The 72,089-nt window shown below is 42.5% G+C and overlaps 1 long non-coding RNA gene across 1 annotated transcript; it reads left to right on the forward strand.

Annotated features, from left to right (window-relative positions):
- The first annotated feature begins 19,174 nt into the window (after window positions 1-19,174).
- Window positions 19,175-39,847, forward strand: LOC117516507. Its single transcript, XR_004562435.1, has 3 exons — window positions 19,175-19,271; window positions 25,610-25,612; window positions 39,837-39,847. It is a non-coding gene; the product is annotated as an uncharacterized LOC117516507 (long non-coding RNA).
- Window positions 39,848-72,089: the final 32,242 nt, after the last annotated feature.

The following is a 72,089-nucleotide window of genomic DNA, read 5'->3' on the forward strand; positions in this document are numbered from 1 at the left end:
CACCTTCAGGCCGGTTCCAGGCCTGAAGGTGGTTCTTGGCCTAGTCGGTCTGGGTGTGAGCCGGTTCACCAGTTCTCGAACATGTCTGGGGGGCATCCTCATGAAATTGTGGAAGGTACGTGGATCCTCATTCCACAGCTCCCCCATCAGCCTGTTATAAATGCCCAGGTCCGGTCTCCTAACTATCCATGGCCTCACCCACACGCCCTCTGTGCCGTTCTGCACCTTCTCCTCCTCCTCTGGAGCACATGCAGGAACTGGGCAAGTTGGATTGTCTGCTGTTGGATGGCAGCGACTGTGATAGCACGTCTTCCATATCTGCATCTGTCAGTATCCACAGCCGGGCTGGTGCTGGCCGGCATTTATGTGTTTGTAATGCATCCAGTATGGTCGCATATCAGATGCACAGCGGACATGATGCACTCGTTTCATTCGTGGGCACTCTGTCTGCATGTGGGACATCCCATTTGCAACTGTGATGTAGATGTGATGGGCACACTTTATATCTGTTTTGCACACTGTCCCGGTCCGCCCATCAGTTGCGGATATCAGCGGATGATAGCGGATATGCAGCACATAGATTGTGTATGTACTGCGTATGTCTTGGGTACGTATTGCGGGTGTGATGCGGATGTCATCTGCATCCAGATTTTTGAGCAGCTCAAAAATCCTGGCTGCGGACATGTGTGCCTCTGCGGATGATCACGGATGTGTTCGGATGTCGGCCGACTCATACAGGCATGTTACACGGATACTGCGGATGTTTAGCAAATATGGGCCAATTTTGTGCGCAATCCATACGCAAATCCTACGAAATGCCAGTGGGACAGGGCCCTAAGGTGGTCAGGAAAGGCATTTCACAGATGGGGCAGCAGCCTCGAAAGCCCTGTCACCCATGGTCTTGAGCCGAGTCCTGGGTGGGTGCAGGCAGTGCAGTTGGCCTGACCAGGTTCTAGCTGATGTGGGTTGAGGAGTTCAGTGAGGTAGGCGGGGGCTACTACCGGTGCAGACAGTGAGGAGTGTGAAGGAGGATTTGCAATTGATACGGAGGTGAATGGGGAGCCAGTGCAGAGAGCAAATGTATGGGGGTGTGTGCTCATATTTACGCACTCTCATCAGGACCCGTGCTAGCACTATTTTGGATGTATTGGAGCCTTTGTAGGCGCTTGCCTACAAAGGCTCAAAAATATTTCTTGACAGATGTGAAACCAGTCCAATCCATCCACTTATTTAACACAATAACTCAAAAAAAAAACAATAAATCCTGTGCATATCAAATCTGAAAGGGCCTTCGGAGGGTGAACTGATTAAAATTAGAAGCAGGTATAGTTTTCAGTAGCAGAGACATGGTTTCTCACAAAATCTCCTAAATCAGACTCACTGAGACAGTGTTTCTACTAGGGATAAGCAAGTACACCACTGTCTGTGTCTGTTCAACCATCTAAATGATCTGTATCTGTACTCAGAGTGGGCGGGGCCTACACGGGAAGTTGGTTTCACCGGAAATGGGTGGGCTTACATCAGTACATTAAGTCTGAAATTGATATGATTGATCAAAAGTGTTATATTTATTTTTATTTGAAAATTATTTCCAGAACAGCCTCAAAATTGAGATTCAAATCAATGATTTTGATCACAAAAGTAAGAGAACTATTTACAGAACAAGTTTTTTTATGAACTCAGAACATGAATATTCTTAAGTGTATGAATATTTACAGAACAGCCTCAGAATTGAGATTCAATGTTTTTGATCATAATAGCAAAGGAACTATTTTACAGAACAAGAGACTGAGATCCCGCTGTGTGTCTGCCCAATCACAGAGTGTGAAGACAGTCAGTTAGCACGAGCACAGATCTTGATGAGTTTTACTCGGATCATGTTCATGCTAATCAAAAATGCTTTATCCGTACCCGATACTTGTCTGAAACAAGTATCCAGCTCAACCCTAGTGTCTACACAAAATCTGCTAAATCAGACTTACTGATATAGTCAAGTAACACAGTAACATAGTAACAAAAGGACATTAATACAGTATTAATGGGTCTGGCAACAATTTCAACTGAGAAAGTTTCATGCATATTTTTCCCAAGGATATTAATCCTATACCAAAAAGTTTAGATTAAAAACCAGCTGTTGGCTCCCTGTCTGTGTTCTGACGGTTGTGACCAGCTTACCCTTTCCTTCTCCTGTCCCTCCTTTTGTTCTCCCTTGGATTTTCTGGTTTTCTTTTTGGGTATTTAGTGCCGCCCTTGGGGTGGGGAGTACTTCCATGGTCCTCATCTGCCCTCTGCTTCCTTCTAGTGTCTGTTTATAATTTTAGTTTAGTTGAATGACTGTCATCCAGTTGCACTTACACCAATAATCACTAAATGTTTTGAGAGACTATAGTTCTTTCACACATTAAAACTGCCATACCTACTGCTTTTGATCAGCACTAGTTTGCATACCAGTCAAATACAACCCCAATTGCAATGAAGTTGGGACGTTGTGTGAAATGTAAATAAAACAGAATATAATGATTTGCAAATCCACTTCAACCTATATTCAATTGAATCACCACAAAGACAATGTTTAATGTTCAAACTGATAGTCTTTTTTGTGCAAATATTTGCTCATTTCGAAATGGTGCCTGCAACATGTTTCAAAAAAGCAGGGACAGTGGTATGTTTACCACCTTGTTCATCACCTTTCCTTTGAACAACACTCAATAAGCGTTTGGGAACTGGGGACACTAATTGTGAGTGTCATGATTGGGTATAAAAGGATCATCCCCAAATGGTTCAGCCGTTCACAAGCAAAGATTGGGCGAGGATCACCACTTTGTGAACAACTGTGTGAAAAAATAGTCCAACAGTTTAACAATGTTTCTCAGCATTCATTTGCAAGAAATTTAAGGATTCCATCATCTACAGTCCATAATATAATCAGAATTCAGAGAACCTGGAGAACTTTCTACACGTAAGCAGCAAGGCTGAAATAATTCCATAATCCCACATAAACTGGCCATAAAACTGAGTAACTTGGGACTCAGCAGCTCTCTGTGCACATGGGTACTGGACTTCCTTCAGAACAGGCCACAAAGGGTCAGGATGGTACCCCACACCTTGTCCACTCTCCCTCAGCACTGGAACACTGTAGGGGTGTGTTCTCAGCCCTTTCCTCTACTCACTCTTCATTCATGACTGCTCACCCATCTACCCCACAGTCCCGTAGCCTGATCTCAGTCTTAAGGGGGGCTTATGAAATCCACCAGGTGGGCACCACTATTAATAGCTTATTTTTGCTTATTTTTACTATTCACGCAGCCCTAATCCCTCACAATAATCATCACATTAACCATGACCAGACCAGCGTCTCTCTCTCTCTCTCTCTCACTCACTCACTCACACACACGTTCGCACGCACACACAAGTACAAATAACGTATTAGATCACACGCATCTCGAACTAAACAAACAAAAAAACACCACGGCGGGTGCATTTCAAAGCAACCAACAGAGGGGTAGCTACCAATTGCCAACACACACACACACACCGCCACCACCACCAACTGAGTGTGCACATGACGTATTAGATGACAACCAGCATCTCAAACTAAACAAACAAAAAAAAAAAAAAAACACCACGGCGGGTGCATTTCAAAGCAACCAACAGAGAGGTAGCAGTAGCATAATACCAATTGCCATCACACACACACACACACACGCACACCAGTGGCGGATGCTGGTCTTTCAAGGAGGGGAAGCTCAATTTCGGCCTACAGCATAAAATGTGTCGGTTTATTTATACGTAAATTCTACCCTCCGTTCCTTTTCAAGAAACAGTACATTTTATTTGTTACAGCACTTCAGTCAACCAGCTCCACTTTGTCATACCAGGACAGCTGAAAAGACCTGTAACTTTTCCCCACCTTTTGCACTAAATTAATCTGAGGAGTTGATCTGCCCTGCTGTTTAACTCTAAGTTTTTCTTCGTAAGGAAGACTATCAAATGGCTTCAACCAAATCCGGTCCCACAACATTCAAATTGTCTGCCATTATGTGCAGCTTGCTACCTAGCTAGCTCGCTAGCTGGGACTGGCGCGAGGCTAGTGTGAAGTTTGTCCGCCTGTGAGTGCTTTGTGACGGTGGAGGAGCTCAGCAGCACCCGCTGCTTGGTAGGGACAGAAACTGCGATAGAAGTCAGAAAGAGTGATAGAAAGTCAGTCTCCAAACACACGCAGCTACAAAAAAAAAAAAACCACCCAGAAATAGAAGCTAGTCGCTAGATTGTCGCTAGTCATTTTTAACAAGAAAATCCCGCTAAGAGGATTAGGAAAGTCTCCAGTTCAACTCAGAACAGAATGAAAATTAAAAAATGCTCCCACGGATGGTTACAACCAAAAGATCGCTGATTCGCTCATTTCGCTGTCAATCAAAAAGGGATTCAGCCTCAGACAGATCATCCAATCATCATGCCAGAAGCTGAGCGTCCGGGCCAGCCGAGGCCAGCCCATTGCCCCATAGACCCCCAGAGACGCTGAGCATCCGATGGGCGGGACAAAGCCCAGCATTACTCCAATGACTTGTCTCGTTTTGCTGCAGCTTTGTTCGCTATTGAACTCTGTGGACGCTCTAGCGTCCACACTGTTTAAAGCACTGCGAAGCTGCGGGTTTGAGTGAGAGGAAAGCCGCGTCATTACCAGTGATAAGAAGCTGATTCTGACAAAAGTTGAGCGCGTTGTAGCGCATATTGAGTCAATGACGTACACACAACAGTATACTATTTGATCACTTATTTTTGATATGTTTAGGGAAGCTGAGCATCACTTGCAGTCTAGAGCAATCGCCTCTGACACACAACAATAAAAATTTGGACCTACTTTGAGTAGAGGGCCAGCGCTGTCCTCTCTGTCCTCCACACCCTGTGTCAGTACAGGATCCACGGAGGTAGAAATGGGTCCAGGGTTTTCTTTGCCAACGACATCATGTGTTGGTTTATCCGAAGTTACCCGATGTTGGGGTTTTAAACCAGTTACGAATATCCATATTTAGGAAAGCACAAAAACTAGCTGCTGTCCTGCTGGCAAAAACTCACACTTCATTTCCCCCTATAGACGCGATAACTGATTGTTGCTGGGCAACACTGACGTGATTACATACGTAGAACAACTTTCCAACAAACTCACATGTTTTAATATATTAATGTCTTAGTGATTATCAAATCAAATCAATTTTATTTATATAGTGCCAAATCACAACAACAGTTGCCCCAAGACGCTTTATATGCAAGGCAAAAAGCCATAGAATAATGTACAGAAAAAACCCCAACGGTCAAAACGACCCCCTATGAGCAAGCACTTGGCGGACAGTGGAAAGGAAAAACTCCCTTTTACAGGAAGAAACCTCCAGCAGAACCAGGCTCAGGAGGGACTTCTGCTGGGACTGGTTGGGGCTGAGGGAGAGAATCAGGAAAAAGACATGCTGTAGAAGACAGCAGAGATCAATCACTAATGATTAAATGTATAGTGGGTGCATACAGAGCAAAAGAGAAAGAAACACTCAGTGCATCATGGGAACCCCCCAGCAGTCTAAGTCTATAGCAGCATAACTAAGGGATGGTTCAGGGTCACCTGATCCAGCCCTAACTATAAGCTTTAGCAAAAAGGAAAGTTTTAAGCCTCTTAAAAGTAGAGAGGGTGTCTGTCTCCCTAATCCGAATTGGGAGCTGGTTCCACAGGAGAGGAGCCTGAAAGCTGAAGGCTCTGCCTCCCATTCTACTCTTAAAAACCCTAGGAACTACAAGTAAGCCTGCAGTGTGAGAGCGAGCGCTCTGTGGGAGTGATATGGTACTAAGAGTTCCCTAAAATAAGATGGGACCTGATTATTCAAAACCTTATAAGTAAGAAGAAGAATTTTAAATTATATTCTAGAATTAACAGAAAGCCAATGAAGAGAGGCCAATATGGTGAGATATGCTCTCTCCTTGTAGTCCCCGTCAGTACTCTAGCTGCAGCATTTTGAATTAACTGAAGGCTTTTCAGGGAACTTTTAGGACAACCTGATAATAATGAATTACAATAGTCCAGCCTAGAGGAAATAAATGCATGAATTAGTTTTTCAGCATCACTCTGAGACAAGACCTTTCTAATTTAGAGATATTGCGCAAATGTAAAAAAAGCAGTCCTACATATTTGCTTAATATGCACATTGAAGGACATATCCTGATCAAAAATGACTCCAAGATTTCTCACAGTATTACTAGAGGTCAGGGTAATGTCATCCAGAGTAAGGATCTGGTTAGACACCATGTTTCTAAGATTTGTGGGGCCAAGTACAATAACTTCAGTTTTATCTGAATTTAAAAGCAGGAAATTAGAGGTCATCCATGTCTTTATGTCTGTAAGACATTCCTGCAGTTTAACTAATTGGTGTGTGTCCTCTGGCTTCATGGATAGATAAAGCTGGGTATCATCTGCGTAACAATGAAATTTAGCAATGCTTTCTAATAATACTGCCTAAGGGAAGCATGTATAAAGTGAATAAAATTGGTCCTAGCACAGAACCTTGTGGAACTCCATAATTAACCTTAGTCTGTGAAGAAGACTCCCCATTTACATGAACAAATTGTAATCTATTAGATAAATATGATTCAAACCACTGCAGCGCAGTGCCTTTAATAACCTATGGCATGCTCTAATCTCTGTAATAAATTTTATGGTCAACAGTATCAAAAGCCAGCACTGAGGTCTAACAGGACAAGCACAGAGATGAGTCCACTGTCTGAGGCCATAAGAAGATCATTTGTAACCATCACTAATGCTGTTTCTGTACTATGATGAGTTCTGAAACCTGACTGAAACTCTTCAAATAGACCATTCCTCTGCAGATGATCAGTTAGCTGTTTTACAACTACCCTTTGAAGAATTTTTGAGATAAAAGGAGGGTTGGAGATTGGCCTATAATTAGCTAAGATAGCTGGGTCAAGTGATGGCTTTTAAGTAATGGTTTAATTACTGCCACCTTAAAAGCCTGTGGTACATAGCCAACTAATAAAGATAGATTGATCATATTTAAGATCGAAGCATTAATTAATGGTAGGGCTTCCCTTGAGCAGCCTGGTAGGAATGGGGTCTAATAGACATGACATGCAACACTGGCCGTTTTAACCCAAAGCAAGTACAATAAAATGAAATTAGGATTTTATTTATCTATTTATTTATTTGAGATCTGTGACTGTGATCTGGCTTGGTGGGCGGGCCCAAGCATATCAGTGGGCGGGCACTGCCCCCTAGGCCCACCCATAGCGACGGGTGGGCTACCCCACAAACACCATTGCTAAAATTTGCTGATGACATGGCCATTGTAGGACTAATCCCCAACAATTGAGACAGCCTACAGAGGTGAGATCCAGCACTTGACACAGTGGTGTTACAATAATGAGTTGAACTTGAACACTTCGAAAAACCAAAGAAATTAGATTAACTTCTGGAAATCCAAATGGACTGAGCACTCTGAGCTGGACATCAATTGGATTAGTGTGGAGAGAGTGGAATGTTTCAGGTACCTGGGAGTACAATTCACAACTGATCTCACCTGGTAAGCGCACATCAGCCATCAGGTGGGAAAATCCCATCAGAGACTCTACTTCCTCAGGAAGTTGAAGCAGTCCCGGCTTCCTCAAAATCTGCTGGTCAGATTTTACAGGGCCACTGTGGAAAGCCTCTGTGGAAAGTTGCACGGCAAGAGGACAAAAAACTCTACAGCGGGTGGTGAAAACAGCAGAGAGGGTAATAGGGACCACATTGCCCCCTCTGTCTGAGATTTATCCTGGCAGGCTTCAGAGGAAAGCACCTCCATCTCCAAAGACCCCACACACCCTGAACACCAACTGTTCACCCCCTCCCTTCTAGAAGGAGATACAGGGCACTAGGTGCACGCACCAACAGACTGCTAAATAGCTTTTACCCGCAAGCGGTCAAGTGTATTATATATAACACCTTCTCCTAAATTGGCACTCAATGTACATCAGCACTTTTCTCTAAAAATGCACTTTATGTAAGTCTGCATCAGCACACATCTAGAATCTGATGTATATATGTGTTGTTTTAGTTCTGCTTGGTTGGGTGTGATATGTTCCTCTTTTTTATGATATGTTGTTTTATGATATGCTGTCTTTCTTGATGATTTGGTGCTGAAGAGATTGCTGCTAAAATGAAGTGTGTCCTGTGTCTCATCCCTCTGAGTACCCTCGCCTGCTTCGTATTTGTCATTGCCAGTTATTTACACTCCTGTGTTCCACTCTGTTCTCTATGGAGCTAAATCAAGGCCAAAAGTTTTTTAATCTGAAAATAAAAAAAGATTGCTCTCCTGTCACACACAATTCCACACCCCTCTCAATCGAAGCCATGCCCTCCCACACCAGAACGGGGCCAAAAGTTTAAAACTGAAAAAATAAGATCTGAAAGTGCAAAAAAGAAATATGAATGAAAATAAATGATTTGATCAAAAAATTACAGAGCTGAATTAAAATGTATTTAAACTGAAAAAATATATATCTTACACTTACACTTTTTATTTTGATAATACTTTTTAAATGATTATAAAATTCAAGAACAAATATTGAATTTTCAGTTTCAAAATGTATTTTTTCAATCTTTTTTTAATTTTCAGATTACAAAAACTTTAATTTTCAGTTTCAAAATTTATTTTTTTCAATCTTTTTTTAAATTTTCAGATTACAAAACTTTTGGCCTTGATTTAGCTCCATAGTTCTCATCTGAACGCTGTGCTTAGTAGCCCTCTTCTTGCCATAGTCCTTCCATGTTTGCTAGTGTTCTAGACTTTGTTACCAAACTATGCTGCCCCTTGTATTTTCAGAGTTAGCATGTCATTTTTGGACATTTTCACCTACAGCTGCTTTGGACAGCTGCTTTGCCTCCTGGACAATCCTTGTCTCCTCCCTCACAATCACTGCCACAAAGTTTGGACTGAACTCCTGTGCATCGACCTTTACCCTGTACCTGACTGGCCAATAAAGAGTGTGTTTTTATAAACACCTGTCTGTTTATCTGCTTTGGGGTCTCCAGTCCCATACATACTTTACATACACAAGTGTATGTAAAGCATATATTGGGACTGGAGACATATAACCCCAATCCTCTCCTCCTTGCACTGGCTCCCCATCCATTTCAGACCTCCAATTTAAAATTCTAGTACTGACTTTTGGAGCTCTGCAAATGCCATCTTATATCACCGAGCTATTACATCCATATGTGACAAGTAGGTCTCTGAGGTCTTCGACCTGGGCCTATTGGTTGTGCCTAGGACAAGACTGAAGACCAGGGGAGACTGTGCTTTCGAGGTGGTGGCACCTAAATGTGGAATGCATTGCCTTTGGACCTACGCTCCGTGGACTCTGTTGAAACATTTAAAGTCAATCTAAAGACCCTTTTGTATAGGCTGGCTTTTACCTAGTTTTTATGGTTTTATGTTTCTGCTGTTTTTAATTTATCTGTTCTTATGTGAAGCACTTTGTGATTTCTATCTTGAAAGGTGCTATATAAATAAACCTTACTTACTTACTAAGTGTGTGTGTGTGTGTGAGAGAGAGAGAGAGAGAGAGAGAGAGTTGGATTTGGACAAAGATCATGCAATGGATGCACAGTTTCATCATGGTCACAGACAGTCTCACACACACAGAGACCTTTTTTGGCATCAAGTTCATGTTGGTATGGTGTAGTTTTATTTTCTTTGAGGTGTGGAGCTCTTATGATGTAAAAACATTTGCTTGCACTGACTGTGAGGCATAAGATGACAGCAAAAAGAGATGGAGAGTTCTGTGGTGCACAAACTTGGCAGTATGAAAAGCAGGTGATCATCCACCTCCCACACATAAAACAGAGGTATTTGAATTACCTTTTACTCTGCATATAAAGCTAAAGTAAAAAATAAACTGTTGCCACACATGTCCAGGATCTGTTTAACTGAGGGACTCCAGTTATAATTTGAGAGGAATATTATTTTTTGAGAAATTAAGGAACCGAACTACTGCAAAAAGTCATTGTGTTTCTGTTAAAGGTGTCAACATCTGGAATAACTGTCCTGACAATATTAAAGTACTTGGTAGTTTGGTTAGCTTTAAAAGGCATTACATGAGTAATAAAATTGCTTGCTATAGTTTGAAAACATAGGTTTATTGATTTTTGTTATTGCTTTCGGGCTTGTGTGTTGTGCACCAGTGTTTGTCTGGTTGTGTTTTGTAAAAATTTGAGTTCATTGACTAAGCTTTACTTCTGCCCTGTCCCTTTCGGTCACACGGTTTGTTGCTGAGATGTTTTGTTGTGAGTTTGGTTATTGTATTGTGTGCCAAAAAAATTCATTCATTCATGCTGTTTTCACACAAGATTGATGTAACATGAGATAATTTCTGTAGATCATTTTACAGAAGGTAAAAGGTGCAACTGAGAAATCTGATGAGGTTGGCCCCTGGTCATCTCCCTAGTCCAATGTTTCCCAATTCTGGTCCTCAGGACCCAAAATACTGCACATTTTTTATTTGTCCCTAAATTAATCAGAGCACGAAGAAAAAAAAAAGTGCAGTACTTGGATTCCATGGACAAGGACTGGGTAATGCTGCCATAGAGAGATCTTTCAGGCACATCCATCTGGAAGAAGTTCCTGGAGAAGACCTAGGACATGCTGGAAGGATGTTCTGCTCTGGTGCAGAACAGCCTGCATGGTGCTATTGCAGTTAATTTTAGTGTAGTAATAAAAATTTAAATATGATAAAAGCCAGTACTTTAGGGCACACACAGTGCCCTTTGTATGCTTTTTTAAACTTCTGATATGCTGCCACCAAATTATGACACACTTCTACAGAACAAACATATCTGGTTGTGTCACACAGTGAGTCATCTTAAGCAAGGTCACCACTTTACGGTATGAACTGATTCTGCAAAGATCACAGCATCATCTAGAAAGTCAAAGTTAGTGTTATCAGTGTGTTTGAAGGAATTAATTTGGATTGACATGTAGCAGGGAGGGGGTGTAGGCAGATTGAAGGTAAGACAGCCATTTTGAAGGTAAGACAGCTCTTCACACCTGTGTGAAGAGCGGGAATTGGTTTGTTGTGAAAATGTGGCAGTCTCATCCTCTCACAGTGTTGCACGGGTGTGAGTTTTATGCACACCATAGCTGTTTTGCATGTGTTTTACACATTCTAAAAAACCCTGAATGGTCTACCCCAAGTGCGGGGTCGCTGCCAAGCCATCGTAGATCTTGAGTGTGACCAGACAAGGAAATATGTTTGTGGTGATGAGAGGAACTGCCGGTGAGTTGGCACATGGACCTCTGTAGTAACAGATACATAGGTGAGACTCATTCATTCAGGTAAAGAGCAGGTCGCTGTCATGGTAAATGTTGCATGTAGGGAGAGTTTTCAGTGTATAGGTTGGCTTGGCCGTGAGGCTGGCTTAGTGCCATAATGGTCAGTGAACTTTTCCTCACTAACAAATGTTATGTTTCGGACGCAGCCCGGAGAACCGACCAGCGTTTGAAGGACCCAGTATGAAATAAGCAGAGCACGGTACAAAGGATAACAGAGTTTAATAAACATAACAGTGATGTGAAAAATATAAAAGTGCGCGGTCTGGCGTGGTGGATTGCGGTGCGCTCCCAGCAGCGCTAACGGTCCGGAGCCAGAACCAGTTTGGACCCAAGGACCCCGCCGACACCCCCCAGGTGGCCGCGACAAACCGAGTCTGTGAAAGAAGAAATCATTATGTGAGTCCACACTCAACACACAGAGAGACCACTCAAAGGTGTACAAACAGCAAACACTTCCTGGCTTAATTGCAAATCAGCTTCCCACCCTACAGGTATAGAACACCCTGTTCACAAAACTCCACTGCAGTGGAAGCTGATTTAAACGACCAACATACAGCTCAATATAACAAGGTGTAAGGGACACCACATTTACTGACTGTATAAATGTTAGTCACAAATCTAACGTACCTCAGGAAGTGTGCTGACGAGCGTGAGACCTCACCCCCTCCTCTTTCACAGACCATGCATCAAACCTGGACGTTCTCTGCATCCACTGATGATGAGATGGCTCTTGAGACGACGATCTCACCCGTCTGGTCACAAGGTCGAGTCTCTGGCAAATACACACTGTGTGCTCCAGTCTTAAATGCCACCATGTTCCAATCCATGTAGATGCACCACAGCTGTGAGTCCTGACGAGCCGCAGGTGATCAGCCTCAGGTGATCAGGGTGAGGTCCTGATAAACTCAGCTACACAGCCACTCAGTCCCAAATGCGCACCACCTGGAAGGAAAACCAAAGACAGACAAAAGCCAGCCAGGCACGCCAGCCACAACAACAAAGGCACTTTAGCCATTGGTTTACACAACCGTACCCAACCCCAGTCAATGTAAACACCTAATAATATAGGAGCCAGAACATATCCCTGGTGAATGCCAGTTTTAACTGGGAAATATACAAAGTTTCTTTTTCCCTCTGTAGAGTACTCATGGTAGTGTGTATAGGGTGGCTGTGATGTCTACCAGTTTTTAGGGGATCCCACAAATGCTCAGGAAGTCCCAGAGGGCAGCCATCAGCAGATCAACTGACTCAAACACTTTGCAATTACCAACATTGGTAGCAAATAAGCACTGCGCTTCCACATGTACGCAAATGTAACTTTGTTCAGCATCTAAAATGTTCTCACTGTCAGAAACCGAGTGCACCTCATGCCCTGCAAAACGATTCATGAATATGATAGTTAAGCAGAAAATTGGCAAATTCCTACATTCACTAAGCTGGTGTTTTTATTATTATTATTATTATTATTATTATTATTATTCTTGATGACTTCAGAAATTATTATAGTTCCACTGAATTACACATGTCCAAATGGCCACTCAAAGTAGTTGCTCTTCTCTACCTGTATTCCTTGATCGGTCTGAATGAGTACTGGATCCAGAGTTATATTGTGTCACTCCCAACTACTTACCTCTACTGTATAGGGACTTTATCTTCACACACCAAACTGCCATGCATGTATCTTGTCTTTCCTAATTGGACTTGGCTGTTGTCACAAAGGTCATTTCACAAAGCCATGCATACCTTTTCTTATTTCTTAAAGCATCTCAACAGGCCCCTTTGTGGCCCTTCCAAAGCCTCCCTGTGTAGTTGTTAAAATGCTGAAGGCATTGCTCTGGAGTGGAGATACAGTAGTGTTCAGAATAATAGTAGTGCTATGTGACCAAAAAGATTAATCCAGGTTTTGAGTATATTTCTTATTGTTACATGGGAAACAAGGTACCAGTAGATTCAGTAGATTCTCACAAATCCAACAAGACCAAGCATTCATGATATGCACACTCTTAAGGCTATGAAATTGGGCTATTAGTAAAAAAGTAAAAAAAAAAGGGGGTGTTCACAATAATAGTAGTGTGGCATTCAGTCAGTGAGTTCATCAATTCTGTGACAAACAGGTGTGAATCAGGTGTCCCCTATTTAAGGATGAAGCCAGCACCTGTTGAACATGCTTTTCTCTTTGAAAGCCTGAGGAAAATGGGACGTTCAAGACATTGTTCAGAAGAACAGCGTAGTTTGATTAAAAAGTTGATTGGAGAGGGGAAAATTTATACGCAGGTGCAAAAAATTATAGGCTGTTCATCTACAATGATCTCCAATGCTTTAAAATGGACAAAAAAACCAGAGACGCGTGGAAGAAAACAGAAAACAACCATCAAAATGGATAGAAGAATAACCAGAATGGCAAAGGCTGTCATGCTTTGGTCCTGGACCTGCCCAGAACCTGTTTTTGTCCCCCAGTCCTCCGTCCATTTCCCTGTCTTGGTCCTTCTGTTTAGCTCTGAGTGTTTATTTTCTGTTTCTTACACTTTAGTCTTGGTTTTATGATTTGTTACACTTCACCCACGTTAAGTTTGGTTCTAGTTTAGTCTCTGTTTTTTATTTAGTCATTCTGTGTTATCAAGTTAGGTTTGAGAATATCACACGTCATCCACTTATTGAGTTCCGTTCTAGTTTAGTCTTTGTCTCATTTTCTGATTATTCAGTCACTCTGTTTTGAGCACTTTAGTCCCTCAGGTTTTCTGTACACTCCTGCCCACATGTTGAGTTCTCATCTACTTTAGATCCAGCCTTTTATTTTTCGTTCTGTTTCTGCCTTCATTGTTTATCCTGTTTCTCACATTTGGATTCTAGGTATCATCGTTTAACATTTGTTCTGTCACTGTCACATAACTCTTTTTGCTGCTTTTGTCTGACATGCCCAACCTGTCACTCCACTCGTGCTCACTCAGCCACGCCTTCTTCCCTGCACCTGCTTCTCATCACGCCCCGATTAACCTCTGTATTTAAGTCCATGCTTTCCTCTGTTTCACTGCTAGTTCGTTGTGCATTTTGCCTCATTCCTAGCCTCTCGTGTGTTTTCTGCCATAGTCTGTTTTCTTGCCGTGTTTGACCGTCGCCTGTTTTGACCTAGCCTTTTGCCTGAGCCAGTTAACCTGCTTCTCTGTACCTGAACTCTGCTTGTTTTTGACTCCATTTTTGCCTTCTCTGATACACCTGTTGCCCATGCTGGAACTCTGCTTGTTACTGACCACGCCACCGCCTCACGACTGTCTGTACCTCCGCCTGCCTGCTTGTCATCCAGTGTACCGACCTGAGCCAGTTTTTTGATTAAACCTTTTTCTAAATCCCACCTCTGAGCAATGAGTCTGCATTTGTGTCCACCCGCCTGTCGTGCCATCTCCTCACAGTTCCTGACAAAGGCTCACCCATTGATCAGCTCCAGGATGATCAAAGACAGTCTGGAGTTACCTGTAAGTGCTGTGACAGTTAGAAGACGCCTGTGTGAAACTAATTTATTTGCAAGAATCCCTTGCAAAGTCCCTCTGTTAAATAAAAGACGTGCAGAAGAGGTTACAATTTGCCAAAGAACACATCAACTGGCCTAAAGAGAAATGGAGAAATATTTTGTGGACTGATGAGAGCAAAATTGTTCTTTTGGGTCCAAGGGCTGCAGACAGTTGTGAGACGACCCCCAAACTCTGAATTCAAGCCACAGTTCACAGTGAAGACAGTGAAGCATGGTGGTGCAAGCATCATGATATGGGCATGTTTCTCCTACTATGGTGTTGGGCCTATATATCGCATACCAGGTATCATGGATCAGTTTGGATGTGTCAAAATACTTGAAGAGGTCATGTTGCCTTATGCTGAAGAGGACATGCCCTTGAAATGGGTGTTTCAACAAGACAATGACCCCAAGCACATTAGTAAAACAGCAAAATCTTGGTTCCAAACCAACAAAATTAATGCCTCACGGATGTGAAGAAATCATGAAAAACTGTAGTTATACACTAAATACTAGTTTAGTGATTCACAGGATTGCTAAAAAAGCAGTTAGAACATAATAGTTTTGAGTTTGTAGTGTCAACAGCAGATGCTACGATTATTGTGAACACCCCCTTTTCTACTTTTTTTACTAATAGTCCAATTTCATAGCCTTAAGAGTGTGCATATCATGAATGCTTCGTCTTGTTGGATTTGTGAGAATCTACTGAATCTACTGGTACCTTGTTTCCCATGTAACAATAAGAAATATACTCAAAACTTGGATTAATCTTTTTAGTCACATAGCACTACTATTATTCTGAACACTACTGTAGCTGTTCCCTCACTGTTCAGCAGTGAGCTCAGTAAATCCAGTCCAATCCAGTTTATTTGTAGAGCACATTTAAAAACAACAAGGTTGACCAAAGTGCTGTACAACAAAGACATAAATAAAATAGATATATGGTAGACAACAGTGGCAACAATATAAGTCAAGAGCCAAAGAAAACAAATTATGTTTTAAGGCAAGATTTAAAGACTAGAAGTGAATATGCCTGGCTGATACAGAGAAGCAGGTCATTCCACAATCTGGGACCAACAACAGAAAAATCTCTATCACCTCTAAGTTTGAGCTTGGTCTGAGGAACTACAAACAGAGCTTGATCTCATGAACTGAGAGAACGTGATGGAGAATAAGACACTTGCAAGTCAGACAGATAACGTGGGGCAAGATCACTGAGACATTTAAAAGCAAACAATAAAATTTTAAAATCAATATGATATCAAACTGGCAACCAGTCAAGGGAAGAAAGAATGGGTGAAATATGGTCATACTTCCAGGATCCAGTTAAAAGACGGGCTGCAGCGTTCTGAACCGGCTGCAGCTGTGCAAGTGAGACCTGGCTAATACCAGCATACAGTGCATTACAATAGTCCAGCCAAGCCATGACAAAAGCATGGATTAAGATCTCTATGCCTTGAAAGTGAGGGCTTTATCTTAGCCCCAAGTGAAAGAAACTTGCCTTCACAACAGCAGTGATTTGTTTATCAAGTTTAAAATCTCCATCCATTTTTACTCCAAGGTTACAAACAGTAGATTTAATAAACTGTGTCAATGGTCCAAGGTTTATTGAAAAACAACTACCTGATTTACTTGGCCCAACCAGAAGAACTTCAGTTTTCTTTTCATTAAAGAGTAGAAAGTTTGCAGACATCCAGTCTTTAATGTTCTCAATGCACTCTAAAAGCTGATTAGCACTGAATGCATTCTCACACTTTAGGGGCACATAGATTTGGCTGTCATTGGCATAGAGGTGAAATGACAACCCAAATCTATGAAAAACTGAACCCAGCAGAAGCAAATACAATGAAAAAAGAAGTGGCCCAAGAATGGACCCTTGTGGTACACCACATGACAGGGTAGCTGTGGAGAAAACAAAATCTCCAAGTCTTACACAAAAACTCCTATCCGTTAAGTAGGATCTGAACCATTCTAGAGTATAGCCCTGAATGCTGACCACATTCTTAAGGCGATCCAGGAGGATCTCACGATCCACTGTTGTTTTAAAACCATTTTGAACTACATGTAATTTAATGTATATCTCTATAATCTGTATTTATATCATTGTAAATTAAATATCTTGGGGCTGCTTGTCAAACAGAACAAGATATTGGTCCAGTTAAATTTAGCAGTATGTATTGATTGGCCTGCGGAGATAAAACACTCGAGTCTTGACTTGAACATCTCTACAGAATCTAACGCACATTTATTCTCCCTCTCTTATGGTAGCATACTGGTATAGTGTGGCACTATGCTTCCTATCCCTTTAACTCATCTTATTAGCAACAGAACAGGTCTGAGCTTCCCTTCATCCAAGTTCTGGGTCTGTTAGGGGGGCATAGGACTAGGTGTCAACAATTATACCTTAGTATTAGGTCTGCTTCCCTGTTGATTTACTACTGATGAACTCATACCTTAGGTGCAGGTTTTCCAGCCGACTGATTCTGCTCTTTTTCTCTCTGTCCGAGTCACTGACAACACCACTGACTGATCCTTCTCCAGCACTACCAAGGCACCGGACAGGCCTCAGGATGCCATGCCTGCTCCATGACTGACCGAAGGTCCCGGTCTGCAGCCTACCAATGCTGAACATTATACAACCCCTGGCAATAATTATGGAATCATTCAGTTGTTTAATTTTGTAGAAAAAAAGCAGATCACAGACATGACACAAAACTAAAGTCATTTCAAATGGCAACTTCTGGCTTTAAGAAACACTATAAGAAATCAGGAAAAAAAATTGTGTCAGTCAGTAACGGTTACTTTTTTAGACAAAGCAGAGGGAAAAAAATATGGACTCACTCAATTCTGAGGAATAAATTATGGAATCATCCTGTAAATTTTCATCCCCAAAATTAACACCTGCATCAAATCAGATCTGCTCGTTAGTCTGCATCTAAAAAGGAGTGATCACACCTTGGAGAGCTGTTGCACCAAGTGGACTGACATGAATCATTGCTCCAACACAAGAGATGTCAATTGAAACAAAGGAGAGGATTATCAAACTCTTAAAAGAGGGTAAATCATCACGCAATGTTGCAAAAGATGTTGGTTGTTCACAGTCAGCTGTGTCTAAACTCTGGACCAAATACAAACAACATGGGATGGTTGTTAAAGGCAAACATACTGGTAGACCAAGGAAGACATCAAAGCGTCAAGACAGAAAACTTAAAGCAATATGTCTCAAAAATCGAAAATGCACAACAAACAAAAGAGGAACGAATGGGAGGAAACTGGAGTCAACGTCTGTGACTGAACTGTAAGAAACCGCCTAAAGGAAATGGGATTTACATACAGAAAAGCTAAATGAAAGCCATCATTAACACCTAAACAGAAAAAAACAAGGTTACAATGGGCTAAGGAAAAGCAATAGTGGACTGTGGATGACTGGATGAAAGTCATATTCAGTGATGAATCTCAAATCTGCATTGGGCAAGGTGATGATGCTGGAACTTTTGTTTGGTGCCGTTCCCATGAGATTTATAAGATGACTGCCTGAAGAGAACATGTAAATTTCCACAGTCATTGATGATATGGAGCTGCATGTCAGGTAAAGGCACTGGGGAGATGGCTGTCATTACATCATCAATAAATGCACAAGTTTACATTGATATTTTGGACACTTTTCTTATCCCATCAATTGAAAGGATGTTTGGGGATGATGAAATCATTTTTCAAGATGATAATGTATCTTGCCATAGAGCGAAAACTGTGAAACCATTCCTTGCAAAAAGACACATAGGGTCAGTGTCATGGCCTGCAAATAGTCCCGATCTTAATCCAGTTGAAAATCTTTGGTGGATGTTGAAGAAAATGGTCCATGACAAGGCTCCAACCTACAAAGCTGATCTGGCAACAGCAATCAGAGAAAGTTGGAGCCAGATTAATGAAGGGTACTGTTTGTCAGTCATTAAGTCCATGCCTCAGAGACTGCAAGCTGTTATAAAATCCAGAGGTGGTGCAACAAAATACTAGTGATGTGTTGGAGCGTTCTTTTGTTTTTCATTATTCCATAATTTTTTCCTCAGAATTGAGTGATTCCATATTTTTTTCCCTCTGCTTGGTCTAAAAAAATAACCATTACTGACTGCCACAATTTTTTTTCCTGATTTCTTATAGTGTTTCTTAAAGCCAGAAAGTTGCCATTTGAAATGACTTTAGTTTTGTGTCATGTCTGTGATTTGCTTTTTTCTACAAAATTAAACAACTGAATGAACATCCTCCGAGGCCGGTGATTCCATAATTTTTGCCAGGGGTTGTATATTAGAGATCCAAGATGGACTCTACTGTATTTTCAATTAAGGACTCTGTTTTTGTTTCTCATCTGTTTGAAAGCAAACTTTTGTACAATGTGTAAAAACGTTATACAAGAATCCCTGTCAAATGCTTTTTCTGAACCCTGTGTTCAGAAACAAATTACTCAGCTAGATGCATTTATAACAGACTATGATTCAGCAATGTGGAGCAAAGGTGTTCACTTTTTAGACACAGAAATTTCAAATGTTCTGTTACTTGTCTTCATAATGTCATAGCATCACCTTCAAGATTGAATAATATCGTCCATTCAGAAAATATTCACAGCACTTCACTTTTTCCACATTTTTTTATGTTACAGCCTTATTCCTAAATGGATAAAATTCTTTAATCTCCCTAAAATTTCTACATACAATAATGATGATGTGAATAGTTTTTTGTTTTGTTTTGTTTTTTAGATTTTTACAAATTTAATAAATGCAAAAAAAAACTAAGGTTGAAGGCTAATGAACTATTCATTTTGAGATATTGGCAACCAGAACATAATAGTACAATGTGGCTGTGGAAAATCAGTGTGGTCAGTCATGAAAGTTGATGGTTGAGTGACAGAAAAGTCTGGGAATAAGGATGCTGGTGACCACACTGGCCTTGTGCACTGAATGGCCCTGATGTCACAATCCCACATTGGTCATCTGAAAGATAACAACTGAAACAGCCAAAACAAGCAGGCTGATCCTACAGCATTCTCACAGCTGACATTCAAAAGTACAGATTTTGTTTTTTTCTTGTCCTCAATTTCTCTACACAGTACAAGATGAAAATATTCACCACCATGTGCCAGCTGTAAAGACACCTGTGGGATCCTACCTTCACTATCTGTCTACAGAGCATAGTGCAACTGGATTTGGGTCATGTCTTATTTTAAAGTAGTAACATAATTATAATGTGGAATGTATGAATGCAGCATTTTCATAATAAAACTGCTTCAAATTAAAATACTCACTCAATTACTGAAAACACTGGGTGAAGTGAGAGCAGAATAATTACATGACTTCTTCTATAGGCCTGGACCACTTATGAATGTTGTTTGTATCTACAAAAAAACAGAAGGTTGTCTATAATCACTCATTCATGCCATTAGAAATGCATTTCTTCATACAAGTGGTTCTTGCACAGCCACTGAAGCATGTGTCCTCATCAATAAAGATGTTTATTTCAGCCCAAAATCCTGAAAGTACTCGTACACTTGATTTAAGTACAAAAAAACATGTTCAACATTACACTTATCTTTCCAAAATTACAAGCTTCCTTTGCATGACTCCTCCTAAACTATTGTGAACATGAGGTGCAGCACTCATCTCAACTACCAACCATGAAGACACAAACACTCAGCCAGAAAAACAACACCAGTGAAGAGTTTCGAGGAGAAACTTGCAAGCTGACGCACGTTTCGCTCATTTAGTTGATTCCATTCCACTGTGACAAATACACCACAATTATTTGAGGTGGCCTTCACTCAACAATAACGTCAGGTTATCTTTCATTGCTTCATGCACGCCCAAGTAGGCACGCCCAGGTAATTATGTGAACAAAGCTGCAGCCAACACACTACCTTTGAGTACATGCAAATATTTGCTCAAGATACAACATCCTGAGTACATTCTCAAAGCCAAGTTCATTCATTCATTTATTTATTTCCTGATGCTTATTCTCATCCAGATAACCATGGCAGCAGACAACACTGAATTGCAAAGTTAAAGGTTTTCAATGCACTGCAGTTTGACCATATCATTCATATACGACTTTAACTGTTATACGAGGTCTGTTAGAAAAGTATCGTAGCTTTTTATTTTTTTCAAAAACTATATGGATTTGATTCATATGTTTTTACGTCAGCCAAGCTTGAACCTTCGTGCGCATGCGTGAGTTTTTCCACGCCTGTCGGTTGCGTCATTCGCCTGTGGGCAAGCTTTGAGTGAGCACTGGTCCACCCCTCTCGTCGTTGTTTCATTGCGAGGAAATGGTGGAATGATTTGGGCTTTTTTTCCATCAGAATTTTTTCAGAAACTGTTAGAGACAGGCAGCTGGAAACCATTCGAAAAATTTATCTGGCTTTCGGTGAAAAGTTTAACGGCATTCACAGAGAATAAGGAGTGTTACTACCACTTTAAGTACGGCCCACAATGGCGCACGGCGCGCCGCGCTCCGAGCCGCCATCAAGAGGCAGAAACCACCACATCATTTCTAAACAGATGGCTGTGTGGAGCCAGGACCGTCATGTGCAATTTCTCTGGTTATCACAAGAGCTGGACATCAGCCATTTTCCGGCAGATTTCACTTTTAATAAGAGATTTTGTCATGGAAAGCCGCACGGAGGCTTCGCGTGTCATGACCGATTCACTGATGAAGCGAGACAAAGGAACACCTCCGTTTCGGAGTGCCAGAGGACAAGTTGGGACATGCCTATCTGGGCTTTCAGTGCTTACCAGTCGAGTGAGTATAAGAGAAATTGTGGAGAGCTGGGCTTGTCCTCTGGCACTCCGAAACAGAGGTATTCCTTTGTCTCGCTTCATCAGCGAATCGGTCGTGACGCGCGAAGCCTCCGTGCGGCTTTCCATGACAAAATCTCTTGTTAAAAGTGAAATCTGCCGGAAAATGGCTGATGTCCAGCTCTTGAGATAACCAGAGAAATTGCACACGATGGTCCCAGCTCCACACAGCGATCCGTTTAGAAATGATGTGGTTTCTGCCTCTTGATGGCGGCTCGGAGCGCGGTGCGCAGTGCGCCATTGTGGGCTGTCCTTAAAGCTGTAGTAACACTCCTTATTCTCTGTGAAGCCCGTAAAATTTTCATCAAAAGCCAGATAAATTTTTCGAATGGTTTCCAGCTGCCTGTCTCTAACAGTTTCTGAAAAAATTCTGATGGAAAAAAAGCCCAAATCATTCCACCATTTCCTCGCAATGAAACAACGTCGAGAGGGGTGGACCAGTGCTCACTCAAAGCCTGCCCACAGGCGAATGACGCAACCGACAGGCGTGGAAAAACTCACGCATGCGCACGAAGGTTCAAGCTTGGCTGACGTAAAAACATATGAATCAAATCCATATAGTTTTTGAAAAAAATAAAAAGGTACGATACTTTTCTAACAGACCTCATATACACTGCCATTCAGTGTGACTTGTACAATGATAATCAGGGGGCCCTTGCATATTTGCAGTGGTGGTGGTAGAGTTGGGTGTTTAAACTGGTAATTCAGGTGAAAGTATGAATTAATAACTTCTCAAGGTAAGGAAATGTATTAAACAAGCTAGTGGGGTGCCATACCAAAACAAAGTGTTCAATTTATGATAAAAGCATGGAATTTGGCACACATATTCTAAATTAAATTGTGTTTATTTTCATGTAGAAAACTATACCACATTACTTGTCTGATCATAATGATTCCAAAAAGGTGTATTATGGACTATCTATGACTGAATGTTCTGGAGTTATGGGGTAAAAATGGCAATAAATATCAGTTCAGTTTGTACAGGGGTCAAAAGTTAAAGTTGCTCCAATTTTGGTAAGAAGTGATGCAAAGTATTAATAAATGCAATAGTTTTGACTGTGTTGAATGCTTGGCTTCCAAAGTAATTGGTCAAACAAGGACGACATCCATTGGATTATATGACATGTGACATATATTACTCTGTAACATGATAACTAAGCATGACAGATGGGGTAAACTATTCCTTTTAAAATACTATTAACTCAACCAATAATTTTCATCATTTTTTTTTTTTTTACCAAATTGGAGCAACTTTAACTTTTGACCCTTGTACAAACTGAAACTGATGTGTGTCACGGTTTTTGCTGTTTTTACCTCATAACTCTATGAAATTCATTCATAGATAGTCCAAACTATACCTTTTTGGAATCATTACGATCAGACAAATAATGTGGTATGGGTTTCAAGATGATTGGAGCATTTTTAAATTTTGACTCCTGTGTAATTCTTTATTGACCCCTGTAGCTCATTAGAGGTCAGCTGCAGCATGGCTCCATATCTGAAAATAAACATTAGTTAATTTATAATATGTCTGCCAAATTTCATTCTTTTATCACAAAATGAACAATTTTATAGAAATTTTAGCTAAGCTGCACCACTAAGCTAGCTACTTACATTAACCTTTTACAGTATCTTTGGCTTGTGTTGCGCACTGGAGCGCAGTTAAATGAGCCAATCCAATGATAGGCGACATTCAACAAAGAAACATTTGACTAAGAAATAGTATGCCCACTTTAGGGGTGTCTGAAACTGTATTACATGAGTTTTCCAAGCAGGAATATGGGAAATATAAAATTTAAAATTATAGGCAAGAAGGGCTTGTAAGTACTTTGACCCCCTCAAAGACATTTGTTTATAACCTCACTGAATCTTAATTCGGAGGGTTAGAACACCACTGTACCCAAATAATTTCAATCATGCTGCCATTGTCATTTGTCCATTACAGGTTGTTCATTACATCTCTAAGTACTCAAGGTCAACCCAGTCTCATGGCAGTTCGTGGTGGCATTATTCTATGGGTTCATGACAGGGGCATGAAAACGTGGAGCCTTTCGTGATGGGGGCATGATTTCATTTTGTGATGGAGGCGTGAAATGTGGGGTGTCGGGGGGTTATGGTTAGGCTTAGGAGAGGGGACACACATACACTATGGTTAGAGCTAAGAGAAGGGGGAGGATTCTAAATAGCAAAATAAAAAAGCCTGTGTCACAAAAATGGGGCGCTTTTCATGACATCACAAAAAAAAAGCATGAGACTGGGCTCTCATAGTAGGTGCATTTAAGTGTCCTTGAGCAAAATACTGTAAACCGGATTACTTTTAAATCATTTTTTTTTTTTTTTAATCTTAAAAATGCCTAGACATGGGAAAATGGAATTTTTTCATGTTTTCTTCTGAAATTGCAAATAAAAACACCAAAATACATAAAAATGTTCATATTTATTGATATATTTATTAAGACAGTGGAAGCAAAACTCTTTTTAGTTTCTTGCCTGGAAGCTCGACGTAATGTGGCGCCACAGGGAAGTGGGATAATGGGACTCAAGTCAGCGGTATCACACATTGCAAAGTGAGAAATAAGACTCCAAAACCAGTGCACCAACACCTCCGCCCCAGATCCCAGCACCAGTGTCAGCCGATCTTGGAACAGTACTTTGCTGTGCACCTACTGACTGTGATGTTTGCCACAAATTTCATTCCAGCCTGCACTAAAAAAGTCTTATCTATCTTGCCTAAGCAGTGGGACCTTTCTCTCAGGATTTCATGTGTTCTGTTCTCATTTTTCTTCATGATTGAGGAGTTTTGTTTTTGTTAAAATAGAAAGCAGGTTTTGTTTGAAAATTTGATATCAAGCAACAATTTTCTGTTCTTATTAAACTTTTAACAAGCAGTGGTACAGGTCATAAAGACATACAGCACCTTGCTTCTTTCTTTCTCAGCACACTGACGATTGTAAGTCCTGTGTCACCTCACTCAGGTGATTTTCAAGCTTCTCTCTGCTCACTTCTTTTAATTTCTTCATTCCTTCTATTAACGGCATTGCCGCGGTGCGGGAAATGTAGAAATGAGCTCCACTGTCTTTGCTGCATGTGTGTGTATGTGTGTCATCAAAACAATTACTCAACATCATATTATCCTCAGCCTATAAGATAAATGAGAGTTTCAGGTTTGTATGTATTTGGACAATGACAGTTTTAGGATTTTTGCCTCTATGCACCACGACAACAGATTTGAATAAAAAAAAATCAACATACGCTTGTAGTATAGATTTTCAGCTTTAATTCAAGGGGTTTGATAACAAACTGCATTAACATTTTGGAATTATAACAGATAAAATCAAGGAGCGGCCAAATGTCAGTGAGCGCTTGAAAACCCGTCCTTCTACAGGTCCAATTTGGTGGGAGCTGAAGATCTATTGATTTATTCCCTGGTTATTATTCTTCATAATGACCCTTCTGTCTTTTTTTTCCCATGATACCATTTTCTGTCTCTCTGATGTGGCACACTTCTTAGAGCCCCTTTGGCTGTTGGTTAGTTGTGATATATTCACTAATCTCTGCATCCAGAAGCAGCATTGGTCTGGATCCATGTGGCAAAGGTTGAAGGTACTCCTTCACTGCAGTCCAGAACTCCCTTGAGGTTACAAACACATTTGAGACACATTTGAGACGCTCTGATCAGGCTCCACACGGATAATAGCATTAAACTCTATTGTGCCTAAAACTCTTGTGAATATATTCTCTGGGTTTATAGATGTTATTGTGTTTATGTAAAAATGCCTGAAGAGACTTCCGGTTACACCATGGCGAGGTAGGGTCCGAAGCATCGGAGCTCCTGAAAGCCTAACGCAGAACTTCTCCTAAAACTCAAAACGTTTGAAGATTTGGAAATAAACAAGTTGGTATGAGTGGGAAGAGGAAACAAAAGGGTCTTGAAGGCTGAAATAATCAGTCTAAAATTCGTAGGGTGAAGCCGACAGTGAGTTAGCTTCCGAGCTAGAGGAAAACATTGAACATGCTAACATGAGTATTACCACGTGTTTGAAGAGCATCACGGAGGAGATACGAAGCCTGAAAAAGGAGATGAAGGGGGATTTCAGTGCATTTGGTGAAGCGCTAAGAAGAGACATGAATGAAAAGTTGGCAAGCTTTAAAGAAGAGATGAACCACAGGCTCACTTCACTCACTGCTGAGCAGCAGCTACAGGGTGCAAAAGTGAGCGAGATGGAATCACGGGTAGAGAAGCTGAAAAACTGGGCTCAGGAAGCAAATGACTTGCTGATTCCTTTACTGAAACAGCATAAAACCCTACAAGACAAGCTCACGGATTTGGAGTCCAGGTCGTGGAGGAATAACATCCATATTTACAGAGTTGATGAAAGGGAAGAGGGTGAGTCTGTCATAAAGTTTGTGGAAAACCTGCTTCAACATGAGCTAAATTTACTGGAGGGCACAGCGCTGCAAATTCAACGCACACACCGGTCGCTGGCACAGAGACCCGCCGTCGGACATCAGCCAAGACCAATCATTGTGACCTTTCTGGAATATGTTACTGAGGAGAGGGTCCTGAGAAAGTTGTGGAAGAAGAAAGTACAACAGGGAAACATACCACTGTCATTTGACCACGACTATGCAATGGAGATTGTCCAATAGAGAAAAGAATACAAAGCTGCTAAAAGAGTTTTAAAGGAGAAAGGGATCAGATTCCAGGCACCGTTCACCAAAATGAGGATTCACTGGGATACGGGGGTCCTTCCTATAGCAACATGAGTGAGGTCAACACAGAGCTGAAGAGACGTGGTCTCATGGGGGAGACGCAGGATCCCGCTGCGCAACCCATGCTTGATGCAGCATCGGAGGCGCGACTTGATGCGGCGATGGGATGGCAGCGCGCGGAGGCGACGTGGGGGAACAATGCAGCAGCAGTGCAACGAGCTAAGGAAAAGTTACAAAACTTCCAAAGACCCTCGGATCAATGATGGTGAGGTAGAAAAGTAAATAAAATGATGGGAAAATTCAGGTATCTCAAGGGTAAATGGTTACTTAACATTAAGACCCAATATATGCACAAACTAGGATGCTCAGGGCTGTGTGCTTACTTAGTTTTAAGTTTATACGTTGGACACATTTGCTATCGCTCCCATGTTCTACATGGAAGTCAGTACCAAGTTAGGGCCCTCTTTTGACAAGAGGTTTTTCCTTTGGTCCTCCAACGGGATCAAATGACTGGAGGGACAGGAGATCCTTCCACCTTTTGGAGTCCAGTTGTATTTTTTTGTTCAGTACTGTTCAATTGTTTCTTTTTATCTTTACAGTGTTGGTGGGGCTACTGATTTTATTTTTTGTCCATTCTAATGACACAAGGTAATATGGTAAATATTGCATCCTTAAATGTTAATGGTTTAAACAGCCCAATTAAGATGGGGGAAATACTCGCTAAGATGAGAAAAGAAAAAATTCAGGTGATATACTTAAAAGAAACACATCTTTCTCAGCAAACTAAAGAAGCTTGGACATAAAAACGCATTTTCTAGTAGCTTTAAGAAAGGCCCTGTTGTGTGGGCCGCTGAAGAGGAGGTACTGCTGGCCCACCACCACCAGATGGTGCCCTGCTTGGAGTGCGGGCTCCAAGCACGAGAGGGCGTCGGAGCCGCTGGAGGTGACAGCTGTCATCTATCAACACCAGCTGTCACCCATCACCACCACTACAAAGACCGGACTGCAACTCCACCTCCTCGCCGAGAAATCTTCTACCATACAGGTAATTTCTCTGCTAAACCTTAAATTCGAGTATTAGTCTGATCTCTTTTTACAGCCGTTTTCCTGGGACGGATTCCCTGTCTGCGGAGTTGGCGTTTGGTGTGGACTGCGACGGCTTCGCCTCACACCCCACCCAGATAAGTGGTTATCTCAGGAGCTGCATGAGTGTGTGATTGGAGGTGGAGGTTCTCCCTCCTTACTGAACACAGACTGTGGAATTACTGAGTGTGCGAACTCACACTCATCCAGAACTGTTTCTGTTTTCTGCCAGCAGTACCGGGTCTGACTGCTGAAGACAGTGGCCACCTGGGGCGCAGGGCTTGGCGGCTCCGGTGTTCTTCAGGTCCGCTGGTGGTGAGGCTTGTGTGGGTTCTGGCTTTTCTCTCACCGGACGTCTCCTATCTTCGAGCCTACCACACATCACCTTTTGTCGGATTGATATAACACATATTTGTATCTGTCTGTATTACGTTGTGCACCTTCACAACATTAAATTGTTACTTTTTGGCTATTCCATTGTCCCTTCATTAATGCCCCCTGTTGTGGGTCCGTGTCACGACACTTCCCCAACAGGCCCTAAAAGAGGAGTGGCCATACTGATCTCAAATTCTGTTCATTTTGAATTAATTAAAGAAATTAAGGATAAAGAGGGGCGATACATAAGTAACAGTTACTTTTATAAGACCAAGCAGAGGGAAAAAATATGGACTCACTCAATTCTGAGGAATAAATTATGGAATCACCCTGTAAATTTTCATCCCCAAAACTAACACCTGCATCATATCAGATCTGCTTCTTAGTCTGCATCTAAAAAGGAGTGATCACACCTTGGAGAGCTGTTGCACCAAGTGGACTGACATGAATCATGGTTCCAATACGAGAGATGTCAATTGAAACAAAGGAGAGGATTATCAAACTCTTAAAAGAGGGTAAATTCATCACGCAATGTTGCAAAAGATGTTGGTTGTTCACAGTCAGCTGTGTCTAAACTCTGGACCAAATACAAACAACATGGGAAGGTTGTTAAAGGCAAACATACTGGTAGACCAAGGAATACATCAAAGCGTCAAGACAGAAAACTTAAAGCAATATGTCTCAAAAATCGAAAATGCACAACAAACAAATGAAACTGGAGTCAACATCTGTGACTGAACTGTAAGAAACGGCCTAAAGGAAATGGGATTTACATATAGAAAAGCTAAACGAAAGCCATCATTAACACCTAAACAGAAAAAAACAAGGTTACAATGGGCTAAGGAAAAGCAATCGTGGACTGTGGATGACTGGATGAAAGTCATATTCAGTGATGGATCTCGAATCTGCATTGGGCAAGGTGATGATGCTGGAACTTTTGTTTGGTGCCGTTCCAAGGCTCCAACCTGCAAAGCTGATCTGGCAACAGCAATCAGAGAAAGTTGGAGCCAGATTGATGAAGAGTACTGTTTGTCACTCATTAAGTCCATGCCTCAGAGACTGCAAGCTGTTATAAAAGCTAGAGGTGGTGCAACAAAATACTAGTGATGTGTTGGAGCGTTCTTTTGTTTTTCATGATTCCATAATTTTTTCCTCAGAATTGAGTGATTCCATATTTTTTCCCTCTGCTTGGTCTAAAAAAGTAACCGTTACTGACTGCCACAATTTTTTTTTTCCTGATTTCTTATAGTGTTTCTTAAAGTCAGAAAGTTGCCTTTGGAAATGACTTTAGTTTTGTGTCATGTCTGTGATCTGCGTTTTTTTCTACAAAATTAAACAACTGAATTAACATCCTCCGAGGCCGGTGATTCCATAATTTTTGCCAGGGGTTGTAGTCACATAGTTATTCACGTTGGCACCAATGATATCAGGATGAAGCACTCAGAGGTCACAAAAATGGACATAGAGAGGACTTGTGACCTTGCCAGAAAGATGTGTCAGCATTGATTAATAGTCTCTGGTCCCCTCCCCTCCCGGGGTACTGATGAGGCGTTTAGCCATCTGACATCATTAAATAGGTGGCTGGCGAAGTTTTGTAGACAGCAAGGCTTTAGCTTTATTGATAACTGGCCTTCATTCTGGGGCCACTGTGGCTTGCTGATGCCGGACGGCCTCCACCCTACTGGGGAAGGCGCTGCCATCTTGTCTGCGAACATAGATAGAGCTCTAATATCTAATAACAAATATCACTCATTTGAGCATCTGATTCTCCGCTCTGCTCACGATATTACACATTGCCAAGGTGAGAAGAATAAAAATTAGTTGTATTACTTTGTCACTGTATATAGGCCTCCTGGCCCATATTCTGAATTCTTAGATGAATTTGGTGCGTTCATCTCTAACTTGTCAACTAGAGTAGATAACATTCTGATCACTGGTGACTTTAACATTCATATAAATAAGCCTTCTGATCCCCTCTGCAAATCATTTATGGAAATTGTGGATGCATTAGGATTTCGGCAATGCATTTGGGATTCGACGCACATTAGTGGAAATACCCTGGATCTGGTTCTCGCACGTGGTATTGCTGTCACGAATATTGACATCATGCCTCTTACATCAGTGGTGTCTGATCACTCACTTATTAAGTTTACAGTTTCGCTGCCGTGTTTAGTGGAACAACAACCTTATATATCTTTACGGCGATGCATCAACTCCTCAACTAAGACTGAACTCGAAGCTAGACTGCCTGATGTCTTAGCTTCACATTTGACAAATACCCAGTCAGTACACAGACTTGTGGATAGTTTAAACTCAGTGCTCAAAAGTACACTTGACATGATTGCACCACCTGTGTTAAAACCACGCTCCCCCAAATCACAGTCACCTTGGTTCAATGATTATTTGCGTGACCTCAAGCATAAAGCAAGAGGTCTAGAACGGAAATGGCGTCATTCAAAATTAGAAGTATTTCACCTTGCGTGGCGTCATGCTATCTTAGACTATAAGCATGCATTATTGACTACAAAGCGGACTTACTAGTCTGATTTGATCAACAACAACAAGCATAACTCAATGTTCTTGTTCGACATGGTGGCAACACTTTTGCATGGACAACCACCTGTAGTTCGCTGTCCTTTTACAGCACAAGATTTCCTGGATTACTTTGGGAAGAAAATAGAAGACATCAGGTTAAACATATCCCGGCATGCCTTAATCCAGCCACTACACCCTGCTATTGATGTGGGCGCCACTACTGAGGTACTACCTAGATTTACAGAATTTGACAGTATCTCACTAGGCATGCTGACAAAACTCATGATGTCAACAAAAAGCACAACTTGTTTATTTGATCCTATACCAATTAAATTGTTTAAGGACCTTTTGCCCACTCTTGGGCCGACTGTGCTGGAAATTATTAATCTTTCTTTAACTTCTGGATCTGTTCCTAAATGTTTCAAATCTGCAATGATTAAACCATTACTTAAGAAACCTAATCTTGACCCTAGTGTATTGACAAACTATCGGCCGATAACAAATCTATCATTTTGCTCTAAAATTCTGGAAAAAGTGGTGTCACGGCAGCTCGTAGACTATCTTACTGAGAATAATCTCTTTGAGCCACTGCAGTCTGCTTTTAGAAAATATCATTCCACAGAGACGGCACTCACTAAAGTGGTGAATGATCTTCTGCTTACAATGGATTCGGACACCACTACGGTTCTGTTGCTGTTAGATCTCAGTGCTGCATTTGATACAGTGGATCATCATATTCTACTTGATAGGCTGGAAAATCATTTTGGGATTACTGGGAGTGCCCTTGCATGGCTGACGTCATACTTGACCAGTCGTTCTGTGTTTTGTACAGTAACACTACCTCTAACCTTAGTGACATGAAATGTGGGGTTCCACAGGGGTCTGTCTTAGGCCCCCTGCTTTTCTCCCTTTATATAGCACCCCTTGGGCACATATTGCGGCGTTTTGGGATTACCTTTCACAGCTATGCAGATGATACTCAGTTACGTGCCAATAACTGCTGGTAATCGCGTTCACATAAAATCCTTAGAAATTTGCCTTGCAGCAGTGAGAAGTTGGATGTCTAGAAACTTCCTACTTTTAAACTCTGATAAGACTGAAATGATGGTTCTTGGTCCAGTGAGACATCGGCATCAATTGGACCAGTTAACGCTCAGTCTCGGCTCGTAATTTTTGATCCTTCGTTGTCCTTTGGCCTCCACATTAGAAATATTACTAGGACTGCTTTCTTCCACCTGCAAAATACAGCGAAGATTCGTCCCATCCTGTCTATGGCTGATGCTGAGACCCTGATCCATGCATTTATCTCTTCTAGATTGGACTACTGCAATGTTCTATTTTCTGGTTTACCGCAGTCTAGCATTAGGGGTCTCCAATTGGTCCAAAATGCTGCAGCCAGACTTTTGAGACGAAGCAGAAAGTTCGATCACATTACACCCATTTTGGCATCCCTTCACTGGTTTCCTGTCCCAGTGAGATCAGATTTTAAGGTTCTGCTACTAACCTATAAAATTATTCATGGACTGGCACCCTCCTACCTAGCTGACCTAATTAAACCTTACGTACTGGCCCGGGCTTTACGTTCTCAGGGTGCAGGACTACTCTGTGTCCCAAAGGTGAATAAGAAGTCTGTGGGTCACAGAGCTTTCTCTTATCGTGCCCCTGTTCTGTGGAATGATCTCTCTGCATCAATAAAACAGTCAGATTCTGTGGAGACTTTCAAGTCCAGACTTAAGACGCACTTATTTTCCCTTTCATATGGCTAGCATGCTGGTACAGTTTCGTTTTACGCTTTTTACTCTTTTTATTCATTTTATTAGTAATTGGAGCTGGACGCGGCCTCAACTTTACCTAAATTGTGGGTCTTTTAGTGAAGTTTAGGGCTAGTGGCTGGCGGTCACCTTAGTATTTCTCTGTTTTTCTTGTTGTTTAATGCTGACAAATTATACAGTATTTCTTGTCTTTCTGATGCCTGATTCTGTTTTCTCTCTGTTTAAGGTGCAGATCCATCCAGAGATGGGAGCTGTGTTCGTGTTGGTGATCCTCCTGTCCTGTGCGTCAATTGCATTTCTTGTATATTTGTCCGTGAATTGTTCTGTGAATTGTTCTGTAATTTATGTTTTGTAGCATGGCCCAAGCAGAGGGTCACCCCTTTGAGTCTGGTCTGCTTGAGGTTTCTTCCTCAGAGGGAGTTTTTCCTTACCACTGTTGCTCTGGGGGTTGGTAAGGTTAGACCTTATCTGTGTGAAGCACTTTGAGGCAACTCTGTTGTGATTTGGCGCTATATAAATGAAAATAAATTGAAATTAAAAATTGAAAACAATATTTTGACCTCAAACATCACTAAAAAAGAACTAGATGAAGCAATCAGTCGGTTAAAGCCAAACAAGACGCCAGGCAGTGATGGTTACTCCAGTGAATGGTATAAACTATACAGAGAAGAGTTAAGTCCTCTGCTCCTAAAATCATTTAATTCAATAATTACAGAGGGAAAACTGCCCCCATCATGGAGCGAGGCCATAATTTCAATTATTCCAAAGGAGGGGAGAAACAGAGAGCATTGTAAATCATACAGACCTATCTCCATTCTAAATGTGGACTATAAAATATTCACCTCAATTATTTTGAAAAGGCTAGGAATGTTTATATCTCATCTGATTGATGAAGACCAGTCAGGGTTCATTGAAGGGAGGCAGACCCACAATAACATAAGGCGCACCTTGCATATAATAGATCAGATTCAAAAACAGGACTTGAGCACTGTCTTGGTTAGCCTTAATGCAGAAAAGGCCTTTGATTGCGTCAATTGGGAATTTTTATATCAGGTGTTGGAGAGATTAGGGTTTAATAAGCAAATAATACAGTGTATCAGAACATTGTATCAGGAACCCACAGCCAGGATCAAAATCAATGGTCATTTAACTGATAAATTCACCTTAAAATGCAGGACACGTCAAGGATGCTGTCTTAGTCCAACATTGTTTGCGATTTTTATTGAACCCCTGACACAGGCAATTAGACAGAACAAACATTTAAAAGGTATCAATACAGGACAAGAGGAACATATCATTGGGCTTTTTGCAGATGATGCAATTGTATATTTTCAGGACCCTGACAGTACTTTTCCTCAATTAATGACAATTTTGGAAGATTTTGGACAATATTCAGGGTATAAATTAAATGTAACAAAGACATAAATTCTGTCACTAAATTATACCCATAAACCAGAACTTACTGTAAAACATAGAATTAAATGGAAACCTAAAACAACAAAATACCTTTGGGTAGTAATAGCAAAAATACTTGACATTGTCTTCAAAATTAACTACAACCAGATTAATGATAAGATCCAGAAGGACTTTAGGCGATGGTTTGCTTTTAACATGGACTTGGGAACACAAATTGAGGTGATAAAGATGAATATCCTACCAAGATTGTTATACCTTTTTCAAGCTATTCCACACCAGATCCCAGAAACACAATATAAGTCCTGGGATAAATGGATTTCTAGATTTGTCTAGGCTGGCAAAAGACCAAGAATTAGTTACAAAACACTGCAGTTAAGTAAAGAAGAGGGAGGACTATCTTTGCCAAACCTGAGGGAATATTTTTATCTAGCTCAAGTGAGATATTTGGCTTGCATATGCTGCCCCTTATCAGGCAAAATGGAAAGCTATAGAAACCAACGTCTAACCTTTCCAAATACAAACAGCATTAGGAGATAGAATGAATATCTTATATCAAGAAAATGATAATGAAATTATACATGAAATTATGAATATCTGGGCCAAAATTGTAAAGGAATATAATATGGAAGGTGAGAGCAAAATACTTGTTTGGCCTGTCTTTGCCTCTGACTTTAAACATGGAAGAGCTGACCTTGGCTTCATCAAAGGATGCAAATTCAAGAGTTTGGGGGAGCTTCAGAGAGAATTCGAAATTGAAAACTGTGAATTTTTCAGATACCTACAAATCAGTGATTTCTTCAGAAAAAAGATAAAACCATACATATCTTCAAATGGTAATGAAGTAATATCTATTTTAACTGAAGTATATACAAAATCTAAAAAGAAACAAAGAGGTGATAACACTGGATATGTTAAACAAAGTGGGAACAAGAACTGGGTATGGAAATGTCTCAAGAAGATTGGCGTTCAATGTGGAGCCCTCACACAACTACTAGCTCAAAGAAGTGGAGAGAATTTGGATGGAAGAACTCAGTTTGTTTCTTTATTACACCTCACATCAAAAGTAAACAGGTTCAGTTACCACAGCTACAGATTGTGTGGACACATGGATGCCAATAACTCCCACATATTTTGGACTTGTCCAAAAATCCAACTATTTTGGGGCAAGATTTGTTCAGTGATTCAAAACATTTTAGGATATCCAATTCCTAATGATGTAAAAATCCTGTATTTTGGTGTCATAAGATGGAATTATTCCAGAAGACTGGTATCTGGGTAAAAATATTACTTGTTGCTTGTAAAAAAAAAAGGCGATTAGCAAGAAATGGTACAAACCGGACTCTCCAAGCCTCAAACAATGGGCAAACATAGCGAACGAAATATTTTTAATGGAGAAGATCACCTTCACCCTGAGGTGTAGAGGAGAAGACTTCACTAATAAGTGGGCAAGATGGATCTCCTACACAACACAGGGAAAGGATGCTGCCTCCATATGATTCAAGTTTGGACTACCAGAGACAAGTTATGCAATTTAAAGAGTTTATGGTATACCCACACACTCCAGGTAACACTGGAGTTGCGTCAGGAAGGGCATCCGGCGTAAAACTTGTGCCAAATACCAGTGCAGATCTGGCTGTATCCGCTGTGGCGACCCTGAACAGAAACGGGAGCAGCCAAATCGACAACAACATGGTGTACCCACACACTGTAATTGTTCTTGCTTGTGTATATGGTCTTTAAGGTCAATAAATAAAGAGTGGACAAAAAAAAAAAAAAATGCCAGAAGAAGCCCAGGTTACTTCTCCATTATTTTCAATTCGAATCACTGCAATTGATTCCTGTTTGCTATTTAGAGTCCTGTTTATGTCAAACACTGTCTGTCCTCTTTGTTCCAGAGTAATATATATAAGATGTCTGAAATTCAGTTTGCGTTTATTAAATTCCACACATCTTAAACACAGCAGACACGGATTATCTAGAATTTTGTTTTGGCACGTTTCCACTGTCTCTACTGCCATGTTCATGGCAGTATTTGCCGTAAGTACTGAGCATCTGGGCACCAGTAGATGGCAGTGTTCTATTTATTTTACCACCAGTTATAACACCTTACATTAACATGATGGATTTTACATAGAATGAATGAGTCAACTAATCAGTGTTAGCGGAGGCACATTTTACCCATAATCCCTTTGGCATCTGTCTGTGTTTGTTACAAAACTTCAGAATTAGTGCATTATTTAAAAATAAAATATATATGTTATATTTTTAACTTTGTACAAATGACAGAATGAATTAATTCTGCCATTAATGGATTATTATTATAATTATTATAATTATACTATTTACCAAGTTCTCCTCACACTTGTGCAACTTGTGCTAAAAAAATGAGGAGAAAAATAACTAACTGTCAGGGCTGAACCATTAGAAGACAGAAAAAAAATAGTCTATCATTTCATATTATTCTGCATTTACTATATGCTCCATATTTCATATTAATCTCCATGCTTCTGTGGTGCCTGGTTGTGGTGCTACCATTTTGAAAATGCTCTCATGTTGATGTAGTGTGATATTCCAACAACTCTGTCTCTCATTGGCTCCATACAGATCTAATTTAAGAGCTCTTCAAACTTCGAGAAGTTTGGAAGCAAAGTCCTATCCAGCCTTCAAGGTGCTGATCTGACCTCTGGCGTCAATGTAATCACAAAATGACATCAAACAGTTGAAAAAGTTGAAAATTAGCTGCCGATGGTGATATTTTAATTAAATTGGATGTTACTGATAACACAATATTGGTTGACCTTGTACAAAATCAATAAAGCAGTGTAAAATCAACCAGTAAAATCAGCTCATCTGAGAAACCATCCCAAATCTACCTCTACAGACACTGACTCGCATTCTGCATTTTTATTATTATGATTATTTTTAAAATAAGGCTGAACTAGGAGCAGTGGTGTAAAATAAACACTGCTTGGGTTAAAACAAATAATGAGTAAATCAAGGTACTGTGTCAACACAAATATGTGTGATACAGGGTTAAAACCTGACTTTAAGTTATTTAAGACGCCAACACTCAAATTATCGTTTTTTTTTTTTTTGTTGTTTGTTTGTTTTGTTTTTTTTGTTGTTGTTGTTTTTTGTATGTTTGTTTTTGGGGGGGTTTGCATGTCATGAATTCAAAATGACTTCCAACAAAAGAAGATTTACATGAATAATACATTGTGCCAAATCATCCTTTGCAATTCAAATGTGACTTAAAATTAGATTTTTGCTGCATTTCATCAATGAAATAACTCATATTTTGTGAAATGTCATATCTTGTGTTTTGAATCAGAATTGCCAAGTAAATACAAGGAATTTGATCTGGTGTCATTGCTGCCTAAACAATAAAAAGAAAAGGAAAAAAAATACTTCTGTAAGAAGTGAAGGAATTAAATAGACAAATGGCTAAAACTATTTTCACTGTCATATATAACGTAGTGGAATGGGGCTGTGCAAAGGCATGTGATTGGTGTGTAGATGTACAGTACCTTTCAGTGCAGGGATGACCATTCTGTACTTTAAGGAAGTGTGTGTGTGTGTGGGGGGGGGGGGGGGGCAAGGTAAATGTTTCCACCCCCTTGCTTCATGGTTGGGACGGTGTTCTTGGAGTTGTTCTTATCCTCAAAACACTGCGAGTGGAGTTGATTCCAAAAAGCTCTATTTTGGTCCCATCTGACCACATGACCTTCTCCCAAGTCTCCTCTGGATCATCCAGATGGTCACTGGTGAACTTCAAACGGGCCTGGACATGTGCTGGCGTGAGCAGGGGGACCTTACTGCCCTGCGGGATTTTAAACCATGACAGTGTGTTACTAATGTAATCTTTGTGACTGTGGTCCCAGCTCTCTTCAGGTCACTGACCAGGTCCTCCTGTGTAGTTCTGGTCTGATTCCTGACCTTTCTCAGAATCATCCTAACCCCACGAGGTGAGATCTTGCATGGAGCGCCAGACTGAGGAAGATTGACAGTCATCTTGAGTTTCTTCCATTTTCTAATAATTACACCAACAGTTGTTCTCTTCTACCAAGCTGCTTGCCTGTTGTCCTGTAGCCCATCCCAGCCATGTGCAGGTCTACAGTTTTGTCCCTGGTGTCCTTAGACAGATCGTGGTCATGGTGGATAAGTTGGAATGTGATTGACTGAGTGTGTGGACAGGTGTCTTTTATACAGGTAACGAGTTCAAACAGGTGTAATTAATACAGGTAAAAAGTGCAGAATAGGAGGGCTTCTTAAAGAAAAACTAACAGGCCTGTGAGAGCCAGAATTCTTGCTGAATGGCAGGTGATCAAATACTTATTTCATGCAATAATATGCAAATTAGTTATTTAAAAATCTCACAATGTGATTTTTGGGATTTTTTATTTTTTTATTCTGTTTCGCACAGTTGAAGTGCACCTACGATAAAAATTACAGACCTCTCCATTCTTTGTAGATGGAAAAACTAAACTAAAAAAAAAATCAACAGTCAATCAAATACTTATTTTCCCCACTGCAGACCTGTCATACTCTTGTCCAAAAGCTTAAACTTTAGACCACCCATTTGATATGGATTCAGCCTGTTAGTCCTGGTTTGAGACCAAGATGGTAGCATTTGTTGTGGTTCAAGATACAGACAGGTGTCAACATTTACATTTGAGAGAGGGTTTTTCAAAATCACCATGGTTTTCCCAACCCCTCAAATATGTGATATTTTGGCCAATTTTCATAAAAAGACTTTCATGTCATACCAACCAATGATATCAACTGACGTAACGTAATAAAGCACATGTTGAAAGGAGGATGCACACAGTATCCTGAGGCCTGATCCCGGATAAGCGGTTGAAGATGGGTGAGTGAGTGCAGTATTAAGCCTGGTAATGATGGAAAAAGTGTGTTTGAGAGCTGAATGACTCCTGCTTCCATTATTTAAATCGCTTCATGATGTTACTGTGGGCAAAAATAGGGAAATCATCATTAAAACGTTTGTTTTGTTCTGGAACTTCACGTCATAACATCAGGTGTTCTTTAAGTACCACAAACAAGAATCCAATAATACTGAATTTAGTTTTAAGACACTACAATATTAAACCCCAGAACACAGAACCATCCTCTGTTTTGTGTGTATTTATTTATTTGTCATGTCATGTCATTAATTTCGACAGTAGGGTTTTCCTGAAGGAGAGGTGCACGCCTCAGCATTGGTATATTTGTGACATTTAACCTTCAGACAGGTGCACATACATCCCAGTTGCACATATTGTCAAAAGTGATATCCCAAATTGAGAATCATGGTGCATATCACAGCTTATAAATTGTGTATAACAGTGTACTAGGGACAAAAATACACCCCAGGAGGAGCAGGAAAGTGTTGAGAATGACTGAATTTTATATTTGATTTATAATTGTCAACAGTCAGCAGGGGAACCTGGTGCATGTTATGTTGCTGCTCCTTGCACCAGAGAAGGACGACCCATGGTTGCTACAGAGACAAAATCATGGTGTCCTGGAAACCGTCATGTCTGAACTGGCAGGGGAACGTGAACATGTTATTTACAGATGGTGTCTCTGTTATTTTTTTTCCTCACTTTTCCTTTCAGCTTCTCCATTTAGGAGTACAAAGCACATCTTCTGTGTTCACCTCAGCCAAAATGGAATATAATTATGAATTGGAGCGATGGGTTATTTTTTTTATTGTTTGTGTTTTGCAGAGTGTGCAATTATAAAAAACTGTGATATTTGATATAAGGTGAATGTGTCATATATGCAGGCCTATATCAACAAGTGCAAATGTGCAGAGGCAGCTTCTTCTTACAGGCGACCAGACAATGAACAACCGCAGGGGATACAGGAGTAATTTTCATAGATCATATTCAACAACTGCATTACAGTAACTGTGACTGAGGCAATTTGACCTGTTGGACCATGAATGTCATGGTCCAATGTAAAGTCATGCTCTATGGAATACAAGGTCTATTAGAAAAGTATCCGACCTTATTATTTTTTTCAAAAACCATATGGATTTGAATCACGTGTGATTGCATCAGACAAGCTTGAACCCTTGTGCGCATGCGTGAGTTTTTCCACGCCTGTCGGTTGCGTCATTCGTCTGTGAGCAGGCTTTGAGTGAGGAGTGGTCCACCCCCTCGGCGGATTTTCATTGTCAGGAAATGGCGGAATGATATGGGCTTTTTTTCCATCAGAATTTTTTCAGAAACTGTTAGAGACTGGCAGCTGGAAACGATTCGAAAAATTTATCTGGCTTTCGGTGAAAATTTTACGGGCTTCACAGAGAATAAGGACTGTTACTACAGCTTTAAGGACAGCTTTAAGGACGCTCGGCGTGCCGCGCTCCGTGCCGTCATCGAGAGCCACAAACCACCGGATCATTTCTAAACTGATGGCTCTGTGGAGCCGGACTGTCGTGTGCACTTTCTCTGGTTATCACAAGAGCTGGACATCAACCATTTATCTGGCTTTCGGTGAAAATGTTACAGGCTTGGTTTAGAATAAGGAGTGTTACTGTCACTTTAAGGATGGCCCCCAGTGGCTGTGGGGCGCGCCACGCTCCGAAGCCGCCATCGACAGGCTGAACGACCATTTCATTTCTAAACGGATGGCTGTCTGGATCCGTGACCATCGTGTGCCATTTCTCTGGTTATCACAAGAGCTGGACATCAACCATTTTCCGGCAGATTTCACTTTTAACAAGAGATTTTGTCATGGAAAGCCGAGCAGAGGCTTCGCGCGTCACGATGGATTAGCTACTGGAGTGAGACAAAACCACCTCCATTTTGGTCTCACAGGACGGCTTTGAGATGGTATTCAGACAGCTGTCGGTGGTTTTTCCATTGAGTGATTATCTGAGAAATTGTGGATGTGCCTGGACATGCCAGAACATGTCCCGTGAGGCTTCATCACGGCATTGCTGTGCACCATACGGCACCGCTGCGACGCGCGGAATTCCTCCGCACGTCTGTCTCAATGTGCCGAAAAAGTGCTGATGTCCACGTCTTTTCACAATTCCTGTGCTAGTCAGATGACGTCCCAGATAAAACACAGCGTCCAGTTTATAAATGAACGGCAAATTCCACTGTTACAGGAGTTTTTGTCATGGAAACAGGAGCGGAGGCTTCGCGCGTTGCGGCGGTGCCGCATGGCGCACAGCAGCGCCGTGATGAAGCCTCACGGGACGTTCTGGCATGTCCAGGCACATCCACAATTTCTCGGATAATCACTCGATGGAAACCCACTGACAGCTGTCTGAACGCCATCTCATAGCTGTCCTGTGAGACCAAAACGGATGTGGTTTTGTCTCGCTCCAGTAGCGAATCCATCGTGATGCACGAAGCCTCCGCTCGGCTTTCCATGACAAAATCTCTTGTTAAAAGTGAAATCTGCCAGAAAATGTTTGATGTCCATCTCTTGTGATAACCAGAGAAATGGCACACGATGGTCACGGATCCAGACAGCCATCCGTTTAGAAATGAAATGGTCGTTCAGCCTGTCGATGGCGGCTTCGGAGCGCGGCGCGCCCCACAACCGCTGGTGGCTGTCCTTAAAGCGACAGTAACACTCCTTATTCTCTACCAAGCCCGTAAAATTTAGACCGAAAGCCAGATAAATTTTTCTAATGGTTTCCAGCTGCCAGTCTCTAACAGTTTCTGAAAAAATTCTGATGGAAAAAAAGCCCAAATCATTCCGCCATTTCCTGACAATGAAAATCCGACGAGGGGGCTGGACCACTCCTCACTCAAAGCCTGCTCACAGGCGAATGACGCAACCGACAGGCGTGGAAAAACTCACGCATGCGCACGAGGTTTCAAGCTTGTCTGACGCAATCACACGTGATTCAAATCCATATGGTTTTTGAAAAAAATAATAAGGTCGGATACTTTTCTAACAGACCTCGTACTGTCCCTTTAGAATGATTTCACTCATGTTGAAAACTGCTCCAGTTTCTCAGATAGATTTTTTTAAATCAGTTGGGGTTTTGATTTTTTGTTTGTTTGTTTTGTTTTACAAATCACAGCAACTTCAATGCAGTCTCTCTGGGTTTGAGGAGGACTAAGACGAAGTTGGATTCCTCGTACGCAGGGCCCCCATACCATTCTAAGGGCCCATTGATGACAGGACCCCTTAAATGTATCTTAAAACATTCGTTAAATCTGTCTATAAAGCAAGAAACGTCTGTGTGTGTTTATGCAGCTCACATATCTCTGACTGTTTGTCAGATCAACCTCAGCTTTCAGATATGGCTTGCACATGGGACGATAATGTGCATCCTTTATTATGACAATTTTGGGGATTATTTTCAAAACCTTTATTTTGATTAACATTGTAACATACATACTTCCAAGATGGCGTGGCTCGCTTGATGTTACTGGTAGCAAAGTTAAACAAAATCATATAGTTCATGTTGCTCTCACCCTTTCAGAAAAAAATGTTTAATGCCACCATCCTAGCAAATACTGTGAAAGGCATGCTGTCAGTGTTCCTTGCAACTGAGTTTAACTTGACAAAACTGAGGAGATGTTAGCTAAAATCTGTGTTTTCATTAACACTACATCAGGAACTTTAAAATCAGTTTGAGGTTGTAATATGCACCATCAAATAATATAAGAGGTTAGGACTGGTGAACCCTAAAACTAATGGACCCTCCCCAGTCACCAGAAAGGATTTCCAGTCACTAGGGAAAGTCACTCAATCTAGCAACAAAAATTGCCAAATTGGCAACAATATTGCTCAGTTAATTCAATTTCAATTTAATAATTTTAATAAAATTTAAATTTTACGCGCCAAATCACAACAAACGCCGTCTCAATGCGCCTCAAACAGAACAGTTCAACATAAAAATTAAAATAAATAAATAAAAAGTACATAATTAAAAACAGAAGTAAAAGAATAAAACAGATAACAAAAATTAAAAACTATTCATGAGAAAGAGAATAAAAATAGGTTTTAAGTCTTGACTTAAAAATGTCCACGGACTCCGACTGCCTCACGGTTGCAGGAAGACCATTCCACAGAGCGGGTGCACAATTAAAAAAAGCTGACCCGCTGACTTCTTCTTCACCCTGGGAACACAGAGAAGTTCCGCATCCTGTGACCGCAAAACCCCGGCCAGCTCATAGGGTTCCACCACATCGGCCAGATAAGATGGCGCCAGTCCATAAACAACCTTAAATTTACTTACTAAACCTCTCACACTCAGTCTGAGCAAAGTCCACCAGACAGCCCCTCAGCATGTGGTAAAGGTTGAAGAAAACCTTATGCACACTGACTGTGGATATGAGTGTGATATGATCTACAGTATATGATATCACACTGTATTTTGGTGTCACTATGTTGAAAATTAGTTTTGTTATATATTAATTTCTTTAGTGACTTGTCAGCCAAAATCAGTCACTGACATGTGCACAGACATCTGTCTGCATTACCCAGCATGCTCCATTGTGTCTAAAATCCCTGCTACTAAAACACCCACAGCCATTGTGTTTGAGCCCCGTTGTCAGAGCAGATGAGTGATTAAATGGGTGTTATTGGAGTGAAAGAAAGGGGACTCCAGTGACAATGAGCACAGTTAGTTTACAGTAATAATGAGGGATAATGGACGGCTGGGATCGTCCAGCCTGCTGCGTTCAGGACAAAGGACAAAGAATAAAAGCCACAATGGGAAACACAAAACTGTTAATAACCTTAATAACCGTTCCCGAGGTTCAGTTTAGGGAAACGGCAAACGGTCTGACAACTCACACAAAATGAGTTTACTCGACTTGGTACATATTCCAGCTAATCAGGGAGGAGTGACAGCTAGCTAACAAGCTCCAGTTCATAAAGTGAACCATCATTAAGCAACATTCTTTACTGACAAGAGTTTTACAGGCCTGTCGTGGGAAACTGAATGTGAATTATCACAGACTTCAGTGCAGGTTTGGTTTTACAGCGCACCATGATTCAGTCTCGACGCTCTCAGCGGCCCTGTTTCCAATAGCAGCAGGCAGCTGTTTTCAGCTGATAAGCTCCAACAGGCCGACTCCACACCGACTACCAGCACCGACCAGCAAGGTAACAGCGGTCTTATTGTGCGAAAATCACTTTTTCTCGACATTTTACAGTTAGATAAAGTAGGTGTTTCAGGTTAAACATCCTCAAAGCCCCACAGTTCTACAAATTCTCCAACTAAAAGCAAAGCTAAGCCTGAAACAGCCTGTTTTTGATGGATGTCCATTCATGGTCTGTGTTTTCAGTGATTTCTGTTGGTTTGCTGTTAACAGGATTACTCAAAAACTCAGGGCCAGCCCAAGCCTTTATGGGGCCCTAAGCAGAATTTCATCTGCTGCCTTACATATACAACCCCTGGCAATAATTATGGAATCACCGGCCTCGGAGGATGTTTATTCAGTTGTTTAATTTTGTAGGAAAAAAAGCAGATCACAGACATGACACAAAACTAAAGTCATTTCAAATGGCAACTTTCTGGCTTTAAGAAACACTATAAGAAATCAGGAAAAAAAATTGTGGTAGTCAGTAACGGTTACTTTTTTAGACCAAGCAGAGGGAAAAAAATATGGACTCACTCAATTCTGAGGAATAAATTATGGAATCACCCTGTAAATTTTCATCCCCAAAACTAACACCTGCATCAAATCAGATCTGCTTGTTAGTCTGCATCTAAAAAGGAGTAATCACACCTTGGAGAGCTGTTGCACCAAGTGGACTGACATGAATAATGTCTCCAACATGAGAGATGTCAACTGAAACAAAGGAGAGGATTATCAAACTCTTAAAAGAGGGTAAATCATCACGCAATGTTGCAAAAGATATTGGTTGTTCACAGTCAGCTGTGTCTAAACTCTGGACCAAATACAAACAACATGGGAAGGTTGTTAAAGGCAAACATACTGGTAGACCAAGGAAGACATCAAAGCGTCAAGACAGAAAACTTAAAGCAATATGTCTCAAAAATCAAAAATGCACAACAAAACAAATGAGGAACGAATGGGAGGAAACTGGAGTCAACGTCTGTGACCAAACTGTATGAAACGGCCTAAAGGAAATGGGATTTACATACAGAAAAGCTAAACAAAAGCCATCATTAACACCTAAACAGAAAAAAACAAGGTTACAATGGGCTAAGGAAAAGCAATCATGGACTGTGGATGACTAGATGAAAGTCATATTCAGTGATGAATCTCGAATCTGCATTGGGCAAGGTGATGATGCTGGAACTTTTGTTTGGTGCCGTTCCAATGAGATTTATAAAGATGACTGCCTGAAGAGAACATGTAGATTTCCACAGTCATTGATGATATGGGACTGCATGTCAGGTAAAGGCACTGGGGAGATGGCTGTCATTACATCATCAATAAATGCACACGTTTACGTTGATATTTTGGACACTTTTCTTATCCCATCAATTGAAAGGATGTTTGGGGATGATGAAATCATTTTTCAAGATGATAATGCATCTTGCCATAGAGCAAAAACTGTGAAAACATTCCTTGCAAAAAGACACATAGGGTCAATGTCATGGCCTTCAAATAGTCCGGACTTAATCCAATTGAAAATCTTTGGTGGAAGTTGAAGAAAATGGTCCATGACAAGGCTCCAACCTGCAAAGCTGATCTGGCAACAGCAATCAGAGAAAGTTGGAGCCAGAATGATGAAGAGTACTGTTTGTCACTCATTAAGTCCATGCCTCAGAGACTGCAAGCTGTTATAAAAGCCAGCGGTGGTGCAACAAAATACTAGTGATGTGTTGGAGCGTTCTTTTGTTTTTCATGATTCCGTAATTTTTTCCTCAGAATTGAGTGATTACATATTTTTTTTCCCTCTGCTTGGTCTAAAAAAAGTAACCGTTACTGACTGCCACAACTTTTTTTTTCCTGATTTCTTATAGTGTTTCTTGAAGCCAGAAAGTTGCCATTTGAAATGACTTTAGTTTTGTGTCATGTCTGTGATCTGCTTTTTTTCGACAAAATTAAACAACTGAATGAACATCCTCAGAGGCCGGTGATTCCATAATTTTTGCCAGGGGTTGTATATATTACTCTGGAACAAAGAGGACAGTCAGTGTTTGACAAAAACTAAACATTAAAGAACAAAAAGGACGCGATTGGAGCTCACAATGATTCCAATTGAAAATAATGGAGAAGCAACCTGAGCTTCTTCTGGCATTTTTACATAAAACAAACACAATAACCACGTCTATAAACCAAGAGAATATATTCACGAGAGTTTTTGGCACAATATAAAAAGCTTTTAATGCTGTTGTCCATGTGGAGCCTGATCAGAGCATCTCAAATGCATTTCTTCTGTCGTGAATGTACTGAGATTACCCATAATGCACCTCGACACAGCATGTACACACTTTATATATATTATATATATTATTACTTTATAAAACTTCAGACATGACGTTAATTTAAATAACTTGTCCGAAATTAGTTTGGTTAAAATTTTAACGATAAGTTAAATCTGTATGCCACTGGATGACTTGGGTGATATGGCCAGCATATCAGTATAGAGTTTAAAGAAATGAGGTTTTTTTTCTTCCTTCCTTCTATGACTAGTTCTCCTTTGCTTGCAGAGGATAGAGCAGTTTCTTCTAGAACCAGCTCTCCTCTGTGTGTAGAGGAAAAAACTACACACAAATCTTTGATGTCAGACTTTATAAATGTTAGCAGTCCAAAAATGATCAGACCAAAATTTATCAGAAGATAATTAGTCTGCTGATGGTTTTCAAAATTATCTGAAAAGCTAATCCGATAATGAAAACATTAGCTTTGATAATTAGCAGTTAGCGGAACTGTGCCCACCACTGCTTCATTGTAATTTAAGTCTATGTCCATGGCTCCTTCTTTGACTTGAATTAGTTCATTAAATGTATGAGCAAAGGGATTATACCTTTGTGAGAACCATTGTTTCTCACTAAAATTAAAATCAGACCAATAGACCAATATTATATTTGTAAGACAATTCTCTAGACTTTTGTCCACACACTTTTGTACCCTGTACACTGGGATAGCCTCCAGTGACCCTCGTGAGCACTGAACAGACTAAGCAGGTATAGAAAAGGAATGAATGAAATTGACTGTATGTGTGAATGTGTTCATTTGTCAACATGTGGCCCTGTGATAGACTAGGGTGATCATATTTTGACTACCTAAAACCAGGACACTCTGCCCGGCAATGAGCTTCTCTAAATTACTCAAAATGCCTTATAATTTTAATACACAGTAAATTTAGCAGTGTAAAATTTACTTTGCTGGGATAACATTTGGTCCTCGTCCAAATAGAGTTAAATATACTCTGTCACAGTGCTAACTCAACTCTATCACAGTGTAAAATCAACTCTTATTGTAGTAGAAATGCTTGATTTGACAAAACGGTAGAGGTGATTTCACTCTATAATAAAGTGTATTTTACCCTATTTAGACTGCGACCAAATGTTATCCCGGCAGAGTATATTTTATTCAGCAAAATTTATTGTGTAATTAGAAAATTGATATATTACAAAATACTATGTATAACCAAAGACACAAATTCAGATCGGTTTCTCAGAGAAACCAGGACATGTCCAGGGAAAACAGGACATTTGGTCACCCGATGATAGACAGACAATCTAACCATGGGTGTGAATGCATTTGTGTGCCTAAACATGATGACTCTGCAATAAAGTTCCAGTTCACCTAACCTGCATATCTTTGGGAGTGAAAGGAAGCCAGAGCACCCAGAAGGAACCTATGCAGATGACCATGCAAACTCCACACAGAAAGGACCAGATGGGAAGCAATTCCAGGACCTTGTGGTGAGGCAACAGTGCTAACCACGAAGCCATCATGCTGCCAATGTGGTGCATATACTGGTTTAAATCCAACTGTCTGGGCTTGCCAGACAGGCAAATGTAAAGTAGGATTTGATTTAAGGATTTGTAGGATTTAAGTAGGATTTGATTATGATTTAAGAAATCTTATTGCTTACTTCAGGGCCCTGGTAGCGTCTCACACCATGGCTACTTGTTTCCCATATACGACTTTTGATGTCGAACCCAAATGTCAATTTAGACCTTGTTGTTCCAGTACACTCTAAACCCGAATGTTCTCTCATCTCATCTCACTCACTCATCTTCAACCGCTTACTCCAATTAAGGGTCATGGGGGGCTGGAGCCTGTCTCAGCAGTCATACGGCGCAAGGTGGGGTACACCCTGGACAGGACGCCAGTCTGTTGCAGGGCCCCATATAGATAAACAAACACATTCACACCTACAGACAATTTAAAGTTTCCAATCCACCTAACCTGTATGTCTTTGGATGAGGCAGGAAGCCGGAGCACCCGGAGAGAACCCACGCAAACACTGGGAAAACACGCAAACTACACACAGAAAGGCCATAGGTGGGAATCGAACCCATGACCTTCTTGCTGTGAGGCAACAGTGCTAACCACTAATCCACCATGCTGCCACCCGAATGTTCAAATTAATTAAAAAGATTAAGTAGCGTAAACTCAAAGTTTCAAGAAAACATTTGCCTAAATCTTTCAAGTTTGTGTAACATGGTCTTGCTTTTTGAGTAAATTAAACTCGTAATTTTTGATTCACTTGAACTAAGTATAACTTAAGTACAACTTAAAAAAATTAAATAATTATATATGGAAATATTTGAGTCGAATTAGTGAATACTTTAGCAGTGGTGGTGGCCAAGTGGTTAGTGTGTTTGGTTTTGGTGTAGAAGGTTCCTGGTTCAAACCTCACCCCTGCCACATTTCTCTATATAATGTGGAGTTGTGTCAGGAAGGGCATCCAGTGTAAAACTTGTGTCAACTCAACATGCAGATCCACCTTGGATCTGCTGTGGTGACTGTGAGTGAAAATCAAGGGAGCAGCTGAAGGATGGACTTTTACTTAATAAACACTCACTCACTCACTCATCTTCAACCGCTTTTCCGGGTTCAGGTCGCAGGGACAACAGCTCCAGCAGGAGACCCCAGAATTCCCTTTCCCGGGCCACATTGACCACCTCTGACTGGCATTCCCAGGCCAGTGTGGAGATATAATCTCTCCACCTAGTCCTGGGTCTTGCCCGGGGTCTCCTCCCAGATGGATGTGCCTGGAACACCTTCCTAGGGAGGTGCCCAGGAGGCACCCTTACCAGATGACCGAACCACCTCAGCCAGCTCCTTTCAATGTGAAGGAGCAGCGACTCTACTCCGAGCTCCTCAAGGAACCGAACTTCTCACCCTATCTCTAAAGGAGACGCCAGCCACCCTCCTAAGGAAGCCCATTTCGGCCGCTTGCACTCACAATCTAGTTCTTTCGGTCACGACCCAACACTCATGACCATAGGTGAGAGTAGGAATGAAGACTGACCAGTAGATTGAGAGCTTCACCTTTTGGGTCAGCTCCCTTTTCGTCACAACAGTACGGTAGAGCAAATGCAATAGCGCCCCTGCTGCGCCAATTCTCCAGCCAATCTCACGCTCCATTGTCCCCTTACTTTAATTGTAATCATGAGGTACAAGTAGCATATAATCAAAACTTTTGAGTTCTGGGAACAATTGACTTTAAGTTTATGAACTCAAAAATAATATAGCAACTGGTGACTTCAGTATTTTTGAGTTCTGCTAACTTGTTTGGTTTTACAGTGTACTTTAGGAGGGGACTACACCATATGTGCCCTCATGCTCAAAGCCCCAAGACTATTCCCACCTTCCATCAACACAGAGAATGTGAGTGTGAATCACTTGGAGGAAACGAGCTCAGCAGGTGAGCGGAGCGCACAGTTCCACCTCAGAAAATAGGTCTACTTCGTGACTACAGAGTTGTACTTTGATGCTTGAAAATGGGCCTCATGGTGGCAAAGCTTTCACATTTTCAAATGTTGAATATGTCACTGTGAAATGAAATTTTTGAAAAAAAAAGAACTTTGCTGTGTGCTGTGCACTAGAACGTCAAACTGTGGAGACAGCTATCTGATTATTTCTTCCCAATTCATAGGGCAGAGGAGGAGGCGTTTGCAGTACACACTTGCACGCCACAATAAAAGTGAAGGGGGAGGGGGGGACATGTGCACATTTATAACTTAAGCTATCTTACTCCTGCATATCACACTGTGCCTCTTCGTCTTTAATGCACGCTGACATGCAAATGAGCTTTGCGCGTGTGAAGTTATACGGCCGTTAAACTCCGAACGGCACAGTCAGAAATTTGATTTAACTTTATCTCAAGAAGTCAGAGTTAGAAATAAGATTTCTACGACTTCATTGCCTTTGTTTCTTTGCTGTGACAGATGCGGTAGGAAGCTGCTGAAGATGTTTAGCCTGAGTATTTTCAATTCAGCTCTGTGTCTGAAAAATTAGGTTATTTTGTCTTTGTAGCTTTTGTAAAACACATTTTGCTTTGCTCCTAAGTTTCCTCTCTCGTTCGGCTTTGTTCAAGTTGGAATATGTTCTACTCATGTGAATGGGAAAGAATTAAAAATAAAAGCAACTTACTGGATGCAGTATAAAGACGGGATTGGGAGAGAATAGAACACAACAAATGATTCATTAATATTTGAAATAAGTCATGACAATGCGTAGTTAGGTCCTAACATAATTGGGCACTATGTTTTTTTTTCTTATTACAGCTCATTAGAGTTGTAGGCAAATAATGATTGTGAGCTCAGTGTGGAATTCGAGGGTAATTGCATTCAATTAAATGAATGATGTAAAGTCACAGCACTTATGTGTGGTCAACCCCCTTTTAGGGAACAAAGGTAATTGGACAATTATCTGGGGAGTTGTTTCACAGCCAGGTGTGTGTTTTCCTGCAATTTATCAGATTTAAAGATCCAGGCCACGACCGTCTGGTTTGGAGCTCATTTGGCCCGCAATGGCATTTTCCTATTTTGAAAGTGCTGTAATCAGGGTTCGAACCGGTCATTCTGATCAGAATCTGCATTTTAACGTATCCCATTTTGGATTTCACCTGGAAATGATCATTCACAACCTGTTTAGAGCCAAATTAAATACCAGTTAATAAAGTTCTGACATTATAAACATACCTGTTAAACTGTTGCCACAGTTAAGGGCCTTTCACATTGCACGCTTTATACGCTTCTTGCAACACTTCCCAACGTGACATCACATTGGATGCGTCAAGGGGCAGACATTTTCAATCTGATTTTTTTTCCCGAGAAAGCTGAGCCATCGCCATGTTGGATTTGCGTCGGCAACCACAATAAAACTTTAAGAAACAGTAGTAGAATAAGTCTCCCATCACTCTGTTGGGAGAAGCTTTTTTCTGCTACTTTTCGGAGTGATGCCGAGCCGACGGAGGACTGACGACTTGGTGGGATATCCAACAAACCGCGGCAGCGGGCCGACCCGCACGTAGCAGCCGGGGTTCAGGCCTCATTCCTGGGCAGAGCGACACAGGCAGACCCACTCAATCCGAAATTTCCCACTTTTTGGATATATACCCAAAAAGACCCAGTTTGACCAACAGAGCTTAGTTCTGCAGCTTTCTCAAGGTGAGAATAATTTTAAAATAAACGTGATGTTTACTGCACTGCTGAAGGTTTAATGATCAGCTAACGTTAGCTTAGCCTTTTAGCACAGTTGAGCTGAGTGAATGCGTTAATTTGTACATGGTTCAGTCTTTATTTTTACCAAATAAAGCGACAGCTTTTTTCGGAGACCACAAAAAGCTCAATTTTAAATAACTTTTTTAGGACGTTTTTTTCCATGGCTTTTACTCTTTGTTTTTTGTTTGTTTGTTTTTAACTGTTTATTGTTTCTTTATATTTTAAGAATTTTTTATTATTATTTGTCCCAATAGGAACATTTGCTGTGCACACAAACTAAATACAGATGCACTTCAAAAACGTCCAGTAATGAGCTCAACACCATGAAAACATCACTGCTCTTCAAAATGGGAGAAAAGTGTCTTAAACAACTCCACCAGAGGTCAAAGCTGCAGAAGAGACCTTCATTTGGTTAAATGTCCTGAGAGTCCAGCAAACAACACCTGCTCCTAAATAAAAGGCTCTTTAAACAGCAACTATTTTATTATTTTTAAAAAGCTGTTTAATTTTATATTTTAACAATAAATGAATGGATCATTAAAAATGTCCATGAAATCAAAGTTAAGTCAAAAGACATTTCCAGTGGTAGAAGCCCTGTCGCTGTTGTGCACAATTTTAAAACAATCACAATCACTAGTCAGATTCATATTTTAGAAATGACTCTGTCCTGATCACAACATTAAAGACAATCACATATTCTGATGCAATTACAAGTTGAAATTACTTTTGATTTTCATGATTTCATCATGAAGTTTATGTCATAGAGAAATCCTACCTTACAAACACTGCAGTCATTGTTAAATTATCTCCTATTGCATTTGTAATAAAAATGTGTATGTATCTACAGTGTATGTTTTTTTTTTTCTGGTTGAAATGAGATATGAATGATCTTTTATTTGTCTAAAAATAAATGTCCAGGGTTCCTTATGTTAAACAAGAAATAGTCTAATCTGGAATAACAGGTAAATTATGGCTTTAATTTACAGATGAAGAAAGGTTTCTAAAGAATCTTTTTTTTTTTTAACTATTTTAATTTCAAGTGTTCTAAACTTTTTTTACAGTAATCAGAAATTAATTTTAAGGTTAAAAAAAACATTTGCAATGATTTTCTTCAGAAAACTAATGTGCAGTCCTATGACACGTTTCTGCCACTGATTTGTATATAACAGTGTTTTACAGATCAGCGGTTTCTGCACTGAGCTGTATATTAGAGTGCCTTGTTTGTAGATCAGTGGTTTCTGCCACTAGTCTTCCGTGTTTTTGCCTGACACATCATTTCTCTTGGACAACGTGAAGCTACGTCACAGCTCAGAGCAGGGAAAGTTGGATCGGGTTGAACTTTGACTGCGTCAACCTATCGACAAACGGCAAAGCGCGTTCCTGTCAGAAGCGTCACTTTAGCTCAGCTTTTGACACGGCGCTTCTGACGTGTTTAAAAAGCAACGCATCTCATTGAAAATATTGCTTTTTAGACCGATTTGTGACGCCTCTGACGCTTCCAAAGCGTCCAGTATGAAAGGCCCTTTACTTTGAAAAAGTAATAGACTTACTGCTTAGTGATTACTCCTTGAAAAGGTAGCTTAGTTACTTTGCCGATTACTCAGTTTTAAAAGTAACGAAGTTAGATTACCAGTTACTTTATTAGTTACTTTCAGCAGCTGCCGACAACACCCCCTCTGCCTCCTCAACATGAAAATGATAACCCGTTTTGCCAATATTCACTTTATAGTCACCCTTTCTTGACTTCAATGAACATAAATATGTGTTTTATAAAAAATAAAATAAAGACATCTTTCTTGACCTCAAATTTAAATGTGGACAGCATTATAACTGTTAAACGTACAATTTCTAATCTATATTGTTTATAAATGTAACTATTAAACTGTTTCTAACATTTAAATTCTTCCTGAACATTTTAGTTTTTGAAATTATTATTATTATTATTATTATTATTATTGGTAGTATGAAAAATTGTCTTCAAAAGTGGGCCTTTAATCCAGCGGTGTTGTGGCAGGCTGCGTCTCCCCCCTCTCTCCACACGCCCCCTTCTGCTTGGATTCTCCCCTGGTTTGCTGTCTGAGCATGAAGAATGGATAAGGTGTATTTATGAAGAAAACACGACCAGATTGACAGGTAAGAACATTTTATCAGCATTTTTATGTCAAGCCATCCTCAGAACTTTAGGAGAATTTGGATGGAGAAAAAAAAAAAAAAAACGTTAGTATTAGGTGTTGATCAGCTGTTTTTAGCGAGGGCACTCAAAGCTGCTCAGAGTTTTAAAGAAAAAAAGCATAAAAATGTCTTTGTAAAGCTCAGTGCAGGTGTGCTGCTGTCGCCGCGCTTTGAGAGACGATAACTGTTTTTTCAACTCTCAACTGCTGCACAAAACAGTGGATGAAAAGCTTACAGTTCGCTGAAAGTGGGCAAAGTGGGCAGTTCAACTGAACCCCGACCCCCTGCCCACAGGCCAGTTTTAATGCTGCGATCGACCGGCAATACACAAATAATAGAAACGCACAGTGACTTGGAGAAGTAACTTTAATCTGATTACTGATTTGGAAAGATTAATACATTAGATTACTTGTTACTTAAAAAAGCGATCAGATTATAGTAACATGTTACCAGCATCACTGCTGTTGATATACAATATTTTCTCCACTGTAATGTAGTCTATGGGAATATGATACCCAAACCAGATGGACATCCCCCTGAAAGTGGTGGAACAGTTCACCTACGTTGGAAGTGTCACCACCAACAAGGCTAGCTGTGCAAAGGACATTGACGACAACATCTGTAAAGCAGTTCCTTCATCCACTTCTAAAAATGTGTCTGGCAGAAACAATTTCGGTTATGTGCTGACGCGGGTCAGACAACCGAACCAGCGTCTGACAAGGACCCAGCGCTAAATAACCAGAAAGCGGTTCCAAGAAACACATTTATTTCCCTCCTGTGCAATAATTCGTGTACAACATAAATGTTCAGCTGCCTGGCAAGGTGAAGGACGGCGCGCTCTCCAGTGCCCAAATAATTGGTTCGGAAGCCAAATCTCTGGGTGACGAAGTTATCTGCACCGGTATCGATGGTGCCGCAGCTGGAGCAGCAGGAAACGGAACGGCTTGCGCTGCAAGCTCCGTAATGTGGGCATCTGTTTGTTTAAGTTGGTTTGCGAGATGCTGTAATTGCTCCCAAATCTTCTCCAAGTGTTCTTGGGTCCATTTTGGAATGGCTGGGAACTACTGTTATGTGCTGATGCGGGTCAGAGAACCGAACCAGCGTCTGACAAGGACCCAGCGCTAAATAACCAGAAAGTGGTTCCAAGAAACAAATTTATTTCCCTCCTGTGCAATAATTCGTGTACAACATAAATGTTCAGCTGCCTGGCAAGGTGAAGGACGGCGCGCTCTCCAGTGCCCAAATGGATCAAAGCCCGGCACTTCTGGACTCAGGTTCACTGCCGAACACCCCCCAGGTGGATATAACAAACTGACTCTGTGAAGGACGGAAAAGGTGAGGTAAGTCAACAGAGCTACACCAAATATCCTTCAGAAGCACACAGTATCAGCAACACATTCAGGTCTGAATTTAAGCTTTATATAAATGAGCAGCTTCTCACAACAGCAGTGAGGAGCAAACTGCACAATTCTCATCAATGTTCAAATATACTGCGTAACAAAACGCCAAATTACTATTAACAATTATTCAGACAATAATTACCTCTGATGTGTGCTGACAGCATGTGTCCCTCACCCGTCCTCCTTCACAGGCACAATGTGTCAAACCCTGGCGCGGTCCTCAGTGTCTCACAAACGAACGTCACAAGGTCGAGTTCCCGGCAATTCTGCTCAAATCACTCATGGCTTAAATGCAGAATGCCATTTCATAATCTGCTTCAGCTGAAAGTCTTTAAGTCTGCACGTGACCATCATTCACAGGTGCTGCAAGTCGTTAGGTCTGCACGTGAGCATCCTCCACAGGTGCAGCCAATATTTCTGATGAGGGTGAAGGACTCTTCCGCCAGCACCTTCTCCACAGAAAAACAGTTTGCACACCACCTGGAGAGCAAAGAAAAGAAAAGCAGCACCAAAATGTCCAGCCAAACCCCCCAACACACAACAGTACCCCCCCCATCAACGGGAAGCCTCCCGGCGACTGAACAGACCTGGCCCGAGAACAGCACCTCCCTCCGGGGTCCACGGCAGGAAGCAAATGGTGTAACGCTCCCAAAGTCCACAGCAGGCAGCAGGACAGGGCACCGCGGCTGGAAGGCCGGCTGGCATCAACAAAAACAACCCCAAACAACCCCAAAAGAGTCCCACATACAACCTAACATACAAGAAAAATACAAAACCCACCCAAACCCTCCCCAGGGGACCGTCCCATCCAACCCCGGGAAGAAAAGGAAAACTCCCAAATCCAATAACCCAACATAGCCCCAACACACAATACAAACACAGTTTCACAAAGAAAAATAACAAATAACCCCTCCAGATGACGTGCAGAGCTCAACACCCCCAGAGGACTTTTACCGCCAGCTCCGGAAGTAATAACCAAAGCCGGAATCCCACAGAGATCCCCAGGCATACATGGAGCAACAGCGCCCCCCAGAGGACCGTACCGTCAACCCCAGGAGGCACCCCCCCCCCCACAACCCAGGAACCCCAGACCCGGCCACACCTGGCTAGTCGGCCCCACAGTCAATTCCCCCCCAGAGGACCGTCCCATCAACCCTAGAGGTGGAACCTGGAAGGAAACATAAAAAACACAAAATTCCAAACCCCCAGCGGACTTCATTAAACCACCCCAGGGGCAAACAAAACAACCGGAAACCCTGTTGCCCTCCCCTGCATCCGGAAAGACCCCAGATTACTCCCAGAGCCCATCATCAGTTCAATTTTGGCGAATGGCACAAAACTACCAAGCCGGGGAAGGAAACCGGAAAAACTAACCCAGTCCCATCCCCTAAGCACAGCGGAAAACCGGAAATACGTCCGGTGCCCCTAAACCGACCATACCACCAGCCTATCGGGAGGGGTGGAACAACCGAAATGGCGAACAGCACAGATTGGCCCAACGCTCCGACTGAGGTACGTTCCCACTGCACTACACCCCGGTAACGCCAATGACGAACGGTCAAAGGCCCACTGGGGCTGGAGTGGAACCGGGCATCAACCAAACCTAAAAAACGCCCCTGAAACCCCCCCCCCAGGTGCAGAGGTTGTCTGAGAAACGCTCAGCGTAACCAACCTGCACCACCCCACAACCCAAAAGACGAACAGTCTTAGAGTATGTGAGGTTGGGGTTAGGGAACAGGGAAATAAACAACAAAACAAAATGACCCTATCCACAAACAAAAATTACCTAAGGTCAAATAATTAAAACATACGATTACCTGAGTCCAGCCGAGCTCCGAACTGCCAGTCATTCACTCCACCAGGACCGTCTCTAATTCCATAAACACTTTATAACTCCTACATGAAAACAAAAACAGACCGAATAACTAAATAACCAGTGGTCTGCCTTTTTTTTTTTTTTTTTTTTTTTTTTATGATGCCTGTCTAAAAACACCTGGAGATACGTCATCATTATCTTTCTTGATGCTTATGTGACCAGGGCAATATGGCTGTTTCAGCTCATCCGAGCTGCATGGGCTCATCTGCTAGAGGAGCCAGAGGTCCTGTCAGAGGAGTCTCAGTGGGGCGAAGAAGAGGCGGCCCTGATCTGTGTCGGGGAAAGCCCCGAGATGTAAAGACCCGCTCAGATGTCCGCCCTCTCTCGCGTCCACGCTCCTTTATCCGATCATCTAGACGAATAACCAAAGATATTAGCTCATCTAAATCTTTTGGTTCATCACGGACTGCTAGCTCATCTTTTAATGAATCGTTCAAACCATCTACAAACACTCCTCTCAAAGCTGCGGCATTCCAACCAGACTGAGCAGAAAAAATTCAGAAATCAATGGAATAATCCGCCGCACTCCGCCTCCCCTGCCTGAGATTCAGCAACCGTTGGGCAACGGTATTTGTTTTTACCAGATGGTCAAAAACCAATCGGAACTCCTGGGAGAAATCCATAAAGGATCCTAGCAGTGGAGATTTATTGCTCCGTGTGACCCAAGCTAAGGCGTCACCTCGAAGCAAATTTGTCACATATGAGACACGGCTACCATCAGAAGAGAAGGACGCCGGTCGCTGAGCAAAAACCAGAGAACATTGCATCAAAAATGGAGCACAGGCTTCAACGTTTCCCGCATATGGCTCCGGATGACAAATAATTGGTTCGGAAGCCAAATCTCTGGGTGACGAAGTTATCTGCACCGGTATCGGTGCCGCAGCTGGAGCAGCAGGAAACGGAACGGCTTGCGCTGCAAGCTCCGTAATGTGGGCATCTGTTTGTTTAAGTTGGTTTGCGAGATGCTGTAATTGCTCCAAAATCTTCTCCAAGTGTTCTTGGGTCCATTTTGGAATGGCTGGGAACTACTGTTATGTGCTGATGCGGGTCAGAGAACCGAACCAGCGTCTGACAAGGACCCAGCGCTAAATAACCAGAAAGTGGTTCCAAGAAACAAATTTATTTCCCTCCTGTGCAGTAATTCGTGTACAACATAAATGTTCAGCTGCCTGGCAAGGTGAAGGATGGCGCGCTCTCCAGCACCCAAATGGATCAAAGCCCAGTCTTCTGGACTCAGGTTCACCGCCGAACACCCCCCAGGTGGATATAACAAACTGACTCTGTGAAGGACGGAAAAGGTAAGTCAACAGAGCTACACCAAATATCCTTCAGAAGCACACACTGCTTCAGCTGAAAGTCTTTAAGTCTGCACGTGACCATCATTCACAGGTGCTGCAAGTCGTTAGGTCTGCACGTGAGCATCCTCCACAGGTGCAGCCAATAGTTCTGATGAGGGTGAAGGACTCTTCCGCCAGCACCTTCTCCACAGAAAAACAGTTTGCACACCACCTGGAGAGCAAAGAAAAGAAAAGCAGCACCAAAATGTCCAGCCAAACCCCCCAACACACAACAAATTTCAATTTTTTTTTTCATTTATATAGCACCAAATCACAACAGAATTGCCTCAAGACACTTCACACAAGTAAGGTCTAACCTTACTAACCCCCAGAGCAGCAGTGGTAAGGAAAAACTCCCTCTGAGAAAGAAACCTCAAGCAGACCAGACTCAAAGGGGTGACCCTTTGCTTGGGCCATGATACAGACACAAATTACAGATCAATTCACAAAACAAATATACAGGAAATGCTGTTGGTGCACAGGACAGAAGGGTCTCCAGCACAACTACCACACCCATTTTTGGATGGAGCTGCACCTTAAACAGAGAAAAAAAAAACAGAATCAGGCTTCAGAAAGACAAGAATCATAGTATAATTTGCCAGCATTAAACAACAAAACACTCCATGCACCTTTCCACCAAGATCATAATGGTCAGAACAGTAGCCATCACTAAGGCTCTGAAACTATGGTGTTGTATAGGAAGCAAATAAAACTAGTTCAGCACTTCCATCTGAGATGCCTCTATGCCATCATGAACATCCACTGGCAGGACTATGTCATCAACATCCAAGTACTTCAAGAACTAACATTGGATGCATAGAGGCAATGCATCCATTCATCAGCTCAGGTGGGCAGACCATGTCTCTCACATGGATGACTGTCAGATACCCAAATCATTCTTACATATATAGTAAGCACTGGCAAGGTAAGAGAGACAGCTGCCCCATAAGTATTTCATAGACCAGCTGAAACACCAGCTTACACAGACAGAAAATGAACATGGAGACTGGCAGGCAACTTGCAGCCAACAAAGAAAAGTGGAGGGTAAAATCAAGTCAGCAGCAGACCGTTTCAAAACATTCAAATGAGCATCTGCAGAGGAAAAATGCAGGAGAATGAAGAACTCAACCACCTCCTGATCACACTCATTCATGCACTAAGACTCTGCAAATCAAGACTTTGTCTATGCAATCACCTGCAGTGATGCCGGTAACGTTACATAGTAACGCGTTGCTCTCATCTGAGCGCATTTTTCAGTATTGAGTAATCTAACGTGTTAATCTTTCCAAAACAGTAATCAGATTAAAGTTCATTTAAGTCACTACATTACTATTACTTTTTGTATTGTGGGTTGATTGCAGCATTACCGGACTGTGGGCAGGGGGAGGTTGGGGTTCGACTGAACTCCACTTCGCCCACTTTCAGCAAGCTGTGAGCACAGCACCGTATCCGCTGTGCAGCAGCTCCAAGTTGAAAAACAGCTGTCTCTCAAAGCACGGTGATGCTCAGAGCTATAGTTTTCCAAACATATTTTTACGCTTTCTTTTCTTTCTTTTCTTTCTGAACACTCTGTGCCGCTGTATGAATCCTAGCTAAAAACAGCTGACCCGCAACACGTTATCAACAAATAACCCTCCTCCCACTACTAGTTCAGTACAATACTAATATCTTACTCATACAAAAGAGAGAACAGATGGGTATTTAATCTGGGTTTGAATGTTTCCAAAGAATCACTGTTTTATCTCAGCAGGCAAATTGTTCCACAGCACAGGTGCACGGTAAGAGAAAGCTCTGTGGCCTGCTGACTTCTTTTAAACCTTTGGAAGACACAGCATGGGCCAGTACCTAAGGTTTAAGTACAGCAGCCATATCGGGAGGTGCTAGTCCATGGAGGATTTTGTATGTGAATAACAAAAACTTTAACATATTTTCCCAACATTGCACTCAATGCATTCTTGTTGGTTTCTTGGCATGCAAAAGATGGAGAACTACATCCTACTTTTTCTAGGTCAGGTTCCAAAATTCTCAATCAATCGCCCCTTGTACATATCAAAGAGGTAATTTCCTGATTTCTATTCAGGAAACATTGCAAAAATAAACAAATAAATAAATAAATCTATCCTGTCTATGGCGGATACTGATTCATGCTTTTGTGTCCTCTTGGATTGATTATTGTAATTGCTTTTTTGTTTTTTTTTTTGTTTTGTTTTTCGGAGTACCACAAAAGATAAAAGAAAAGCTGTCTTCTGAATCATCTAACGAGGCCTCATTGAGTTTTAAATAGAACCAGGAAATCTGAGCGTGTCACACCATCTTCCATTGGTTTCCTGTGAAGATAAGTGATGCGTTTAAGGTTTTGATGCTGACCCACAGAACTCTTTGTCATTGTGTACGTCATATTTTGTGGATCTTATCAGGCTATGTGTGCCAAGCTGCTTATTGAAAATTCAGGATGCATTCTTACTTTGTGTTCCAAGGGTTAAGAAGAAGGCAGAAGGCTATCATGATCCAACCTTACGAAACAACATGCCTGTGAAGGTTATGTGCGTCCACTTTAGTCAAAGCAATTAAGCTCAATCTTAAAACCTATTTGTATTCCATTGTTTATAATTACTGTTTAATTTATTTAAATTGCTATAATGATGTGTATGACTTTACGAGGGGGGTTCATTAAATATTTCCCCTGACCAACTTCCCGTGGACTGACAGGAACGAAACTTGGCACGTTTATTAGTCTTTCTCTACATAGGTACCACCAAGGGTGACACACTTCTCCCATCGCTTTATGCAGCTGTGAAGGCCTCACCTGTAGAAGTCCCCAGATTGCGTCTGAAGCCGTGACTTGACCTCGAAAATAAGCTCCTCATCACCTGAGAAGTGCTTTCCCTTCAAAAAGGACTTAATGGTTGGGAAGAGGTGAAAGTCCAATGGTGCGAGGTCGGGAGAGTAAGGTGGGTGAGGTAGGATTTCATAGTCGCAGGACAGTGCTTCCTTCTGGGCAACATGCGAGTTGTGAACTGGTGCATTGTCTTACAGGAGGCGGATTCCTTAGGTCAGCATGCCGCGTCTCTCGGTTTTGATGGCCACGCGCAATTTCTGCAACAGCAAAGCATAGTATGCCCCGTTAATTGTGGTACCCTTTTCTGGGAAATCCATCATCACTACTCCGCGCTAGTCCCAAAAGACTGTGAGCATGACCTTGCCGGCCGAGGTTTGAACCTGTGCTTTCTTTGGAGGTGACGAGTCAAAATGCTTCCATTGCTTCGACTGGGCTTTAGTTTCTGGATCATAGTGATGGACCCATGTTTCGCCTTGTGTGATTACTCTGTTGAAGAAATTCTCCTGGTTGCCTTGACACATGTCCAAAAGGGCTTGGGAGCACTTGACTCATTCCTGCATCTGGAAAGGTGTGAGCATCCTGGGAACCCACCATGCAGACACCTTTCGCATGTGCAAATGGTCATGAATGATTTTTTTCCACTGACCCCACACTGATCTTGGCGTTGTGTGGCGATCCTCCAAAATGGCGGCCTCAACTTGCCGGATAGTGCCTTCATCAATGGCAGAATGTGGTCGCCCGGGAATGGGAGCCGTTTCCACAGATGTCCGACCACACTTGAAGTGACGATGCCAGTGTTTAACAACGTCATAAGATGGGGCATCCTCGCCATAAGTCTCTTTCATCTCATCGAAAGTCTCTGTTGGTGTGCGGCCTTTCAAATACAGGAACCTGATGACTGCTCTACACTCAACTGACTCCATGATGCAACTTTGCTTTACTTGAGCACCTGCAGCAAAGGAACGAATACGAGTTCTGAGCTGAAAATTGTCAATTTGAGATATGCATTATTATGCATGTGCAATTTCAGACTCCTGCAGTAACCAGAAGTGGGTCAGGGGACATCTTTAATGAACCCCCCTCATATTTTAAACTTGTTCAAATAGCCATTCTAATTTCCTGATCTTTTTAACTGAGAATTGTACACCACTTGTAATTTTTGTCTTGAAAGTGTGTTGCAAAAAGTTTTCATGAGAATAAATAGTATTAGCCCTCTGATTGACTGGCATCCTACCCAGGGTGTACCCCACCTCACGGCCAGTGACTGCTGGGATAGGCTCCAATATCCCCATGACTCTTAAATGGAAGAAGCAGGAATAGAAAATGGAAAGCTGAAATAGTGGCATTAATTGTGTTGAGTGTACGTGAATTTGTGAGGCGTTTTGGATAAAGCTGAGAACATATTTTTTTATTTTATTATATAATATTTTTTATTTTTATATTGTTTTATAAATTAAAACCCCAGCCATGTGTAATTGTAAAAGGTACGAAATTAAAACCAGTTTTGCACCATATGACCCTTTAAAACATTTATGTCCTTTTTGCCCTGTTGTCTAAGTAACCAGCTGGGCAGTCCAGATGTGTTGGAGTCCTGTCTTCACACTTTGCGCCCTTTTGCACATTCTTCTCCCCATCATTTGTTCCTCTCCTCACCGCCTCTCTCCCTTGCCACCTCTATGCCAGGCATAATTAATCGCCCCCAGACTGCTGTTTACACAGTCTGATGGTTTGAACAGAAGGAAGCATCTCTGAGGCAAACCAAAAACTCAGAGCCTCAGCAGAAACAAAAACCATGAGATAAAAAGAGATGAAAAGGAAAGGTTTAACTCCTGGAGACACAAAGTTTGCTCCTGTGTGTTTGAAGTGTCATAGACTCTGAATGTTTTATATTTTCTGCAAAGTGAGTATGGTTAATGACTTTGTCATGTCGTTATATTTTTAAGACACTTAAATACGGAACTAGTATAATCCCCTTGGATAAATCCACTCTCACCAAAATTCCCCACAATAAAAATACTCAAAATATACGTAAACAATACATATATATACATCGTTTATGTTGTGTGGGCCGCCAGAAGAGGAGGTACTGCTGGCCCACCACCAGTGGGCGCCCTGCCTGAAGTGCGGGCTTCAGGCACGAGAGGGCGCTGCCGCCACGGACACAGCCGGGGGTGACAGCTGTCACTCATTATCTCTTGACAGCTGTCACCCATCTACTCAACATCATCTCACTCCATAAAGACCAGACGTCATCTCCACCTCGTTGCCGAGATATCGTACTTCATTGGAGGTAATATCCTCAGCCATTTGTGTTACTTAAGCTGTATATTGTGAGTGTTTGCAGGAGTACCGGTCCCTCTTCCTGTGGAGGCTGAGTGAGTGCAGGACGGCACTCTTTTCCTCTGAGGGATCACTGTAAATTCATCAGCGTACTGAGTGAGAGGTGGAGGTGGCATTCCCACTGTTGTTGTTACTGGGTGTGCACACACCTACACTTGACTGTCTTTGTTCTCGCCAGCAGTACCAGATCCGACAGTCGGGGACGGTGATCACCTGGGAATTCGGGACTTGGCGGCTCCAGTATTCACCAGGTTCAGTGGCGGCGGAAATCGTGTGGTTCCGGCTCTTCTCAGGACAGACGTCTTCTATCCTCGAGCCTGCCCACACGTCACCTTTGTGATTTGACTGTAATTATATTCTGAGATTGTCTGTATTTCGTTGTGCACATTTCACAACATTAAATTGTTACTTTTTGGCTCATCTATTGACCGTTCATTTGCGCCCCCTGTTGTGGGTCCGTGTCACTACACTTTCACAACAGTTTATTTAATTTAATAAGTTTACTAAGTAATATCTCAAATCCAAGTAACAAGATCTAATTACTTTAGTCGGATTGTTTCATCATAGTATTTATGAAATATGGGGTGATAAATAAAATGCACTTTATAATGATCATAGGGTGATCACCTGGGTCTTTGTATTCCTCTCCCAGCAGACACATGTACGTTAAATATATGTAGAAAGGATGCATCAAGCTATCCCCACATGATATTTATGTAAATTCTACTTATAGAGTAAATAAAAACTCAATGCAATTTTTTTGTAACAGTGTTCACGTGTTTTCAATGTAGATTCTAAGAGTATGAAATGTTATGATGAATAATCTGCATAATTCGTATCATTGCGTGCAAGCATTACCCATGCATCTAAACAAATGACTGTGGCTGCCAGGAGCGAGAATTTTAGAGTCTCAGCGATCACTCACCAGCCTGGTAGGTGGCGCTAAATGCACCTTAAGATGGTGCTGTCTGCCACTGAATGTGGAAGAGGAATAAGATGATTATTTACCCTGAAAAGAAATGTGTTTAGAATAAACTTGTATTTCAAAAGTTAGAGCTGTAGTTCACTCAACACCTAATTTTTTTGCCATGTGTCTTTAACAGTAACTCATCAAGTGTATTTTCCAAAAAGCTGTACGTACTTGTGTTAGGGATATTTTGATTGACAATTCTTTACTTTTTGCAATTATTAGAAAATAAAACATGTGCTGCCATACTGTTATGTTATCTAAACTGAATTCAATTTTCAGTGTATACCTGTAAAATAAAATGAAATTATCAAATATACACTCAACAAAAATATAAACGCAACACTTTTGGTTTTGCTCCCATTTTGTATGAGATGAACTCAAAGAACTAAAACTTTTTCCACATACACAATATCACCATTTCTCTCAAATATTGTTCACAAACCAGTCTAAATCTGTGATAGTGAGCACTTCTCCTTTGCTGAGATAATCCATCCCACCTCACAGGTGTGCCATATCAAGATGCTGATTAGACACCATGATTAGTGCACAGGTGTGCCTTAGACTGCCCACAATAAAAGGCCACTCTGAAAGGTGCAGTTTTATCACACAGCACAATGCCACAGATGTCGCAAGATTTGAGGGAGCGTGCAATTGGCATGCTGACAGCAGGAATGTCAACCAGAGGTGTTGCTCGTGTATTGAATGTTCATTTCTCTACCATAAGCCATCTCCAAAGGCGTTTCAGAGAATTTGGCAGTACATCCAACCAGCCTCACAACCGCAGACCACGTGTAACCACACCAGCCCAGGACCTCCACATCCAGCATGTTCACCTCCAAGATCGTCTGAGACCAGCCACTCGGACAGCTGCTGAAACAATCGGTTTGCATAACCAAAGAATTTCTGTACAATCTGTCAGAAACCGTCTCAGGGAAGCTCATCTGCATGCTCGTCATCCTCCTCGGGGTCTTGACCTGACTCCAGTTCGTCGTCATAACCGACTTGAGTGGGCAAATGCTCACATTTGCTGGCGTTTGGCACATTGGAGAGGTGTTCTCTTCACGGATGAATCCCAGTTCACAGTGTTCAGGGCAGATGGCAGACAGCGTGTGTGTTGTCGTGTGGGTGAGCGGTTTTCTGATGTCAATGTTGTGATCGAGTGGCCCATGGTGGCGGTGGGGTGATGGTATGGGCAGGTGTCTGTTATGGACGAAGAACACAGGTGCATTTTATTGATGGCATTTTGAATGCACAGAGATACCGTGACGAGATCCTGAGGCCCATTGTTGTGCCATACATCCAAGAACATCACCTCATGTTGCAGCAGGATAATGCACGGCCCCATGTTGCAAGGATCTGTACACAATTCTTGGAAGGTGAAAATGTTCCAGTTCTTGCATGGCCGGCATACTCACTGGACATGTCACCCATTGAGCATGTTTGGGATGCTCTGGACCGGCGTATACGACAGCGTGTACCAGTTCCTGCCAATATCCAGCAACTTCGCACAGCCATTGAAGAGGAGTGGACCAACATTCCACAGGCCACAATTGACAACCTGATCAACTCTATGCGAAGGAGATGTATTGCACTGCATGAGGCAAATGGTGGTCACACCAGATACTGACTGGTATCCCCCCCCAATAAAACAAAACTGCACCTTTCAGAGTGGCCTTTTATTGTGGGCAGTCTAAGGCACACCTGTGCACTAATCATGGTGTCTAATCAGCATCTTGATATGGCACACCTGTGAGGTGGGATGGATTATCTCAGCAAAGGAGAAGTGCTCACTATCACAGATTTAGACTGGTTTGTGAACAATATTTGAGGGAAATGGTGATATTGTGTACGTGGAAAAAGTTTTAGATCTTTGAGTTCATCTCATACAAAATGGAGCAAAACCAAAAGTGTTGCGTTTATGTTTTTGTTGAGTGTACGTTGGGTTCATTTTATGTGAAAACTACGTGTTTTTCAACACGTACATAAAACACATAAATATGACGTCGCAATAAACACGTGAATTGAACTAACATATTCCACCAAATATTTACGTATTTGACACGTACATGGGTTACGTGAATAACACGTAGTAATCATTATGTTTTGTGATTTTCACGTCTCTCTGATTTCCATGTTTTATCTGGTACTCATGTCCTTGTTATTTTGGTTTTCCCCTATGGTGCTTTTTGTCACTGCTTGTCTGTTAATTCAGTTTTTGATCATGGTTAAGTTGTTATTTAGGTTCAGACTGCCTTCTGATTCTTTTTTTTATCAGTTTTCCTGTTGTTGCACTCTCACAGTAGTTCCACATTTAGTTTTTGTATTTTGTGTTCCTTATGTTTTGGTTTTTGTCCACTTACCTTGGGATGTCAATTGTATCTTTTATCCCTGTGTTTCTTTATTTCTCCTTGTGTGTCAGCTTTTCCGTTACCACTGATTCAGCACTTGTTGTTCATCTGTTCATGTTTATGAGTCACTCCCGTCTTCTTCCTCGTTTCTGGTCAGTTAATATGTGAATTGTTTGTCTCCACCTTGATCACCTGTTAGTAAGAACTTTGCACCTTGTTGTGTTTTTGACATTTGTTTGGTTTACTCCTTGTTCTGTTCCTCACCCAGTCTTTGATGTATTGGACAGTTTATGTTGTGTGGGCTGCTGAAGAGGAGGTACTGCTGGCCCACCACCCCCAGATGGCGCCCTGCTTGAAGTGCGGGCTTCAAGCACGAGAGGGCGTCGGAGCAACAGAGAGTGACAGCTGTCACTCATCATCAGCACCAGCTGTCACTCTGTGGAATTGGCGTTTGGTGTGATCAGCAACGGCTTCGCTTCACACTCCAACCAGATAAGTGGTTAGACAGGAGCTGCACGAGTGTGTGATTGGAGGTGGAGGTGCTCCCTCCCAAAAGAACACAGACTGTGGAATTACTGAGTGTGCAAACTCACACTCATCTACACTGTTTCTGTTCTCTGCCAGCAGTACCAGGTCTGACAGCTGGAGATGGTGGCCACCTGGGGATCCAGGACTTGGCAGCTCCGGTGTTCTTCAGATCCGTTGGCGGTGAGGGCCGTGTGGGATCCGGCTCGGTTCTGGATGGATGTCTTCTATCCTCAAGCCTGCCCACACGTCACTCTACATATAATTGTCTGTATTACCAAAGCTGTATTTGTCTGTATTCCGTTGTGCACTTCACAACATTAAATTGTTACTGTTTGGCTTATCCATTGCCCGTTCATTTAACGCCCCCTGTTGTGGGTACATGTTCCTAAACTTGCACAACAGGATTTCTCGGCCAGCGTCTTGGATCCCGAGGGGCATCAACCATCGATTGAACAGCCAGAACATGCAGAAAAACTGCCCCAAACAGTCAACAGCAGCACTTGTCCTTAGAGACTGGGCTAAGGGTGGGTCATAATACCCACGCGGGGAAACCCCGTAAATCTGCACGCATCCTAGTCACGATCCTGAGTGGGGATCTAACCCTTCACCCCCCAGCACTGGTGGACACGGGGTCGGAGGGGAATCTGCTGGACAGCAGATGGGCAAGGGAGGTCGGGCTCCCTCTAGTGGCTCTACCTTCACCTTTGAAGGTACGGGCACTAGATGGTACCCTTCTTCCATTAATCACACACCAGACACAGCCAGTGACTTTGGTGGTGTCTGGTAATCACAGGGAGGAGATTGTGTTTTATGTAACACCTTCTACCTCCCGTGTGATTTTGGGTTATCCTTGGATGATAAAGCACAATCCCCGGATTGATTGGCTGTCTGGGGTTGTGGCTCAGTGGAGCGAAACCTGCCACCGGGAATGTCTCGGATCCTCGGTTCCACCTGGTGTGACAGCTAGTGAGGAGGTTAAAGTTCCCCCCAATCTGACGGCGGTGCCAAGTGAGTACCATGATCTTGCTGACGTTTTCAGCAAAGATCTGGCACTTCCCCCGCACCGTCCATACGATTGTGCCATTGATTTGATTCCGGACGTTGAGTACCCGTCCAGCAGGCTGTACAACCTCTCACGTCCTGAACGCGAATCAATGGAGACCTACATCCAGGACTCGTTAGCTGCCGGGCTGATCCGGAACTCCACCTCCCCGATGGGTGCAGGTTTCTTTTTTGTGGGCAAGAAGGATGGCGGATTCCGTCCATGCATTGATTACAGGGGGCTGAATGAGATCACGGTTCGCAACCGATACCCTCTGCCCTTGTTAGATTCAGTGTTCACGCCCCTGCATGGAGCCCAAATTTTCACAAAACTGGATCTTAGAAATGCATACCACCTGGTTCGGATCCGGAAGGCAGACGAGTGGAAGACGGCATTTAACACCCCGTTAGGTCACTTTGAGTACCTGGTCATGCCGTTCGGCCTCACTAACGCCCCCTCGACGTTCCAAGCTTTGGTAAATGACGTCTTGCGGGACTTCCTGCATCAGTTTGTCTTCGTATATCTAGACGATATACTCATTTTTTCCCCGGATCCTGAGACTCATGTTATGCATGTACGTCAGGTCCTGCAGTGGTTGTTGGAGAACCGGCTGTTTGTGAAGGGCGAGAAGTGCGAGTTCCACTGCACTTCTTTGTCCTTCTTGGGGTTCATAATCTCCTCCAACTCCGTCGCCCCTGATCCGGCCAAGGTTGCGGCGGTGAGAGATTGGCCCCAACCCACAAACCATAGGAAACTGCAACTGTTCCTCGGTTTTGCAAATTTCTACCGGAGGTTCATCAAGGGCTACAGTCAGGTAGTTAGACCCCTGACAGGCCTGACCTCCACTAAAGTCCCCTTCACCTGGTCGGATTGGTGCGAAGCTGCGTTTAGGGAGTTGAAACGCCGGTTCTCGACTGCTGCACCAGTTCTGGTGCAGCCCGATCCAAACCGCCAGTTTATAGTTGAAGTGGACGCCTGTGACTCAGGGATAGGAGCCGTGCTGTCCCAGAGTGGGGAGTCCGACAAGGTTTTCCACTCATGTGCCTATTTTTCCCACAGGTTGACCCCGGCTGAAAGGAATTATGACGTCGGCAATCGGGAACTTCTTGCAGTGAAGGAGACTCTGGAGGAGTGGAGACACCTGTTGGAGGGAGCTTCGATTCCATTCACGGTTTTCACAGACCATCGGAACCTGGAGTACATCCGGACCGCTAAGCGTCTGAACCCCAGGCAAGCCCGCTGGTCACTGTTCTTTGGGTGTTTTGACTTTCAGATCACATACCGCCCCGTGACGAAGAACCAACGGTCTGACGTCCTGTCCCGGGTGCACGAAGAGGAAGTCAGGACCGAGCTGTCAGACCCGACTGAAACCATCATCCCCGAGTCCACTGTCGTGGCCACCCTCACCTGGGACATGGAGGAGACCGTCCAGGAGGCCCTGACACGGAACCCGGACCCGGGGACCGCCCCGAAGAATAAGATGTATGTCCCACCAGAGGCCAGGGCTGCAGTCCTGGACATCTATCACGGTTCCAAACTCTCCTGCCACCCAGGGGTGCGAAGAACCATGGCAGTTGTCCGGCAGCGCTTCTGGTGGGCGTCTCTGGAAGCCGACGTCTAGGAGTACGTCCAGGCCTGCACCACCTGCGCCAGGGGCAAAGCAGACCACCAAAAGACCCAGGGCCTCCTCCAGCCTTTGCCCGTGCCTCATCGCCCCTGGTGTCACATCGGCCTGGACTTCATCACGGGCCTCCCGCCGTCCCAGGGAATGACTGCCATCCTCACGATAGTGGACCGGTTCTCCAAGGCGGCCCACTTCATGGCCCTCCCGAAGCTCCCGACGGCCCAGGAGACTGCAGAACTCCTGGTCCACCATGTTGTGCGTCTGCATGGGATTCCATCAGACATTGTCTCAGATCATGATCCTCAGTTCTCCTCACATGTCTGGAGGAGTTTCTGCAGGGAATTGGGGGCCACCGTGAGTCTCAGATGAACGGACAGGCAGAGCGGGCTAACCAGGACTTAGAGCAGGCCCTCCGCTGCGTGACCTCCGCGCACCCGACGGCCTGGAGCAACCATCTGGCCTGGATCGAGTATGCCCACAACAGCCAAGTGTAGTCTGCCACCGGCCTCTCCCCGTTTGAGGTGTGTTTGGGGTACCAGCCCCCATTGTTCCCACTCGTGAAGGGGGAGGTCGGTGTGCCCTCGGTCCAGGCCCACCTCAGGAGGTGCCGCCGGGTGTGGCAGACTGCCCGTTCTGCCCTGTTGAAGGCCCGGACGAGGGCCAAGGCCCATGCAGACCGCCGGCGTTCCCCGGCCCCTGCATACCAGCCCGGGCAGGAGGTGTGGTTATCGACCAAGGACATCCCGCTGCAAGTGGAGTCACACAAACTCAAGGACCGGTTTATCGGACCATTTCCCATCCTCAAGGTCCTCAGTCCGGCCGCAGTGAAGCTAAAGCTGCCAGCTTCACTGCGGATCCACCCGGTTTTTCACGTGTCACGTCTCAAACCTCATCACACCTCACCACTCTGCACCCCTGGACCTGCACCGCCTCCTGCCCGGATCATCGACGGGGAGCCGGCATGGACCGTGCGTTGGCTCCTGGACGTCCGTCGTAAGGGTCGGGGGTTCCAGTATCTGGTGGACTGGGAGGGGTATGGACCTGAAGAACGCTCCTGGGTGAAGAGGAGCTTCATCCTGGACCCGGCCCTCCTGGCCGATTTCTACACCCGTCACCCTGACAAGCCTGGTCGGACGCCAGGAGGCGCCCGTTGAGGGGGGGGTCCTGTTGTGTGGGCCGCTGAAGAGGAGGTACTGCTGGCCCACCACCACCAGATGGCGCCCTGCTTGAAGTGCAGGCTTCAAGCACGAGAGGGCGTCGGAGCAACAGAGAGTGACAGCTGTCACTCATCATCAGCACCAGCTGTCACTCATCATCCACATCACCATAAAAGCCGGACTGCAACTCCACCTCCCCGCCAAGAAATCAGCTACTGTAAGAGGTAATTTTCTCTGCTGACTTAAAACATTGAGTAATAATCTGAACTTCTTTGCAGTCGTTTTCCTGTGGTGTTTTCCTTATCTGTGGAACTGGCGTTTGGTGTGATCAGCGACGGCTTCGCTTCACACTCCAACCAGATAAGTGGTTAGACAGGAGCTGCACGAGTGTGTGATTGGAGGTGGAGGTGCTCCCTCCCAAAAGAACACAGACTGTGGAATTACTGAGTGTGCAAACTCACACTCATCTACACTGTTTCTGTTCTCTGCCAGCAGTACCAGGTGTGACAGCTGGAGATGGTGGCCACCTGGGGATCCAGGACTTGGCGGCTCCGGTGTTCTTCAGATCCATTGGCGGTGAGGACCGTGTGGGATCCGGCTCGGTTCTGGATTGTTAAAGCACTATGGTTTTTGCACTTCACTCCTTTCTCCTGGCTGCCTGCTTCTGGGGTTCTATTTGATTCAGATAAGCTCCAAACATAACACAAGCTCCATCAGGTTGGATGGGGAACTTCGGTGCAAATGGCAGCAATTACAGCCTTAAGTCTTCTTGAATATGATGTCTCAAACTTGGCGCACCTATCTTTGGTCAGTTCTGCCGATTCCTCTTTGCAGCACCTCTCAAGCTCCATCAGGTTGGATGGGGAGCATCGGTGCACAGCCATTTTCAGATCTCTCCAGAGATGTTCAATCGGATTCAGGTCTGGGCTCTGGCTGGGCCACTCAAGGACATTCATAGATTTGTCCTGAAGCCACTCCTTTGATATATTTGCTGTGTAATTAGGGTCATTGTCCTGCTGAAAGATCAACTGTCACCCCAGTCTGAGGTCAAGAGCACTCTGGAGCAGGTTTTCATCCAGGATGTCTCTGTACATTCCTACATTCATCTTGCTCTCAGTCCTGACTAGTCTCCCTGTTCCTGCCGCTGAAAGACATCCCCACAGCATGATGCTGCCACCACCATGCTTCACTGTAGAGATGGTGCCTGGTTTCCTCCAAACATGATGCCTGGCATTTATGCCAAAGAGCTCAGTCTTTAGGCACCT

Source organism: Thalassophryne amazonica, chromosome 9 (genome assembly GCF_902500255.1).
Source record: "Thalassophryne amazonica chromosome 9, fThaAma1.1, whole genome shotgun sequence".
NCBI classification, from domain to species: Eukaryota; Metazoa; Chordata; class Actinopteri; order Batrachoidiformes; family Batrachoididae; genus Thalassophryne; species Thalassophryne amazonica.